General features: G+C 41.7%; 1 protein-coding gene across 2 annotated transcripts; it reads right to left on the bottom strand.

Moving 5' to 3' along the window:
* Positions 1-16330: 16330 nt before the first annotated feature.
* KIAA0319 lies at positions 16331-60806 on the bottom strand (the record flags this gene model as incomplete). Of its 2 annotated transcripts, none has more annotated exons than XM_082479412.1 (20): positions 16331-16509; positions 17378-17469; positions 19561-19651; positions 21073-21195; positions 22576-22718; positions 24051-24210; positions 25483-25621; positions 26762-26913; positions 29057-29205; positions 30085-30217; positions 31635-31758; positions 33801-34029; positions 35911-36043; positions 37949-38041; positions 38586-38673; positions 39057-39154; positions 39795-39899; positions 42148-42331; positions 50976-51751; positions 60758-60806. In XM_082479412.1, 20 exons carry the CDS (start codon positions 60804-60806, stop codon positions 16331-16333), a joined length of 3240 nt encoding a protein of 1079 aa, XP_082335538.1. The 2 variants fall into 2 exon arrangements, with proteins under 2 accessions (XP_082335538.1, XP_082335539.1); XM_082479413.1 differs by having other exon boundaries at positions 39795-39893.
* Between the last annotated feature and the right edge of the window lie 6960 nt (positions 60807-67766).

The raw sequence follows: 67766 nt of genomic DNA, 5'->3' as shown, positions 1-67766 counted from the left end.
GATGCTTACTTGTAGCAATAACTTGCAGGTTAAGGGGACACTGTAAGGGCTGTGTGAGGAAGCACAAGTGGTGACATTATGATATAGATAAACTCCCTTCCGTGAAAAGAATGTGACTCTCCTTGATTAGAAGTACAGTCACTGATGTAAATGTTGCTCAGTGTCTAAAGGAATATTATTCATCACCTCCAAAGACCACGAGCAGATACATGGTTCCATTCCTATGGGCTTTGTGCCTTGAACTGGATTTGTGGTTACACAGGTGAATGTCCATTAGGGAGGAAGTTTTTATTAAAAACCTTTGAACTTGGGTAACTTGTGACCTAATAAACATTTAAATAGAAGTGATTAGAGGCGAGACTTCTACACATCACCTCCCTATTCTGTCATCTGCAAAAGATGACGTAAAGTTTCCTTAATACAAAATAAAGAATGCTGTTTAAACATTATTTTAATGGCACTCAAAAGAAGCACTTTAAAAAATTTGCTATGTTAATTTGGCAAATAAAATCAGCACTGCAGAGGCTAAGGGGAATAAATTTTGTTTCCTGTGATAATTAACTTTATTTGGTGGGGCTTTACCCATTAATTATTAAAAATAAATAAAAGAAGGCAATAGAGCTCTTCCTACACACTAATGAATGTACCCTATGAAATGGGATATTCGAAGATATTTTATCCAATCAAGCAAAGAGGTACCAGGTAACACGAGACTTGGGGGGGAAAAGGAAGGGGAAAAAAAAAAAGGCAGCAAGCCAAAACTGAGTTTCATGGGATCTTTTTAAAGCGCACATAAGGTAGCATTGACTGCTACTTATTTCTCAATATTTTTTGTGGTTACATTTGTGTAACACTTGAGACTAGGTGGGTCTGGAGCACATTATCTGTCAGTAGAGTGTGTGTGCATCATGCCAACCGAAGAGTGGTTAAAGGACGCTTACTGCCCTTCCAGTAATTTCCAGTGCACCAAAAATGCACATTTAAGATAGTGAGGACTTAATACAGGTATCATTTGCAACATACGTGCTTGTTGTCAAGAGCAAAAAAAGGATGGCCTATTTCTACACTAGTTGCAAGAAAAGGAAACTTACACTATGAAATGCACAGGCTGCCTGAATTTGGGGAATACAGTGTTGTAGAAGAGGAAGCTGTTTATCAGCCTTGGCTGCCAATAAGTGTTTATTTCTTACTGGAAGGAGCAACTAGGTAGAAGAAGGTCATAACTTGGTGCCGGGGTACCACGATACAGTGATGCAGGCACACTTAACACGTATTGTAACACAGGCAGAGTATCTGGCATTGAAGTTGCACAGACTTAAAACATGCCTGCCTGTGAACTGCAGTATAAGGTCAAAATTAAAGTCTTTTCATTTACTGCTGTATGACAGTGCAGCCTTGAATGTGGGTGTACTTCTTGGGACAGTGCAGTTGGAGGATAAATTCTTTAACCCACTGCTTTATTAATTGCAAAGTTATTGATCCGATGCATTGGTGCACTTAGAATCTTGTTGTCTCTTCTGAGAAATAGCACTGTTAACATTAATGACTAAATGTTTACTTTTTTCTAGCAAATAGTACATTTTACTATGCCTGATAAGAAGCACAAACGATAATTAAAGAGGAGGTATGTAATAAACTTGAAAAATACCTTTGTCTAAATTGGATTGCGGTTGGATTCCAGCATAGTATCCTTGTGTCGGTAAGGTCTACATCAGTTAAGCACAGAATATTCTTAAAAGTTGTCTTCATAGCAAAAGCTGTGATTCTTCAACAAAAGATATACTTGAATTCTCACACCTCAGTTACGTTGATTACACTTGTGATAGTTTAGCAATTTCTGGATATTAAAACTGTGATGGAAAAATGTTTTCAGTTAATAAATAACTTCTGTGAAAGTACTGGATTTTGTGGTTTATTACATTATTAGTCAATGTGGAATTGACAAACCGACAGCAGCCACATTAAAGTTCAGTGTCAGATTTGCACAGAATTTTTTGTTCTGCCAGCTTTAGCACTGAAAAAAAACCCACTTCTTTGCATGCACATGCTCACGAGGTGTAAGATTTTGGTTACCCCCATTACAGTCCCTTGAATCTAAATCAAATAGATGAGGCTACTTTGACATACTAATATGCCATCAGTCATTTTGTGTGCAAGTCTTTTATGCTGAATCAAACATTTTACTATGAGATACGGGCTTTGTGGATCAGAGTGCCTTTCCCTGCTTTCAGGATATGGTTAAATAATTCTTTACTTCATTTATTAAAACAGATTTTTAGAAGCTTTTTTATTTCCATTTAGTTAATACAGTTTTGAAGCCTCAGAAACTGTCTTCTATTTTCCAGCTCAACTTAGTCATGGCCAATTTCCATTTTATTTTCTTATGTTACCCTTTAAACAGCTGTCATTTGACCCCCACTGCCTGTCCTCTCTGTAATAAACTCTTAAATTATGTTTACAAGTTCTACTAGATGCTAACATTTTTAGCTTAAATAGGCAGAAATTATCTCCAACTGCAGCGCACAAGTGTTTTTTTGGCAAGTCACTCTAGGTAATGCTTGTCCATTGGTATGCTAAGCTGGCAAAGTTACCTTGGGTGCTCAGAATAAGTGAGGTAGGCTCTTGATGCTGCTAACACGGATCCAATACCAGTGAAGAGAGACAGTCAGTCTTACTGATAAGTATGTGAAGCCTGACCAATATCTATTACTTAATTTTGTTTATAGTAGCTGGCAGAATGCACTTTGTTACTTCTTGTCACCAAGATGAAGGAAATGTTTAAAGCAGGCTAGCCTTCTGCAGCCTGTCCATCTCTGAGACACTGCTGGTTTTGGACACATTTTATGCTTTTATTGTTAATTGTGCTTTCATGATGAAGTCTGTCCTGGTTTGAGGTAAAACAGAACCGATTTTGTTCAGTAACTTCGCTTCTTAGCTGGGCCTCTTCTAACAACTGAAATTAACTGCATATTATGCAGAAAATGTTCACTCTCTCAGAGTGATAAGACCAATGTTTATAGCTGATGCCCAGGCATGGTATGCAGAGAGGCTCTTGCTTATACTTATTGCCATAACAGCCAAGGCCAACCAACTTTGTTATTTGCCACGTTGGAGGGTCGGAAGCAGAAAAGCATAGTGGGGTCCCACCTGCAGGGAGGAGCGGACAGGACAGGTGACCCAAAACTGACCAACAGGGTATTCTATCCCATCTGCCTCATGCTCAGTATAAAAGCTGAGGGATCAAAGGGTCAGGGGCTCTTCCTTCAATGGCCGACGTCTGAGGAGGACTCTGTTTGTCTGCCTGTGATCCCGATCCTGAATCCAGATCCGGAATCCAGTTCCCGTCCGTCACTGAGTCCAGCCTGGGACTGCCCCAGTGCCAGCCAGTGACGTGATTGTCATCTCGGGAGCTTGATACGGTTTTGTATATATTTTTCATTATTTCTTTTTATTTGATTATTAATATTTCATTAAAGTAGTTTAGTTTCTTCTAAACTCGTCTCTTTTTCCTCCTCTGCCTCTCTCTTTGTAGAGGGGTAGAGGGGAGCATCTATCGGTCCCGTCTGGGGTCCCTCGGGTCCCCAGTGGTGGATTTAGCTTAAACCATGACAGATTAATTGGCGCCCAACGTGGGGCACGAACAGTGCTCCACCAGAGCTGTGATAAATTGTCCAAATAGTTTGAATTCCAACTTGCTCAGAGATTAGAACAGACAGCTTGCATCATGTCGTTCTTAGACGAAATCGTGTATCATGCCTTTAAACAGCTTTGTTGGACCTTAATGCAGTCAACTTGGTCTAACCTGCTAAATGTGTTGCAAATTTCATTTATTCTTTGTCTTTTTATGCGAAGGTTTAAAGGTGCTGTTTTGGTGTGGTTCGCAATTCAGATGTATAACACGATGAGCTGGGTAACGGCTCTACCTGTATATCTCGGGCATCAGGTGATGGATTCTGTTATTAATTATACTTTCGGTTCTACCTGGGGAACGTTTACTTCGCCCTTTGATACTTATGCTAATTTGACACCATCAGAGCTGGGGCATGGAAACATTTTGGGCTCTGAGGATAAGGACTGGTACCTTGTTAAGATCGTGATTTTGTTGTTGATGCTCCTGAATGTGGTGCAGGGGTGGTTTATTGTGAAACATCTGTGCAGGGGTAGCTGGAGGGTACCGTGCGCTGCCGCCACTCAGACCCGCGCAGCCGCTCGGCGATCTGCAGCGGCGCGAACCGCGGCCCCGCCCGGCCCGGCCGCAGCCGCCCCCCCCAGAGCGACGGCACAGGCGCCTCCGCCGCCGCCTGCACCGGCACCGGCAAAACCGGCAGCCGCCCCCCCCACCGCAACGGCACAGGCGCCTCCGCCTCCGCCGCCGCCTGCAACGGCACCGGCACCACCGGCAGCCGCCCCCCCCACCGCAACAACACCGGCCCCTCCGCCGCCCGTCCCGGCACAAGCCGTGCCCCCTCCTGCAGCGGCACAAGCCACGCCGCCGCCTGTCCCGGCACAAGCTACTGCAGCCACTACAACCAGTACCAAAACTACTCAAACTCCATCAAAATCGGTACAAGCTGCCCCGGTAACCAGGAGGAAGAAGAAGAGGTCAACTCCTTCCCCTGCCCCTTACGACAAAGACCACCTCAAGTCACATAGCTTGGGGGAGAGTTCTGAAGAAGATCCAGGGGAGGGTCCTTCAAGACCAGATAAGGGAAAGAGACCTTTGAAAACAGACAAAGGCGAGAGTCCTTCTAGAGCAGATGCTGGAGAGGCCCCTTCTAGGGCAGCCTCACCACAGGAGGACTCAGATGTAGAGGTAGTTGTTAAATCCTTCTCTATGAAAGATCTGAGAAATATCAGGAAGGACTTTAGTCGTCATGAAGGTGAAACACTTGTCTCCTGGTTGCTCCGATGCTGGGATAGTGGGGCAGATACCCTAGATTTAGATGGCAGAGAAGCTAGGCAATTGGGAAACCTGGCCAAGGATGGAGGTATTGATAAAGAGATTGGGAGAAAGACAAGCACTCTCAGTCTCTGGAGGCGACTGGTGTCAGCCATAAAGCGCAGGTATCCCTTTAAGGATGATATCGAATGCCGTCCAAGTAAATGGACCAACATGGAAAAAGGTATTAAGTACCTGAGAGAATTGGCTGTGCGAGAGGTGATTTATAGTGATGGGCAAGTGATTGTAGACCCTGATGAAATGCCATGCAAACGATCTATGCTAAAAAAGTTTGTACAAAGTGCACCATCAACATATTCCCACACATTGTCAACAATGGTCTGGGGAGGATCTGATACTGACACACCAACCGTAAATGAAGTGGTTAATAAGGTACGACAGTATGAAGACAGTCTCTCTCGTCCCTTTTCTGTGGCAGCCATAGAAAAGCTGACTGTGACCACCGAGAAAACGACTGAAAAACTGACTGAGAAAATAGAGCAAATGACCCAGAAATTAGTTGAGCAAACCGATAAACTGTTTGATAAACTAACCAAGGTGGAGGAAAAAACTCCATTCTTTCCCTGTACAGACTCATGTTGCAGCTGCTAAGAGGAAACACCCTCCTACTCAAGAGAAAAAACACCCTCCGACTCAAGACAAATCAAACCCGATGCGAGATATCCTGTGGGTTTGCCTCTGTGAATATGGAGAAGACATGAAGAAGTGGGATGGAGAACCTACCTCAGCCCTACAGGCACGGGTGCTTGAGCTGCAAAATGAAGCAGATAGAAGAAAGGATTCTTACAGGAAGAAGGCTGCTCCAACCTATGGTAGGCGATCCTACGGACCAGGTAGGAACCGATCTGATAATCGTAGGTACTACGGTCAACATTAGAGGTGCCCTGCCTCCAGCCAGGAGGAGGAGAGGGACAACCGAGTTTATTGGACTGTGTGGATTCGATGGCCTGGCACATTAGAGCCACGAAAGTATAAAGCCCTAGTGGACACTGGTGCACAGTGTACCCTATTGCCATCGAATCATAAAGGGGCAGAAACTGTCACCATTTCTGGAGTGACAGGCGGATCTCAAGAAATGACTGTATTAGAAGCTGAAGTGAGCCTAACTGGGAATAAATGGGAGAAACACCCCATTGTTACTGGTCCAGATGCTCCGTGCATCCTTGGCATAGACTATCTCAAGAGAGGGTATTTTAAAGACCCAAAAGGGTATCGGTGGGCTTTTGGTATAGCAGCTGTAGAGACTGAGGATGTTACACAGCTGTCTACCTTACCCGGTCTTTCAGATGAACCTTCTGTTGTGGGACTGCTGAGGGTTGAAGATCAGCAGGTGCCAATTGCTACTGCCACGGTGCATCGACGACAGTATCGCACCAACCGAGACTCCCTGATTCCCATCCATAACCTGATTGGCCGGCTAGAGAGCCAAGGAGTGATCAGCAAAACTCGCTCACCCTTTAACAGCCCTATACGGCCAGTGCGAAAGTCTGATGGGGACTGGAGATTAACAGTAGACTATCGTGGCCTGAATGAAGTTACACCACCACTGAGTGCTGCTGTGCCAGATATGCTACAACTTCAGTATGAACTGGAGTCAAAGGCAGCCCAATGGTATGCTACAATTGACATTGCTAATGCCTTTTTCTCTATTCCTTTAGCAGCAGAGTGCAGGCCACAGTTTGCTTTCACCTGGAGGGGTGTCCAGTACACCTGGAATCGACTGCCCCAGGGGTGGAAACACAGCCCTACTGTTTGCCATGGACTGATCCAGACTGCACTGGAGAAGGGTGGAGCTCCAGAACACCTACAATACATCGATGACATCATTGTGTGGGGTAATTCAGCAGAAGAAGTTTTCCACAAAGGTAGGAAAATAATTAAGATTCTTCTGAAAGCAGGTTTTGCCATTAAAAGAGGTAAGGTCAAGGGACCTGCATGAGAAATCCAGTTTTTGGGAATCAAGTGGCAAGATGGCCGTCACCAGATCCCAATGGATATAATTAACCAAATAACATCTATGTCCCCACCTACTAACAAAAAGGAAACACAAGCCTTTTTAGGTGTTGTGGGTTTCTGGAGAATGCATATTCCAGGTTATAGCCAGATTGTAAAACCTCTCCATGAAGTGACTCGAAAGAAAAATGAGTTTATGTGGGGCCCTGAGCAACGACAAGCCTTTGAGCAAATTAAACAAGAGATTGTGCATGCAGTAGCCCTTGGACCAGTCCAAACTGGACGGAACATTAAAAATGTGCTCTACACCGCAGCCGGGGACAATGGCCCTACCTGGAGCCTTTGGCAGAAAGCACCAGGGGAGACTCGAGGTCGACCCCTAGGATTCTGGAGTCGGGGATATAAAGGCTCCGAGGCCAACTATACTCCAACTGAGAAAGAAATCTTGGCAGCATACGAAGGAGTTAGAGCTGCTTCAGAAGTAATTGGTACTGAGGCAAAGCTCCTCCTGGCGCCCCGATTACCGGTACTGGGCTGGATGTTCAAGGGTAAAGTTCCTTCTACTCATCATGCCACCGATAGTACCTGGAGTAAGTGGGTTGCCTTAATCACGCAGCGAGCTTGAATAGGAAACCCAAATCGCCCAGGAATCGTAGAAGTGATCACAAATTGGCCTGAAGGCAAAGACTTTGGGATGCCACCAGAGGAGGTGGTGACACGTGCCGAGGAAGCTCCACCATATAATGAACTCTCAGATAATGAGAAACAGTATGCCTTGTTTACTGATGGGTCTTGTCGTATTGTAGGAAAACATTGAAGGTGGAAAGCTGCTGTATGGAGTCCTACACGACGAGTCACGGAAGCTGCTGAAGGACAAGGTGAATCGAGTCAATTTGCAGAGGTAAAAGCCATCCAGCTGGCATTGGACATTGCTGAACGAGAAAAGTGGCCAATACTCTATCTCTATACTGACTCATGGATGGTGGCAAATGCTCTGTGGGGGTGGCTAAAGCAGTGGAAGCAGAGCAACTGGCAGCGCAGAGGTAAACCCATCTGGGCTGCTGAGCTGTGGCAAGACATTGCCGACCGGCTAGCAAACCTAGTCATAAAGGTACGTCATGTAGATGCCCATGTACCCATGAGTCGGGCCACTGAGGAACATCAAAACAATCAGCAAGCAGATCAGGCTGCTAAAATTTTCCAGACAGACTTGGACTGGGAACATAAAGGTGAACTATTCTTAGCTCGGTGGGCCCATGACACTTCAGGTCATCAAGGAAGGGATGCAACATATAAATGGGCACGTGACCGAGGCGTGGATTTAACCATGGACGCTATTGCGCAGGTTATCCATGACTGGGAAACATGGGCCGAAATCAAGCAAGCTAAACGGTTAAAACCTTTGTGGTATGGGGGACGATGGCTGAAATATAAATATGGGGAAGCTTGGCAAGTTGATTACATCACACTCCCTCAAACTCGCCAGGGTAAGCGCTATGTGCTTACAATGGTGGAAGCAAGCACTGGATGGTTGGAAACCTATGCCGTACCTCATGCCACTGCCCGGAATACCATCCTGGGCCTTGAAAGGCAAGTCTTGTGGTGACATGGCATGCCAGAAAAAAATTGAGTCAGACAATGGGACTCATTTTAAAAACAATCTTATAAGTAATTGGGCCAAAGAACATGGTATTGAGTGGATATATCATATCCCCTATCACGCACCAGCTTCTGGGAAGATTGAGCGATACAATGGACTGTTAAAAACCACCCTAAAAGCTATAGGAGGTGGAACCTTTAAAAACTGGGACAAGCATTTACAACAAGCTACCTGGTTAGTTAACACCAGGGGATCCATCAATCGAGCTGGTCCTGCTCAATCAGACCTTTTACATATAGTAGAAGGGGATAAAGTCCCTGTGGTGCATGAAAGGAATTTGTTAGGAAAAACTGTTTGGGTTTTTCCTGCTTCAGGCAAAAGCAAACCCATTCGAGGGACTGTTTTTGCCCAAGGACCTGGATGTACTTGGTGGGTGATGCTGAAGGATGGAGAAGTTCAATGTGTACCTCAAGGGAATTTAACCCTCGGTGAGAATACTCAATCCTGACCAGTATGATGCTGATCACTACATAATACTAACAGTGTTCAATAAGTGTTTTTCAGAATAACACAGTGGTGATGAAACCTGAGCTAACTTCATCAAGTGGCGTCCAGCAAGCTCTTCAAGATGAACATGCTACCCATAGGCACGAACTAGAATGAATTTTGTACCATCTTTCCTGCCCTGAGATGAGATCCTGCAATCGTGAACTAAATGGACTTAAAAATTTGTATATAAACATAAACCGTAGATGAGTGACCTACATATATCCATATCATATATAACTGTGTGTGTGTAAATTTGATGTATAAAAGTAATAGTAATCTGAGCAAGATGCAAATGGTATGGAATAAGGGGTGGAATGTCCTGGTTTGAGGTAAAACAGAACCAATTTTGTTCAGTAACTTCGCTTCTTAGCTGGGCCTCTTCTAACAACTGAAATTAACTGCATATTGTGCAGAAAATGTTCACTCTCTCTGAGTGATAAGACCAATGTTTATAGCTGATGCCCAGGTATGGTATGCAGAGAGGCTCCTGCTTATACTTATTGCCATAACACCCAAGGCCAACCAACTTTGTTATTTGCCACGTTGGAGGGTCGGAAGCAGAAAAGCATAGTGGGGTCCCACCTGCAGGGAGGAGCGGACAGGACAGGTGACCCAAAACTGACCAACAGGGTATTCCATCCCATCTGCCTCATGCTCAGTATAAAAGCTGAGGGATCAAAGGGTCAGGGGCTCTTCCTTCAATGGCCGACATCTGAGGAGGACTCTGTTTGTCTGCCTGTGATCCCGATCCTGAATCCAGATCCGGAATCCAGTTCCCGTCCGTCACTGAGTCCAGCCTGGGACTGCTCCAGTGCCAGCCAGTGACATGATTGTCATCTCGGGAGCTTGATATGGTTTTGTATATATTATTAATAATCAAATAAAAAGAAATAATGAAAATTTCATTAAAGTAGTTTAGTTTCTTCTAAACTCGTAAGTCTCTTTTTCCTCCTCTGCCTCTCTCTTTGTAGAGGGATAGAGGGGAGCATCTGTCGGTCCCATCTGGGGTCCCTCGGGTCCCCAGTGGTGGATTTGGCCTAAACCACGACAAGTCACAGAACATAAACAGCAGTTTAAATGGTTTGCACAGAGTAAAATAGCTTTTACTGTTCTAAATGAGTCAGGCACATGTTGGGAGTTGGGCAATCCTGTAAGTAAAAGAAGCTCCATGCTTTCACTTGGCATTGAAGTAACTGTCTCACTGTAACTGGCATAGCCATACGCGTAACTGGTCATGCCCTCTTGTTCTAGCCCTACTGCTTATGGAAGGGGTGAGCTACCTTAAAGGAGGGGGTTTAAGTATGGTGTTCAGAAGCTTTAAGTTAAATTTTAGCATTTGTTTATAAAGTTTTTTCAGTGTCAAACCTCTCTGCCTAGGACCTTCCAAAACACAAGTTGGTGGTTTGTTGACTTTATCAGTGGATGCTGAAGCTACTTAGCACACCTGGTTAGAGTTGTTTAGGAATCACTACTGATGATCCTTTTGCACAAGTGCAGAGGCTTGCTTCAGCCTACACAAAGGGGAGGGGGGAGGCTGCTACTGTTACCAAAACGTAGAGTGCAGTGACAAACAGGCAGATTTCATTCTTCAATAAAGGATGCTATCTATCTCGCCAGGTCATTCAGCAGCCAGTATTCCATTGCAGGAGTCAAGTAGGAATAGAAGCAGCACCATGTATCCAAATACACTTAACGTTGCTTTTATGGTTTTATGTTTTTTTCCTTAGGCAAAGACACTTAGATCTCATAGTACCTTTTATTATCATGATTAAGCACAAACTTCACACACACTGATGCACGGATTTTTCTTTTCCAGTTCAGAAACAGGCAGCATAACCTAACCCTAGCTAACAGCAGTATTTTGGGTTATATTGCACACCAGTATCTTTGATTGCTGCAAAGCAGCCATTGTACTTGCAAGCACTCAAGTATTGGATTTGCTATAGAATAAGCCAGAAAACTTGTCAAGTCACCACACTTGGCATGACAGCTGGTGAATATTTACACACAGCCAATTAAACCAAGTAAGGACAAGCACAACATGTAAACTCCTACTGTGAACTACAGTAATTTTATTTTTTTTCTGCTCTCTGATGTACTGAATTACGTTACCTCTCCGAAAAAAGATACTGCTTTGCTTTTGTCAGTAGGAAGGGAAGGGATCAGATATTGCCCTGCTTTTATGTTTGAGTACAGACACAAAGTATGGTATACAACGTATCTCTTATTAGCCTGAGTCCAAAACAGAATGCCACGTCTAAAAGAGTACCTGACAAGTTCCTAGAAGGAAAGACAAAACTTTATTAGTAGTTACATAAATGTAGTAATTTCAGCTCAGAAATGGTTCCAGTTACAACACATTATCATTTGCAATAAATAACATTTTCTAGAAACAGATTCCTAATGTAAATTCTGTAATAGCTTACCCATACACCCACAGGGAGAAAGTGCTTCCATACAGAGCCTAACTACTGATGCGCAGCTCATCTGCACTTTGATTCGTAGCCTGTGCAAAAGAAAAAGTGATTTGCCTTTTCTCCCTCCTTTTTTTAAAAATTTAATTCTAAGCCTTAAGGTTCCCTCCCTTGCCTTGGGGAGTTCAGGACCTAAAAGGTATGTGAAATGGGTTCTCCTTTGCTGCAGAAGTATGGGATTAGTTTTCTAGTTAGGGATCAGTGATAAGCAATAGCTGATGTAAAGAAACTCTAATTCACCTCTATCCCATTTCCCTTCATTTAGAGGAATGTTTACCTCTCAAACCTCACATAAACGGCTCAGAAGACTAAAGTAGCTGTCATTTTATTACCACCATCCCAAAGTTCCAGCTGACTACAGCCCATTATCATTATTGAGGGGCGAAACTAGTTTCACTTGAGGCTTAAAACAGTAATAGGAAATTTGCTTAAGAACTCAATTATTTCAAGAACATCAGAACTGTCCAAGAGAAGTTTAAATTCAGCATAGAGAACACACTCATGCACTCACTTTCTCTTAATTTCACACACTGTTAAGTTCATTGCATGTGTGCACACTTTGTGCCCACAAGAGACCAAGAAAGAAAAGGAAAATTAGCATCATATAAGCAAACACAGCTGACAGCACAAAACAGATGCTTGAACAGTACCTTTTATCTATTGCGTTTGACAGAGGGAGACTAAGACTGTTTACCTAAAAGGACACAGCTGAAAATGTATTTTACACATGAAAAAGAATACACCCCGCCCCCAAAATAAACAATCATCTGCAATTAGAGCGTTCACATTTTGCTTGAATTTTTCAGCAATCTACTCAGTTAATATGAAAGACTGAACCAAAGGACAGAGAATTTGAATGTGCATCTCACCAGATTTTCCAAGGTAAATTTTGGTTCATACTGCAGTAGCATTTTGGTTAAGACAACTAAAAACACAAGCTGATGACCTGTTTGCAGTGTGGCAGTTTTGTGCTGCCTATACACTGCACGGAATACCAGAGTACTGAATCTGTTTAATGCCTCAGGCAGTAATGGTAAGGAAGTTTTGTTTTTTGTTTTTTGTTTTTTTTTTTTTTTTTCCAAAATATACTCCTTACTTAAAATGTGAACAAAGGCAGTCCTTTTACATAGCTGGACAATCTGCTTGTGCATGCATCAGCATGTATAAATGTGAAACCAATATGCAAATGAAAATCCTATGCTTACATCAAGGCTATGAGGCACTGTAAGTACCAGCACACCGTCTGCCTTCAAGGAGAGGCAGTACCTTATCAGTGCCAAACTGAATTTATTCTTTATTTTCAGTGGACTCTGAGCCATACATGACAAGCTATATCCAGTCTCCTCTGCTTTACAGAGCAGATGAGACTGTTGGGAACATTCCCATACCTATTTCACGAAGCAGCTGCCAGGACTCTCTTCCGTATATGAAGGAAAACTGTGTGTGGAAGTAAAATGTGAGTACTGAGAACCTGCTTCAAACCCATCATAACCCAAACCAGGCAGCTAGCATCAGAATTCTACAATTGTGTGTTTGTACCTTAACAGCTAGTTTTCTGACACTTTCATTCCAGGCATGACCTGACATTCTGCAAGAAAGCAACAGTTCTAGAAATAAAAATTATACTGAATCAAGAAACAAGGCTTGCTACAGTCTCTCCTAAATTCCTGACAAAAATTATGCTTGGCCAATTGACACAAACGTGATATCACAAATCCACAGAGACAGAAACCATTATTTTCAACCTCTGTGCAAGTTTCATATTAAGAGCAAGCCTTATCTTACGTAAGAGGAATGACTTCTCCCTCCAAGGAGGTGGAAGAATCAAAGTAGTAGAATTAGAAGCAGCTCAAAAATTTAAACTATATTCAAATTTCAAAACATAACTAAAATACTGTTAGCAACAAAGATGTCAAAGCATCATCTAGAGAACAGAATTTAATAAGTAACTTCCACCTGCTAGGGCCTTATGCAATAAGAAATTGCTCTGATGTTTCTTATTTGTTAGAGTGAGAAATACTTAGCTAAATCATTCATACGTTCTTATGGCACATGAACTTACCACCAATCCAGAGATCTGAGCCCACAGCGTGTGTGTGTGGAGGGGGAATAGCAGTGTGAATTCTGCAGCATTGAGGAAAGCAGGTTTATGTTTCCTGCAGTTGTTTTAACTAGAGAATCAGTCTTTAGTTTCTGGGTTTTTTAAAAAGAAGAGATATCAGAATTTTAATTCCTTGAAAGAACAACCTCCTCCTGGGCTTCAGCACCAGCTTTAAAAACATAAAATAAACCCAAAACACACAAGTGACTGACTTCACAAGGATGCTGCTGACTGCACTGACATGTCCTAAAAGATAAGTTTATAGATAAAGGCACACTGGATACAGTATTTAGCAGAAGCATTAATGGCATCACGGCCAATACAAAGTTGCTTATGCAATTATTATTTTTTTTTAAATGCACGTTTCCAAGAGCATAATTCCTGCTAGAACATTTTGGGAATTTATGCAGAATGGATAAAGCCTAACATTTTTATTTAAAAAGGAAAAAAAAAAAAAAAGTATTTTGAGTGGGCCTTAACTTTCTTCAAGAATGCTTTAAATTGAACATCGCGTTATTGTGTTAACACAACTGGAGCAGAAATTGAAAGACATCAAAATCTAACCTTGCTTTTATTGACCAAGTTATTTAAAAAATATATACACACGCACTCAAGAAGGGAGAGAGTGAGATATAGTAGAATTGTTTCAATAAATAACCTAAAACACATACACACAGAGTTCAAACTTGGCTTCTGAAGAAAGCAAATCATACCATTCATACTGCATCTTGCTGGTGGGTATGGGAAAAACCACGGAGAACACTTGCATTAGCCCTTTTTAGCTCTTCACAGACTCTCCCACCACTATGACTCCTACAGCCACACTCAGCTTTCCAGAGAAATGCAGGGCTGTGCACAGAATAAATGCTTCTCAGTGCAGCATTAGTAGCCTCAGGGACTGTTGTTGGCTGCATTTGAGAGTCAAAGGTATGAAACCAGTTATGAGCATGTCATGTTGCTGCAACTTTTGACTACTGATTCCTTCCAATCTAGACAGTTCTGACTTTTGCCCAACTCCATTAACAAGAGAAGCACAGAAGCTAGTGTTTGACCCAACTACTCTGTTGTATCAGACTCCTATGAAATGGCAGAGAAAGCCCCAAAATTCTCCATCAAATTATTCCTCATGATGGAGGTGGGCTATGCCCCCTCCCTGACCCTTTTCATCTGCTCTCCTGATCTCTATACTGCTCCACCCCTCTCTATTAATGGATTCTCCACCATCAGATTTAAAAAAAAAAAAAGTTAAAAAAAAAACAAAACAAACCTGTCCGAAACACTCCCCGAGGAACTTTTTCTCCATCAGAACACATCATTCCTCCAGCTCAGCCCAAGATTTCAGCATGTCAGTAAAGGACCCCCAGGAAAGGCTGGCATTGTGGCCAAACAGTACCACTGACACAGATGCCCCTGACAAGTGAGGCCAGGTCTTCAGTTTGGGATTTCAAGAACAGTACTGGGGGCATGGCTTTAAAGGCTAACAAGCATGCTGTAAATAAAATGATCCAGATCGTGAACAACAACATCAGAACTCCAACACACCTACCCTTCCCAAACACCTAAAGGGATCTCTTTAGGCCGACACATCTAGTCACTGAATAGCCACAGAGGAAAAAGTAAACCCATCAAATGTTCAAGCTAAAACTTTTCTCAGTACCAATTCCCACAACAATGAAGGTAGGTGTTGAACCTTCCACTGCACATAGGGTATTTTGCCACAGGCATTTCACTTTGCAAATGTTTGACATATTCTATAATTGAGCACTGAGGCTGACAGATGAAAACTCATCTCCAGCTGAGGGTTCAGTCTTAAAAGGTCTGGAGCTCCTCAGAAGTGCTCTCTAAGCAAAAGGTTTTTTGGGATGCTCAAAATGCTTCTGAAGGCGCATCGCACTGAATCCTTCCTGCTTTTCTGCTACTGTTTCCTGGCTGGATGTGGCAGACTAGAGAGAGCCAAAACACCTTCATCATTACAGAAGCAACCTAAGGCTGGACTTCCTTGCAGGCACCATACTTTGCAAATACAGGGAACATAGCATCCTACAGGACACAGATGCATCACATTACAGCTGATTAAGTGCAACGGCTAATTGTAAACTTCCTTTGAAAACAAAGACATCTTCATCTGATGAGCACTACCCTAGAAAAGGAAGTCACATATTACAGTCAGAGATAAATATGAAGCACTAAAAATGCTCTCTCTTTGTGTTCCCAACCTAAACTGAAAAAAATGAAGATGGAGCCTGTGGTCACATATTGCTCTCTAAATTTGTACGGGAATTTATCTATATTGGCTTTTGCTGGTTTAGGTCAGCATCATAATCACACTGCTTCTCTGAGAGAGAGAGGAGCATAGGACATGAATCTGTATGCATCTCAGTTACCACTGTTAGTACTGTAACAGCCCCGGCTAATTTTGTAGCAGTGATACAGGAAAAGGTCTTCTGAAGTCCAGACAAAGATTCAGCACGGAACATGCACGAAATAAGATGTGCTTTTCCTTGTTCCTTTAACAGTGACAAGAGGAATTTAGCTGACCATCTATCTAGTCCTTCCTCCTTCCTTCCCCTGTGCTAGAAATTTACCCTTTCATGTGCAATTATTTGATATTTTAGGAAGCTTTTGGTTCTGGAAAAACAGAGGTGGGCCAGATGTGTTGAGCCAGTGTGTTCTGTGCTTTTACCCTCACTCAGTTATCTGTCTTTGGAGCTGTAGTTGAAGGAAACTCCATTTCTGATGGATCCATTAATGAGGGTTTTAGGATTCTCTCTTTCAATCTTTTCTCTGCTGAAGATAGTGTCCTGATCACTGTCAAACTCTGACTCAGAGACCATCAGACTGGAGTTGTGTTCTGTACTTCTGTGTTTTATACCTGACAATAAAAAAGCAAAACAAGCTCAATTAGAAAGGTTTCACTTTTTAATAACAACTAACCATCCTCTCCTCTGCTGTGATTTGAAAGACAAGTGAAAACATTCTGTGCAATCCAGCAAAAAAGTGTGCACCACTGCCACCACCGATACAAGAACTGGCCCTAGGAGATATCACATACTGTCAGGCAGATACTCTTCTGACTTCACTGCAGGCCTGTCAGTTTACAGCTCTGAAATGTGAATATATGCACTTAAATTTGAAACAATTAAATGATCTTAGTACATAGTTAATGTACTTTTAATAGCTTGAATCTGGAAATTAGTCTGTCCACTCAACTATCTGATTAACACAAGTGGCAATGAAAGGTCATGGTTTCTACAGAAACGTTATATCTATCTTTCTAGGAGAGCAATTTCTCAGGATGATTTTACTTCCCTGCATTCCAACATTCCCCCTGCTAAAAACTGAAACCCAGGTAAATCAAAATATATGTTAACAGAGGGTACTGGCTGAAGTCTACCAATGTTTAACAGGACACTTTTGGGCCAGGAGGGAACTGCTGCGCAGCCATAAAAACAGCTCCAAATTAAAGTGCGTGCAGGAGAGGAGGGGTTACACAGAGAAAGTCTGTGGGACAATTAGATGTTCTAAGTTAAGATTAACGAAGAAGCTCAGAGCAGTGGCTGAGCCCAAGGCCTCATGAAAGAAATGAAGTGATTCTCCCCCAACCATTTCATTGTCTGTGCTTTTACTCTGCCATTCCCAAACTTGTAGGCCAGCTTCTGGGCTCCTCTGCAGATGTCAATTCACATACATTGACTGTAAGCTTGGTGGATGAGTTCCCAGCTGAAACAGGTAGGGCTTACCATATTTGGGTCGTAGCTCCATTCTCTCCTGCTCATCTATGTTATCTAGGATGGTATATTTTGTTTTCTTTCTTATCTTTGTCCTCTTTCTGCTAAAGAGAAAGTTACCACAAAGACATTTAGTTCTCACGTACACACATAAATCTGTTCTCTCTCCCTTTTCATACAGATAACTACACCCCATATATAGTACCTCATTGTACTTTCTCGCCTCTACCTAAAAAGAGTTTTTCCAGTTTATACCTGTATAAAGCAGCTGTGCAATCTGGACCAGAGAGTATAATTCATTTTCTCTCTCATATACAAAGATGAAGAAAGCAAGAAAGACTGACTTGCTTTCCTAGGCCACAGGGGTTCAGTTTGTTCAACATAGTAACTAGACACATGGTAGACATATATTCATTTGTTTCCAAATAAAATTTCTGTAAGAATTGGTTATTCCCCAATTTAATTTTAACTGAGAGAATTTAAGTGGTGTTTGTCTGGTTATGCTTACAGAGATGGCCAGACAAATGGAGATTGTCTCCCTCATATGTATGCAGGGACAAAGCCCTACTGGTCTGTAGGCTCCCCACCTGTTCTTTCTTCATTTAAATCTTTCCCCAGCATCTACTTCCACAATGCTCATCATCTCTTTGTTAAGTTTCAGCTATTTGCAAGAGTTATGCATCTGCTCATTAATAAAGTCCTGGAGCTACAGAAATAGACACAGACCTGTTTATTGTATTGGATCAAGAGGGAATGAACAAAGGACTTCAGGGTAGAAATACAGGCATTCACACATGAAACCAAGGGGGCACCTCCTAGAAGAGGCTGTCACACCTCAGGCATTTCTCTTGCCCGCTTTCTCATAACTTTGGAGGAGAGGCGAGTGGGTAGGACGTGCCCTTTTTCAAGGCAAGGATTGACTCTGGCAATGTCTGAAGAAGCACTCCTACCCAGATGGCACAGTTCACAGTGGAGAAGCCACCTACTGCTCAGCCAACATTACAGCAACAGCCAGCCACTCACCCTCTCCTCTACAGTCTTCTAAAAAAATTGAGTTCGTTTGGCAACTCATCAAAGCCTTCAACACCTCCAAAACTCCAGCCAAGTCTTGGACTACAGTGTCTTTTTCCTGTGGTTTCCACAAGGCAAAGGGCATCTCTTGCCATTCTGTCCTGTGCAGCATTTCCCTCCTCTTTTTTACACATCTCTGTATCAACCAGCACTCACTCTCTGGCACAAGCCACATGAGGACTAAGGACAGAAGCAGATTAAACTCCATAAACAATTCCTTTCTCATAAAGTCCACACAAGCCTGTGAGGCTCCACCCCACACTGTAGGGGTAGAGTGAGACACACTTCTATTTAAACCTTTCTACTAACAGCACTGTTCCTGCAGCCATCAGGAAAGGAAATCAGTATCGACTCCAATGTATTTCAAACAGCATATTTTACATACTGCAAAGACACCCTAGAAAAAGTTGAAAATCAGAAAGATTTTGACAGCATTTCATTTTTGCTAACACCTGAACACGCTACCTATTTGCTGGGCTTTTTGAGCAGCAGCAAAAACGCTTGCTCTAGTAATAGAACTTGCAGGGGCTTGTCACTTGAAAGAGAATTTCTCATCTGCTCACTAGGAAAACTCCAGGGGGGAGCAGATAGGGAAACAACATACAGCAGTAGGCAAAACTGTTTAAGGAAAGAGGAAGCAAAATGTTTGTGTAACAGAGACCACTGGAGCACTCCTTGCTTGTCAGCCAGATGCAGCCCACATGTCCACCCTTCCTGCCCAAGGGAGACACTAGATTGGGAGCAGCTCCCTTACCATGGCCTAGAGCACTCCTACATCAGTGACCTTCAGGGCGTGCCTCTCTTTTCGTAGCATGGAGTACCTGGATGACTCAGTGAGAGACCATGAAAATCTGCAGTATACTCTCAGCATTTTAACATAAATTATCTCTTAATACGAAGGATACTCCAATACTGGCTTTTTAGTTCTTGAAATGCAGAAAAGCACAGAGCCACACATGGATACTCCTTTTTTCAATGAAAGTGTGTCTATACAGAAATAGCTACAGGAAGCTCCTCGCATGTCTGAAAAGAGTTCAGTGGTTTAGTGCTAAGAACTGGACTAAAATGTGGCTGTAGTGCAGTTTTTGCATACACTCCATCAAAAAGAAACACAAATCATGTACCTTTTGCAGCAGCAGATGCAGAACCAGGCAAGCCCTACCATGACCACAATCAAAATAAAAACAGATACAGTCACATAGAGTATACTCCACTCTGAAAAAAGAAACACAAGAGTGCTTTGTAAAGTAATATGAATAGCATAATTTCTAATACAACTCTATTAAAATAACCACTCATGAGGAATGGGGAGTGGCAACAGGAACTCAGGAAAATTTAGCACCTTCATATTCTCAGAAGAATCCCTAAAAATTCTTAAGCTTCCAGATTGAAAGTGCACATTTGAAAATTTTCTTCCGTTCAAATACCTTTTATCATCCCAAGATACCTGAAGTCTATGTGGGAACTGAAAGTCAAGAGGGCACGGTTACTACCTCAGTTGTCATTCTCCAACTGAAATAAACATAGGTGTGCTCTGGGTCTGGCAGTTTAGTAGTGCTTTAAAAGAGCAGCTGGTTAGAGATAGATCCTTCTACGTGCACGCTTATATTTGTAAATCCAGGAAAACATGAGAAGGACAGAGAGAAATGTGCAATAATGTGAACTCCAACATGTGTATACTCAATATTTCAGTGTTATTATCACACTATGGAACAACACAGCATTAGGGCAGGGCTGCAGGAGGTCCCAGCCTCAGGCTTAAAACCTACTGTCCCGTTTTGGTTGGTCGATTAGTCTTTGCTCACTTACAGACAGACACATGATCCATGGTTATTTAATGGCTTGTAGCAAGCTCCTTCCAAATTTCTATTGATTTACTTGAAGATTAGTGGATTGCTCAGCAAATGTCTCCAAGCCTGCACAGTACTAAGAGTTAAGCTTTATTTCAACTTAAGTAGAAGACAAATTTAGGTAAATTAAAACTATTAAATATTTAGAATAGAGACACTTAGCTGATACGTTAGGTGTGGCATAGAATATAGACATGATTAAGCTGGTGAAACTAAATTGCATTTCCCAGGTCCAACAGGCAAACTGAAAGAGTGAAATTAATCATGCTAAAAAGCTGAGGTTTTAAAGGTGACTATATTGGTTAGTCCATAACACTGGTGTTTTCTATCCTTAGGTCGGATCACACTTCCGGCACAGAAGCATCAACCGCCCACTCAGAGAATCTAACTTGTTGCCTCTTCTTCTTTGCAACAATCAGACGAATACTATCAAAACCTTTGCAACGACCATGCTATTCAACAACCCTTCTAACTGGCCCCTAATTGTTGCAAGATCCCTCTCCCGACAAAGTGTTCATACTTTTTTCCTCAAATAGTGATTATTTTTAAAATTTAAACTTTAAAAATATTTTAAATATTGGCTACTTGTCAAGGTATTATCATTTCAAGATGTTATTCAAATATCTTTCTATAGAAAGATACTGGGCTGGAAAACAAAGAAACTGTTTTATTCTTCCCTCAGCATCTACCTCCCTAAGTACTCCCCACTCTGACAGCAAATAATCAACAGTCTCTCACAAGATGATGAGTTATTCTTGTTGTTATTCCCACAAAATCCAAACTCACCACAATTACTCTCTCCATCATTTAGATAACGATGAATCAAGTTTTCCATCCACAGCTGGTAGCAAATACAGCGCTTTGTTATGGGGTCACAGTGTCCATGTCCAGAACATTTTAAAAGACAGGCTAAAAGCAAAACCAGACATAGGGTCAGTTGTGTAAACAGACAACTGGTCACACATCCTCTTACTTGTGAGATTAGGTTGGTCATAAAGCATCTAGTTCATAACATTATGTTATTTTTTAAATCTCCCCTTCATTTGTTGTTATGGGTTAAACAGATTTACAGTTCTGCAGACCGTGCTGGCTGTGAAAAGAAAGATAAGAATATATCTTATGCGTACAACATTGAAATTGTATGCAAGTCAAGAACGGTTTATTCTAACCAGAAATAAAGATGAGCTGAAGTTGTGGAATTCAGACCTGTTCATTTTATTATGACATATTTGTAAGAACTTCTAAAGTACCTGAGAACTGAGGAATATCAGTGTTCTTAGGTACTAGAAGACAAGCACCATACCAAAAACCTAGAGTGTATTTCAAAACTGAATTACAGCATCTGAGGCCAGAACGTTTACATACCTCATACGCTTATAGTAATATCTATTGCTAGACCAATACGTCATATCAGACTAAAATAAAAAGTTATTCCCCTTAAAACTTAAGAGTAGCAGGTTTGCTATATCAAGAAAAACATTAATGCATATTTTCAAGTGACACCTATGCATTTCAGTAATCCAAGTACATTTACAATAGAACAACAATCCTTTTCAACAGGTAAATAGAAACAGAATTTACCACAGAGTCAACTACTATTTTATCGCCAGAGCTCGCTCACTTTATTTGCATTGGGATCATTATGTCCTGATTTTAAATTAGAGAGAAATCTTATCTGTAACATTCATGTATCATAAAGGGTTCACATTACTAGTGAAGTTTAAAATAGGCTTAGAAGTTCAAGCATCTTTCTGGGGAAAAGAAAAAGTTCATTATAAGAAACCCCAGTGACCCATCTGCACTGCAAACATCAGAAGATTAGGTTATAACACAGTGATCACCTGACCATTTTGCCTGATACAGACAGACAAAACCAAGTTACATTACAAGCCTATTACTGAACACTAAAAGTCTTGAAGGAACCAGAGACATGAAACATTCTATATTATGGCTATATTAAGTTTTACCCATCTTCCAACAAAAGATGGCATGAGTGGGGTATCTTTATCCTCATTCCCCAGGCTCTCCTGATGCAGACCAACCAGGTTAAGATGTGCTTTTTCCTGCTGTTACAGATGATATCTTTTAAAAGACCACAAGTAACTGGCACCCATCTACCACAAACGAACAAGCATATTAAGTATTGTCTTCAACATCATCTTTCACAAAGCTACATCCAAGCCCAAACACCAGATGGCAGACAGAAGGCCTTCATGCACTGTTTCCAAGTGCTGTCTTAGCCAAATGCCAGCAAAGTTCTGAGATAAGCAAGCAGGATCCAAAACATACCAGCCGTGTCAACCCGCAGGACTTTAAAAAGGAGAAAGTCAGCCTTCTCTTTCAAAAGCTGCACATGCAGAGTTCGTGAGACATCTGATGCCTTGATCACCTTGGAAGGATGCCCGTTCTGCACGTAGAACACAACTGCGGTGCTGCAGAAAGAACAGCTAGGGTCATGACTGCTGTCAAAGACCACTTTTGTCAGGCATTCAGTTTACAGCCTTTGGTTTTGTTTGTTTCTGGAAAGCAAATGTCATCACTGATAAAGACTGGGGAACTCGGTCTGTGGATCAGTCAACTCCATCCATATGCCATGGACTTCATTCTAGGCAAGGAGCACCAGCAGTTCTCTGGCTTCTCAGTTTCACAGAAGAAAGATGAGGACAACAGCAAATGTAATTCCCTCCTTGGTATTCCTGACTCTCACTTTAAGAGAAGTATGTATACATTTGCTTTCCACACTCTCATCTACAACCTGTCACAAAGCACTCTGAAGAAGCTTGAGTAACTTTATGAAACTGCACTTGAGAAGGAAAAGCTCAGAAGCAAGGGAGATAGAGAATTTCATGTGGGAGTCCATTCCGAACTCCTGCCTTTTTAAATTGGGTGAGGTTGATCTCATCCTGTATCAGACACTCAGGGAACATCTTTATCTGAAAAGCAGTAATTGGATGCTGTAATTAAAAATATCATGGTTATAAATGCTGGATTTTCCAAACTGTTTGTTTTTAAATTTTAAGAGGTTCCCCAAGAGCTAAATAGATGCCAAAATGGTTTTTAAATTACCAAGTAGTTAACAAGAAGTAATTTAAAGATAACTCATGTCAATGGGTTCTACCAATCACGCTGGGGAGTTTCTCTGGGTACTCATAGCCATCTCTAGCCCTCTACATCAAGTAGAGGGGATATTTCTACTTCAGAATAAGATACTACACTAAGTGGTATTCACTGTGCAGTTTTCTCTGCAAAAAATGGATTTTCATCACCAGTTACCTGGGGAAGTGCTTATAAAATACTTCAAATAGCAAAAACTTAGAGAGGAAATAGAAGAAAAGAGGAATAAAAAACCCAGGTTTGATCAGATACAGCTGGAACCTTATTCTGAAATACAATACTTGCTTCACTGTGAGAAAGTCTGTCTGTCTCACTCCATCCAGCATTTGGGAAAAAAAATAGCGCTGTATGGAACAAAGACACTGAAATATACGCACACACTTCCTTTAAATGAATAAATAAAAAACCTATGCAAAGAATTTTTTATTTTTAAATGAAACACTTCAGTTCTGAGCCTCCAGAGGGCTTACTTCATCAATTTTGTACCACAGCAGAAGAAATTCACCTTTTAAAGTATATATATATATATATAGTTGAGAGTGGTAGCACTTTTTGTCATCTTAGAAAAGATTATTTTGCAACTATTTATGAGCTATGAAAGAGTCAATGAAAATCATAAATCTTCCTGGAATAGCAGGATAACTTTCTACCTTATATCTGAGTAGGCTTGTATCTTCTGAACTTTGATATCCGAATCCAAAACATTCAGCAATACAGCCAGCTGTCTCACCAGGGTGTCCTTCTGCTGTTCACTCAGCTGTCCCACTCCAACTTGCAGAATCAGCTCCACCAGACCACCCCTTTTGGGATCTGACAGAAGAACAACATGCTGTTCTTTCAGAGCCTGGCAAATGTTTCAGTACCAACTGAAGAGAACATGCAGCACTCAGAAGCATTTATTAATACTGTATTTTCCTGCATAGGACCCATATCCCTTATAACCTAATCCTTTTGTGTTCTCAGAAAAGTACTTAGCCTACATTTTCACATTCCCTCCGAAACAAATCTGGTGGGTCCTAAGATAGCAACCCAGCTTATCAGTCGAAAGAAAACACTGCAGTGTGTACTTCACTTCAGCATTAACACATTTCTGAGCAGAAGAGCAACTTCTGTTCCCCTAAATGCTGCCATATTAAGGTCAGAGGTAAGCACTAGGTAAGTCTAATAATTCTTAAGTTCCCTGCTAGTTATCTACTGATGGCTACCATCCAGAAAAAACGAGGCAAAGATGGACTCATATGGTAGCATGCAAGACCGTGTGAGCACGTCTAAATGAGGATGGTCAATTTGAGAAATACAAAATATGTTTACCTTCATAAGCTGAGGGTTCTGTTAAATAATACTTGAACTTCTAGAGTGCCTTGCAACAAAACAAGCTTTACAGATATCGAATGAGAATCCTGAGCCAATTATTGTGACTACATTCAACAATAAAGTGAGGAACAGAAATAAAATCATTGCCCAGGAACCAGACAAACAAGAAATCTGACAGACCCAAGATTTCAGACCCATTTCCCAAAACCTCAGCTTATGCTTCCATCACATCGCCATTTATTCTGCATTTGAAAACAAGTCTACATACGAGCAATACCAAACCATGAAAAGACAATTTAAACCCCCTGAAATTCTTTGAGGTTTGTTTTTGTCCTTCAGGATGAAAGGAGGAAAACAAGTATAAAAACACACTTTCAACCATCAAACAGAAAATTGCAGCATTTGTACCTAAACTTAATGCTCAGCTCCCATCTCTTTCCTTTGGCCAAACTGGTTAACAATCAGGAAAAAAAAGAAACAAAAACCTACAAGGAATGAAAAATCAACAAAAAACTAATGAAAATATTAACTAGGTAGTATGATTTTTATTTATTTACGCTTTCAGTAAAGCAATGGTAATTAAGAATCCTGACATGTCTTCTAACACACTCAGGCCTATTAAGAGAACAATAAGGAGGTAGGAAGAGAGAGACCTGTTTGCTTTGTGTTTTAACTTGAGAGAATCTTGTCAACATTGAAATAAATACATGAAAAGAAGAACAAAGATGAGGTATTCACAACATATCGATGACCTTTTAATTGTCATACCAGGCCGCACTTCAACAGTTGCTGAATCAATGTCTGAGTCTCCTTTAGCATCTGTCACTTTCAAGTGAAAAGTATAGGTTCCTTCTACCAGATTAGTTAGCTGCAGTACTGCCTCGTGGTCTGAGCCATGGATCACATCCTGTAAAAAAAAGGCATTGGAATGATTATACCCTCAGAGAAAGTTGCAGGTGTGACTATCACGTCAACTATTTGGTGTGACAGTGTGAATTCTTACTTTGGCTTTTGGGACAAATGTGACCTACCCACAGTTTATAGCAGAATAATGCAAATTTGGAAGTGGCAGTTAATGAGAACGTCTGCACAGTGAGGATATTTTCATTAAAAAAAAAAAAACAAAAAACAAACAGAACACCTGACACTCTCAAGTACTCATCATCTTGAAATTGTGAGACAGCTACATTATTATTTCTCAATTTTACCCCACTATCTTTATTTCTGCTTTCTTAACTTCCAAGAATTTCCTTTCCTTGGAGTTCACATATTTCCAACTATCATCTCTGCCAGCTATAATTAAGCTAAACCTCTTAAATTCTTCTCATACCCTCATGTGAATTGCTTCTAGAAGCTTTGTTATTGTTTTGCTGTTTCTCCTCTCCCAGTTCTTGCTGATTTGCCGCTATCTCCCTGACTGCCAGGAGCTGTCCACAACACTTGCGCAGATAGGCAAGTTATCACAGTTTTAGTAGTTGACATATAAACTTCAGTTTATCATGAGGTGCTTCTCCTGTCTGCACTCGGAGAGCAGACTCCCTGATCTAATGACCCAGGCTATTCACCATGGTCTGCCAGGCAAGGTACCTACACATCTAGCATCAAACACCATTTTTATCTTAAAACATGTTTCACCTCATCTGGTACCAGACATGATTCCTTAGTCTTTATTGGTACTACTTGTTCTCTTAGACCCTTCCTCCTTTGGAATATTGGGATTTCAGTTGATTTTTCTCTTAAACACATTAGCTCACTACTATCACCAATTACTCTTTAAGAAACACAACTTTATTCTTCGGTCTCGAGTCTTTCCCATCTAAATCTACACTGCTGCAAGTCCTCTTACTTAGCTACCATATTCTATAGCTGTACAGAAAATATCACAAGCCCCTTGAACCAAAGCATCAGAAAGAGCAGGGGAGACAAACCAGAAAAAGACATCATGCATCATAGCATCTTATGAGTCATACCTGCTTGCCCTGCTGCAGTGACGCTACATGCATAACAAGAGCCGAATTTGACTCGTTACAACCTTGAAGAAACTTACCCCAGCTGCTGGGCTTTGACCATCCCGAATCCACAAATATGACACAATCCCCTGGTCATCAGCAGACCTTGAGCCGTCCAAGGTAACAGAGTTATTTGGAAGCACTAGAACATGCTTCCCACCAGCACGCGCCCGGGGCGGACTGTTGTTTTCTAGCCATAAAAATAGTGGAGAAGGATTTGCTTTCAAAACATGTGAAATGTGTCATGCCATTGCCAATACACCCACACTACAATTCTTTACTTGATGATTACAGGCAGTAACAACAGAATCTCGTGTCAAAGGTACAGGGGAAGGATGAGTGAACACACAGAATTTGGCTCCAGGATTAATACAACCTGACAAAGCAGAGCTGCACCATGAGGAGAATACCAATAAGAGGTACTATCCAAAAAGATCTTTTTTGAAAAGCACTGTGGAGTACTCTATTTACAGTCTCACAATAATTTAAGTGTCAGATCTCAGTCAAGCAAAAAGATTTTCTACCTACTCAGAAACACAGCCCAGCATGAGATCACTATGCTGGGTTCTTCTCGTCTTGAGAATCACTTATTACCCAATAGAAGCTTGTGCAAGGTCTTATATCTGCACTATGCCTGTATTTAGGCAAAGTGTAATCAGGAATCTTAGAGTAAACCCAGTTCCTGAATGCTTTTTTCTTACTGTTAGAAGTGAAATTAGGGCATGCATTGGGAGTACAGTAAAACAACATCAGAGAAACATGAACACATTCCCTTTCCAGAAACTAGACATCACTGACGTTTGTTTAGAACACAACTGATAAGACAAAGCTCCAGGAATCTGTGAGGCTCAGTGAAATACCCTGCTGGTCTGAATATTAGGTTGGATACGAATAATTGAATTTTGGGCATATCTCCAAAGTATTGGCTATAACGTTATTCTTTAGAACAGCATAGAGTTCTCTGTGATACAAGTGATCTTGTCTGTTCCAAATAAACCAGTTGATTAAACCTGGGTATTGGCACTGAATATTTTTAATATAGAATCTGCGACTGTAGTCAGTACATACTGTGGCTATGCTTCACAGCATGAATGAGACCATGAGACACATTAGGGCAGAGCTGTTGCCACGTGTTTCTGACTAAACACCTAACTGAAACTCTGAAACAGTTCAACCAGTGATGCACATGAGTAAAATTGAGTCCAGCTTCTTCTCCAAGATTCATTCACTTTGCAGTGATACCAAGTGAAAAAGAACCAAGGTTGCACTATTTTCAAAAAAGTCAGCAGCTAAGATTCTACTGCAACTCTACTATCATTTCATAAATGGTATAGGTACCATACTTGCAGAGCCAGAGTGCATCACTCCCCTAAAAACCCAAGGTACGCAACAGAAAGCCAAACTCTGGACCAAACAAGATTTGGAATTATTACACCACCTTCTTTAAAAGGAGGCAAAGGCCCATGGAAAATACTAAAATCACTCCCCTAAGGAAGAACATGAATCAAACGATGGTTGGATTATCACTACCTGCAAACTTGAGGATGCAAGAGGAAATGGCCTCTAGTTGTGCCAGGGGAGGTTTAGATGGGATATTAGGAAATATTTCTTCACTGAAAGGGTTGACAAGCACTGGAACAGGCTGCCCAGGGAAGTCGTTGAGTCACCCTCCCTGCAGTCATTTCAAAGACCTGTACATGTGGTGCTTAGGGATGTGGTTTAGTGCCAGGTTAACATCTGGACACAATGATCTTAAAGGTCTTTCCAACCTAAATGATTCTATGATTCTATGATCTCACACAAAAGGTATTATTCCTAAAGCCTCTTCTACAGCATGGGGGCGGGGGGAATACTTGAAAAAACACCACAGCAACTGTTTCCCTGTTATCAAAAAAACCAAAATAAAAACTTAACATTAAAAGACCTCAACTTAAGTGGAAATTGGTACATTCTGAAACCTCGCTTCTTCAATGTTACTTGAAACCCACCGTAAAAATCAGTTTTCTGCTCAAAGCTTCACCTTGAGAATCAAATTTAAAAAATCCTTTTAATAAACTGGACGCACCATGGTCAAAACCAGTATTTTGAGCATTTTTGTTACAACTAATTCTGCACATATTTAACTTTAAAAAATCTTGCAGTAAGTGAAGTTAATTCTACCCATCGCTCACAATACTACTATATTACAAAATAGTAACTCTTCTTGAACACCCTTGAAATAGGACAACAAATAACATTGTCCCTTTCTGTTCTGATTTCCTTTACATTCTGTCAGTGACTGAATTAACCGGCAAGTTGCCTACACGATCCTAAGAAGCAGCAACTAGGCTTACCTTCCTTCACAGTAATAGATAGCACAGATGCACTGCTTAAACCCTGTTGGTCTTTCACAGTCAACCTGAAGCGATAGGTGCCAACTTGAAGACCAGTCACAGTTGCTATTGCTTTGTCACCATTTTCCATCTGTACAGAGCTTGGTCCACTGAAATAAAACATCTCAGAAAAATAATCCTGCATAGCCAGCCAAGTTGTTCTTACAGCAGCATCGCTCATGCCATTTGCTTTTATGTAGTTCTACCGCTGCTGTAAGCATTGATGGTTAAAGAACTATATGAGACATGAGTTTAGTTCAGAGAATTCATAAGTCCATTTTTTCAAGACATTCAAAGCACCCAAGCATCACAAACCCAGTTATCAGAAAAGTAGAAAATGCACCCTAGAAGTTCAACCTTCTCACCATACTATTTCATGGGGGCATGCAAATGCTATTGCTCTAAGAGCCATTCATATGTACAGGGTGCCAGAGTGACATCTCTTCCTGTACCATAGAGGTGACAGCTGCGTACCTTGTCCTTTTATTAAGGATCAAATAGTTTTGCACATAAGCATGCAATGATAAACTTTTGTAAAACATTTTCAGTCATCATTCAAGAGTGCTTTAGTCACCTACCATTGAAACCTCAGGCTAAACAGATTGTCAAGTTTACTTTATTATTCAACAAATAAGTGACTGGGAAACCCTAGTTCTACGCACTGATGTGAAAACGTACATTACAGGAGGGTACACAAGCCTGTTACTCGCTTTTTAACAGGAGACACGGAAGTTCCTGTTGTTTTCTCTTAACTTTATAACAGTAGGCCTCAAAATGACACATTGGAAAACATAGGCAGAGATTGCCTAAGTTTTCCAAATTAAATTTAAAAATTCCTGTCTCTTAACCTGTTACCACCCGAGTGGGAAAATCCTCAAAGCAGTTCTCAAACAGTGCATCACCCAACACAATCGTGTAAGAGGCTCTTGCACCCAATGACTTTCACTTTATTCTCTATTTTACTGGAGTTTAGTAAAATCTCTAGATACCTGATATTTTCCCAATGATAGAAGACAATGCCTTGGTCATCTTGGCTTTTGCTTCCATCCAGTGTAGTACTTTCTACTGGGAAGGTCAATTCCTTGTCAGGGCCAGCCACTGCTACTGGAGGACTGTTATTTTCTGTAAAAATAATATTTAGTGCATGACATTTGCTAGGTAGTCACTGGCAAGGATTGTCAATCAGAGGGAAGATTTTACACAGAATATTATACTACAAATTTGATATATTGGCCCAAAGATAAAAATCACAAGTATAACACGCACAAGCCAGGAGAAAATACTAGATGAGAGATACTAGCTCTAAATCAAACCATATCCCACAGCAAGTACTTCTTTTTTTCACAGTCATATCTGAAGGCACAGTCACACTCCAAAAAATTTTGCAGCATGCTCAATGCAGTGTATGAAATGTTTTATAACAAGAGTGGTGGAGTATTCTCCTGGTTCCACCACTGCATCCCTTTCGAAACCACCCACACGAATACAGTTCTTTGCCCTCAAAGAAGATACTGGCCCAGGTTTTCTGCTGCTCAAAGGTCAGCATGAAGCCACTAAGTTAATGGCAATTTAGAGCCTTTGAGGATTTAGTGAAGAAACATATAACCTATTATTCTGTTTTCAACCTCTGCTTTTGTGGCATGGTAAAACTGGCAATGCTACCATTTGCCCTTAGACCTGACTTCAGCAATAGTATCTCAGCAATAGTATCTTTCTAGTTTCATGCTATTAATGGGTCTAAAAGGCACCACCACATGCTGTACTTCTGATTCATGTTCTTGATTTCTGCAGTAAATGCCCGCTGTAAAGTTTTCACAGCATGGCTCATCTACAAAAAGATGTGTAATAAGCAACAACAGGAAGATAAAACATTGCCCCATGGTGGAATGTTAGACCTTCAGATGGGCACAAAATGCCACTTTGTAACAGGCAAACACATTACAAAAGACAAAAAAGCATTAAAAAAAAATATCTCACGAGGCCTGGACCATTTGGGCCCAATTCATCACTCAGGTCCCAAATCTAAACAAACATGTGAAAGATGCAACTTTTGAAAATTCATTGCTTGGCATTTTTCCCTAGAAAGTGCGATGAAAATTCAAAATGGAGAATTTGAATTCTAGTGAGAATTCAAATCACACAAGGATTCTTGAAGGACAACTGCGAAACTGTGAGAAAACTGAGCAGATCACTGGTTGATACTCTGAACAGCTTTGCAAAACAGCCTTTTAGGATATTTAACACAAGAGCTATATTTTAGCTTTTAGATGTACACTCAAACACATCTCTGTGTGGGTTACCTTACATAATCAGGCTGGTGTGAGCCTCAGGATCATCACCTGGACTTTCTATGATTCTACACTTGTTCTGTTTGCTTTGACAGAAAATGGAGGTGGAAGAGTCCTTGATGCAGGGATACCAGACATTCAGACTGCCATCGCAGTGGCGCAATGCAGCCAGATGAGGCATTAGAGGACAGCGCTAAGGCATCGGGCTGGCTCACCCCTGAGGGACCCAGACGTGCCTGCAGCCGACTTACCAGGCTGTACGATCAGTGTCACCTCAGCTGTGGACCGCTGCCTCGCAGAGTCTGTGACGGTCAGCTGAAACGTATAATCTCCTTCCTGCATTGCAGATAACTGGAGGTACGGCGTCCGCACTCCCTATAAAGCATTTATAAAGACAGAGTGTGAGATAAAGCAGAAATGCTCATGGATTATGAAAGGTCTTACAGAGCAAATGTGAAGAAAAGATAAACTTTTTTTAATCCATAAATACAGCGTTTGAGCAAGCAGTTTAAGCACCTTGTAGACAAAGAGGAGACTTAAAATTTGATTTATAGACACAACATATTCACTATTGGAACTGTCCCTACCAACTTGAGAAATATCTATAGACAATAAACGTAATTTTTTTACGTTGGTGTAATTGCTGCATTATTTCTGAGCAAAATAATTGTGAAACACATGGGACATTAACTTTCTCAGTTAGGAAACTAAACACTGATGGAAATTGTTACAGCTTATTCCATTTCCTTAGAGATATTTTAAAAACAAGCATCGTTATATTCTTTAATGTAATATTTATAAAAACTGTTAAACACAAAACCAAGCTTGACTTGACAGCAGTCAGACAGGCTTGTAGAAAAAACATATTAAACAAGACAACTCTGTCCCGAGTATACCATTCCAGCAGTATTGATATCTATACAAGCTCATAAAATGACTGGGCCCAGTTATAGGTCCCTTTGCTAATAAAATTATCATTTGTGGTATGTCTCATATGAGGAATAACAAATCACAATGCAACTAGGTTGTTGTGGGTTTTGGTTTTTTTTGTTTTTTTTTTTTTTTTTTTTTTTTTTTTTAGATAAAGATGACAAGGAGAACTAAGGGACTTGATTAACTAGCCAGCAGAGGTACTCGTTACATTGCACTCTAATTATGGATACTATGTAACACACTCAAGACCAGCATCCTCCGTTTTAAGGACATAAAAAAAGATTAGTAGGCTTTTGAAAAGAAACTGTAAAATGCTCTTTCATTTCCACATTAAATACCCAATGAGCACTGGAACGGGCTGCCCAGAGAGGTTGTGGAGTCTCCCACTCTGGAGGCGTTCAAAACCCGCCTGGATGCTGTCCTGTGCAAGCTGCTCTGGCAGGGGGGTTGGACTAGATGATCTCCAGAGGTCCCTTCCAACCCTGACTATTCTGTGCTTCTGTGAATTCATTAGGTATCTCAAGCAGTCATTCCCTTCTTTCAGGAAGGCTGTTTTAATGTTGAACAGTTCTTTAAACTATGAGTTCAGGTTGCATGGATGCTTTTGGGAAACGTTTCTCTTGGTAAATGAACAGAACTAACCCGTTATGCTATAAGCCATAGTTTTGTAATTGCCTCTACAGTATATGCTTGAATCAGTATTACTCCCTTCTTAAACAGATCTACAAAGGGATGTCATTCCAGTCCTGAAGGTCTAAAGCATTTGCAACATAGCAGAAATCAAGTCTCTCATATAAAATGGCTTCTGAGTTTCAGCTGGCTTCATTACATTAATTACCTCAACCGCCTACAGAGCTACAAGAATCTCCAATTTACTGAGTGCAAGTCCACTGAAAATTTTTATTAACTTTTCTCAGATAAAAAAAAAAAACATACAGCCATGAAAATAAGAGAATAAATTCAGCGAGCCTTCATAGAAACCTGTGGTTTAGGCATAAAAGACCCATCACAGAGCATGGAAGCATAACGCTACCAAAAATCTTGTCATCTTTCACTCAGAAAATTAAGTCCTACTTTCTGCAGGAGAAAGTCTTACAAGAAAACCCTGACTACCTCCACATTCTCCTATAAACAGTTTTCAGCATGTCCAGCATCTCAGTAGATGGAAACCTGTGGAGCAGGCTCTAGGATCCAAGGACAGGCATCGTTAAAGTCTTTCCAAACCACCAGGGAACAAACAACAGCAGGAATCAAGAATGGCCACATGGAATGAAAAAAATTGTGAGAACGAATTAAAAGTAGTATCTAAAATAAGAGCTGAATACATCAGAGAGGAGGAAAAAAAAAAAACAAAAAAAAAACCCCAAAACAAGTAATAACACTAGATATTTCAGTGTCTCTGAGTAGTTACTTAGGTATGTATGTCCTCATGTCAGATGCAAAGATAGAGTTTTCCAGTCCTATGCAAGGAGAAACAGACATACCTGCATTGCTACAACCTTGCCTTTGCTTTTAGGACTGAGTGACCATTCATAGCTGACAATTTCATGGTCATCGCTGCTCTGGTTTCCATTCAGTGTGATGAAGTTCTGGGGCAAGGTGACTGCCTGATTAGGGCCTGCATTGGCAATAGGTGGGTAATCCACTGGTTTGTTGACAGTCAGAGAAGCAATGGTGGAGTTGGCTGCTCCATCTGAATCAATCACTGTGAGTCTATAACAGAAAAAACAATATTGGAAATCTGTTAATATGGACTTCTGCCAAGTCCTAAATTCAAGGGTTAACTTTCTCTGGCATTTTTTCAAACACCACCTAAACCAGAGCCACTGATTGGATTATACAAACTTCTGCTTCAGAAACACATATCCCTCAACAAAGGTAGGAAAGAAATTCAGAAGACTGTTTTCAAACACAGCTTTCAAACACTAAGAAGGAAAAAAAAAGCCTCGCTATTCTGGATCCCAGATGAAACCCCTTCCCTGCATCAATGGCAACTTCATCAATTTCGAACAGATTTCACTGCAAATTCTTTAAAAAATTTGCCCAGTAAAAAACAGGATTTCATTCATCAGCCATAGTGGAACAGTCCCTGTTAACACCTACATCCAAAACTACTCTGGATGTCCAGAAGCTCTGCTTATAGCACAGCTGCAGTTCCTAACTTCTTATTTCTTTGTGGCACACTATCACTAATTTTAATGGAGCTTAATATCAGCTCAGATTTTTGAAGATGTCAAGTCACAAAATTAAAAAAGTACAGGGTTTAAAAAAAAAAAACAAACCAAAACACTATTGCCTCTCAGACACACAATGACAAATCATCTTAAAATGAGACTGCTGCAGACACCTGAAAGTGATAAAAAGACTGAAAAGACTGCCCTCCACAATCCTAATTCACCTCTGTTATGAAAAACGCATACAGCTGACCACATGGAAGGGTACCATTCTTGAAGCCCTCCCCAAGTGGGAAGAAAACCAGTACTCATTAAGTCTGTCATTAGGGAACACATATTTTTGCAGCGGGTGCACATCCATGCGTGTCAGGAGCACTGGATTTTGTTGACCACCTAATTTCCTGTAAGCTTGAACACATTGCACTGTTGTTCAAGTACCTCAGCCTCCCCCAAAGGTGCACAAATATAGCAAGTGATTTCTTAATTCCCTAAGGTTTGGAACACACTTAGAACACTGCTTGAAAGCAAGCTCTGCCCTTTTTAATACAGAAAAAGTCATACGCTCATTTCTACCACTGTGCAATATGGAACAATTCCAGTAAAGAGCACAGAATGGAAGTTGAAGCTATGAAATTTTTAGTGAAGCTTATACGAAGCACCACATTTAACATATATGTACGCTGGCTTCAACATTCTGCTGATGCTACGCTGACACATAATATATTGACTGGTATGTTGTTACCTACTGGCAGCCAAATAACCCAGGCTGGGTCAGTGGGAAGTCTGCCTCTGTGCAGATCAGGCTTTAAGTTAAAAAGTTCAGAAAATGAACTCTGATTTTAATTAAAGCACCTAGAACTACTAGAATTGTTTCCATTGTTTGGACAAAATTCAGCTTCAGCAATGCATAAATGGAGGAAAACAGTACCAAGGCAAAGGCTTTCATGAAGAACAGAACGACTTATTAAAATCTGCACACAAAAATGCCTTGCAAGGATCAGTCTCCCAATATTGTTCTGTCTGCCACCACCCTTCAGGGGATGACTTTCACAGCTTGACTGCAGAGTTTCAACTCTGGACACTTGTCAAGTTCTAAGTTGGAAAAAATAAAAATATAAATGAAGTTCTGTCACCATTATCATTGGTGGAAGTGGGAGGTATTTAATTTCTGATACCTTGTTTTGCATAACCTTGTGCTATAAAGTATCACTACACCAGTATCATAAAATCACTGCAAGCACTTTTTAACAGAACTGCTCCCTATGTCTCTTCACTGTACAAAACAAAGGGTAAGAGCATGCAGAAGAAAAATGAAGTTTTTTGTTTGAGAAGGTACATATGCACAACAAAGAGAAACAAACATTTAGCTGGCATCACAGGAATAGTTAAAACCCCAAAGGAAAACATCTGTGCAAGGTACCTGAAAGTGTAGTTTCCAGGAACAAGGTTAGACAAGTGCAAGACGGGTGTGTCAGCAGATGCCTTCTGCTCTCGCAAAGGACCTTTAATTTCCTCCCAGTGGTAACTCACTATCTTCATATCATCTCTACTTTCTACATTCATTAAAGAAAACCATATCAGTTTCTTGTAGCAATTGCTGAAATGAATAGTAAAGTCTTTCATGCGCTGATCCCTAATTCGTTTTCTGCAATTATCTTTTCACGGAATCATGGAGTTTCAGAGTTAGAAGGGACCTCTAGAGATCATCTAGTCCAACTCCCCTGCTAAAGCAGGATTGCCTAGAGCACATTACTCAGGACTCCATCCAGGCGGGTCTTGAAAATCTCCAGAGAAGGGGACTCCACAACCTCCCTGGGCAGCCTGCGTCAGTGCTCTGTCACCCTCACTGTAAAGAAGTTTTTCCATGTATTTGAACAGAACTTCCTGTGTTCTAACTTGTGCCCATTGCCCCTCATCCTGTTACTTGGAACCATTGAAAAGAGCCTGGCTCCATCCTCCTTCAACCCACCCTTTAGATACTTGTATGCCATAATAAGGTCTCCCCTCAGCCTTCTCTTCTCCAGGCTAAAGAGTTCCAGCTCTCTCAGCCTTTCCTCATAAGGGAGATGCTCCAATCCCTTAATCACCTTAGTTGCCCTTCATTAGACTCGCTCCAACAGTTCCCTCCCTCTTGAACTGGGAAGCCCAGAACTGGACACAGTATTCCAGTTGTGGCCTCACCAGTGCAGAGTAGAGGGGGAGAATGACCTCCCTCAACCTACTGGCCACACTCTTCCCTGTGCAGCCCAGGATTCCATTGGCCTTTTTGGCAACAAGGGCACATTGCTGGGTCATGGATAACTTACTGTCTACTAGGACCCCCAGATCCTTCTCCTCAGAGCTACTTCCCAGCAGGTCCGCCCCCAACCTATACTGGTGCCTAGCATTCTTCCTCCCCAGGTGCAGGACCTTGCACTTGCTTTTGTTGAACCTCATTAGGTTCTTCTCTGCCCAGCTCTCCAGCCTGTCCAGGTCATGCTGGATGGCAGCATGGCCCTCTGGGGTGTCAGCCACCCCACCCAGTTTGGTATCATCAGCAAACTTGCTGAGGATACACTCTGTCCCCTCATCCAGGTCATTAATGAATATATTAAACAAAATTGGACCAAGTATTGACCCCTGGGGGACACCACTGGTTACAGGCCTCCAACTAGACTCTGTGCCGCTGATCACAACCCTCTGAGTTCTGTCACACAGCCACCTCTCAATCCACCTCGCTGTCACCTCATCTAGCCCATACTTCCTCAGCTTCCTAATGAGGATGTTATGGGAGACAGTGTCAAAAGCTTTGCTAAAGTCAAGGTAGATGACATCTACGACTCTCCCCTCATCCAGCCAACCAGTTATAACATCACAGAAAGCTATCAGATTGGTCAAGCATGATTTACCCTTGGTAAATCCATGTTGATCACTTCCAATAACTTCCTGTTCCTCAACATGTTTTTCAAGCATATTTTAACAGGGTTCATGTACAGTAACTGTTAAACCACAGATTCCAAGTTACATTTGGTATGGTTTATCAAAACAAACAAAAAATTCTTCACACACAAATAAAAAATTCAGTCTCAGACTCTGCACATTCCAACCTGCCTGCTCTCAGTAATTATGAACGGAATTATGACATCTTATCATACCCTACAGCTCTCTACCATGGCCCCAGCCATACTGGCACAGAGGCCTTCCAGGCAGGGCAGAAAGAAGCTGCAGGAGTAGCTGCTGTATGGACGCAGCAGCCTTCAACACACTGTACCTCAATCTCCACTTGGAAGGATGCATTTTATCACTTTTTATTTATTAAAATAATTTATAACTGGACTCAAATCCCTGAAATCAATCATGATTCAGGGAACTTCTGAGCAGAGCAAGAAGAAGGAATTTCACTTGTAATTGACAAACAATAATGTTGTAACTGTATATTAAAAATACAGGATATAAGTACAGGATTGTCCAGTACATACGACTGCCATCAATGAAGGTAGAAGTTGTAGGCAAAGAAACTTCTTGTACTTTAGGTGAAGCAATGGCAACAGGTGGCTGGTTAACTCTGACTGCTGTGAGAAAGACAGGGAAGGAAAAGAAAAAAAAAAAAATGTAGTTTTGCCTGGGCTTTCACTAATCAGTTAACTAAAGATCAATAGTCCCCAGTGACTTAAATCTAGGATTGACAGTTTTGCAGCATCTGCTGTCCTTTTTGGACAAGGCAGAGAAAAGGTTACTGAAGAGAAGCACGCTGCACAGCAGTCTCCTGCTGCAGCCTCTTCTAACTGGTATAATTTCGATCAGACCTGTGCACTGTAACTTGCAGCTAGAGATGATTCAGCACCTAATTGCTGTTGCTAGCTATACTGGAGAAGGGGACCATAAATGGTGGCATGATTTTATCTCAGGCCTTGCCTGTAGAGGGTACAAGACCAGAGAGCAATTAAACACAGTGAGCAAGATCCTTAACTCCACTTCCTGAAAATGCTTTACAGACACCAAGAAATGAAACATCTCTGCATGACTGGACAGACAATATCTGACTATTAGATAAGCATGCTGTACAACTACTTGTGTTGAAGAAATTGATTTCATTACTTTAGCCAACTGATTTACCTGGTTTGACCGTGACATTTACAAAACCTTCACCAAAGGCATTTTCACCAGAAACCATGACTTTGAAGGCATAAAGTCCCACCGATAACTGAGACAAACACAGAACAAATCGGGTTACTTGTCAAATTATACAAAAGCAGTATGCATACATCTGCCAATCCTGTTGTAAACAGAGAAAAATCTAGTTATCTGAAAGTTAGAACTTTTATAAACACATACACAGAAGGTCACTAGTCACTGCCCAGATGCTGTGAATACAAAAGAAACACGAATTTTTACTCTACATTAAAAAAATTACTAGAGCGCTCTAAAAAAGACACTTCTAATCTGGCAAAGATTTCATAACACATGCAAGTGAAGAGAGTCTCGCAGTCATTCGAACTCCTTGAATCAAGACCCCCTTCCCCACAGCTTATACTCCTGCAAAAGGCGCGCACAAACATAATGAGACTGAGCTTACAGCTCACTTACATGAGAGAGCTTCAAGGTCTGGCTGTGCCTGCGCTCCATTTCACCGCCATAGTCAGCAGGGTGATTGATTAAGCTCCACTCATAGGTGTAGGCTGTTCCTAAGAAAAATAACATGGCACAAGAGTAATCAGCTTCGCCTTCAAAATAAGCCCAGGAAACAAAGAAATCAAGTTCACTATCTGTCAGATAAAATGCTACAGTAGAAAATGATGACTGCCAGTGTTTAAGCCTGCAAAATGAAGCAGTTAAACTTCCACAATGTATTGTAAATTGGTAAAGCAGCAAGGATGTAATGCACTTCACAAATAATTGACTTCACAAAAAACAGCTTCATGTGAAGTGAAAGCATTTTACACAGCTACCTATGAAATGTGTATTCTTCGCTGCTGCAGTTTGGAAGATGGTAGTTTTAAGGTAAATGTTGCATTTAGAACATACTTCCCCCACATTTTTACAGCAAGATGCTATAACCTGGGCCATATCATCTTTTGGTAGAAACTACAGGCTTTCTATTGAACCATCTGGCTAATGACTTCATGTTCTGAAAACAAAAGCCACTTAAAAAAAAATCTCTAAAATCCAAAGGAGGAAATCTCTGCAGTTGGAACGATAAAAAAGGTCATAGTAGGAAACGAAAAAGATGGTTTTACCCTGAGGTGCGGGATAACTCAGGACTTGTCTGCATTTAGAGGATGGTAGTGTGTACATCTCCTTGTATGTCAAGGCCATTCAACTCACCTGTAGGTGGTGGTGGGACAACAAAGGCATTCAGTTCAACCTCATTTTTGGGTAGCATCACTTGTATGTTATCTCCAGCAGACACAATAAGTTCTCTTACTGTATCTAAGATAGAATTAATACATTATGTTTTAACAGATGGGATAGATATAAATTTAGTATCTTCAAATACTACTTGTAATAGATTAAGTAAAATCTGACAAACACTTTAGCGAACAGGCAAGGATAAGTTAAAAAAAAATCCTCAATAAATAATCAAATAATAATCTATTACAATCATGACTATGGCTCCTTCACCTTTTAGCAAACCAAAATTTTTCTTCTTCCCCAAATATGAAGTATCATTTCCCCTACTTCTGCTTTAGAGAAAAGCATTCCGATTATTCCTGTACGTGACAGGTAACATTGCTCTACATAAAGAATTATGCATTTTTCCCAGTAATTGGATGGAGGTTCAGGAATTAAAAAACACGCAATTACAGAAGGAAAAAAAAGCCATCTGCATCAGAAAAAAACCCTCATAAAATAAAGTAACATAATCTGTACTAAAATTCTAATATCATGCCTTCTTCCACCAAGAAGCACTTCTATGTTTGTGTGGCCCTTGTGAGGCATACCTCAATGTATAGCTCAGCGTCCCTTTTAAAAACTCCACTTGTATAGCAGGGCAAAGGTGTTATTTTGTGGCTGAACTTCACATTCAATCTATTTGCCATCCAGGAACATCCCCCCAGTTCCCATCTGTGAAAACTCCTTCCTCTTCCAAAAACGCCATAGTCCACAAATCCAGTCCCCAACAGAAACCTACCAAACCACAACTTCAGGAAATATTCCCATAAACCTGTATTTCAAAGGTTTTAAATGTCTTCTTTTAATATTGGGAACCCACAGAACAAAGGTTCTCCAAAGTCACTAACATCTAAATGTCTAACGTTGTCTAAACGTCCAACTTACAAACTCCGAATAGATAAGCAAAAGGCAACTCAGCAGCGGCAGCTGACAGGTCTAAAAATGGATGAAGAGGCCACATTAAGAGCATACTTTCTGCCATTGCTACTGAAGTGCACTGAAGGCTCCACAATTGCTTACTGGAGTTACCCTAGACACCAGTGGAGTGGAGGTTTGTACTTCGACCTCCACATGAGATAAGAATAAGATGGCTAGATGAGGGTGATAACCAAAGGAGAGAAGGAACAACTTCAAGACTTCCAAGACAGTAGGGCTTAGAACACATAAATCTGAGGTAATCCTTGCACAAAGCAGTACTTACAGTGAGATTCATCACAACACTCCCTTCAGCTTCTTCTTCCAAGCTCCTTTTTGAGTCCTCTTCAACCTCCTGCTGTGAAGGAGGAGGAGCTGCCTAGTCAACTCTCAATGGTAATGATGATCCATTGCCTTGGAAAGAGATCTCTTACAGCTCATCTCTTCTTGTTACCTCCTACTGCTATCCTGGCTGGCAGGTTATAGTTCGGCAGAGGGTGCAGAGAACATCCCAAACCCGACATGCTCCACCAGGAAGCAAAGGGCTTAGCTCTCCATATCCCTCAGCACATCAGGAGTGCAGAAGAACACACATGGGTGCTTCTCTGCTTCTTATGGCCCTTCTAAACCTTTGTCAAGGTGCACAGGGAGGTGGGAAACTCAAGAGAAAGGAGATACTCTAACATACACACAGAATTTAACACAACTACAGAGGACATAATGGTTAAACATGTCCTTCACAAACTACAAACTTGTTCTGCAGCTGGAAGTCTGATAAGCTTCCTCACAGCTCTGAAATTAGAGCAAACTTTTTTTTTCCCCCCCCAGGATGAGGCAGCCATGTTCTCCCCTACTAAGGGCTACGCTTCTCCTCTATTAAAGGGCTGAGCTTCCTCAGGTCCCACCTATGTTGCTGCATGGTATCTGACACCTGTATATAGTGGGAACCCTACTGAGTTTCTGAGATGGAGTAATGTTCTGAAGAGTCACACAAAAATAACAGTATGTCCAGAAGACACTATTCTGAAACTCCAGAAAGCCTCAGGTATTTCTCACCAAGTATAGAAATTAATCCATTTAAAAAAGGCTCTTAATCTCTGCTTTTTACTTTGCTGTATTTGCTTGAGTTATGATTTCTCATTAACAATGGAATTGGTCAGAGTTTTGCTTCAGAAGTAACTGGCTAAGGCGTCTGGAGTTTGCAGTGATACTGCAGGTCTACAGGCTTAAACTGGAATGACGTTACATTTGGATAAAAAGCAAGCTCATAACTAACAACAGGTTGGAAGCCTGACAGTAGTAAAGCCATCCCCACCCACCGGCCAACCTGAAGGTACCCCTCAGATCTCCAGCTATGTTGAAACATTACCTGCTTTAGCAGCAGTAGCAGGTGGTGTGAATTGCTGCATGGGCTCAGATGGCGCAGTACTAGTGGGAAGTAGCATCATCCCACCTTCAGTGACATTCTCTGGGGCCATTGTGGGAGTCTCAGTTTTCTCTGACACACCTGGGGAGAAATCCAGTTTGTCTGAAGAAGGGGAAGGCGTAGCAGCCTGAAAAATTAATTGTAGGGAAAGAGTTGTCTTAAGTGAACCATTTTTCACATTTCTAGATTTAGAGGTATGTTGTTTTTTAAATAGCTTGTAGGGTGAGCTAAGTGATTTATGTTACTAGGAGGTTTTATCTACCAAAGGAGGACTGTTTTGGTTTTTTCATCAGGCTTGTAAGAAATGCTAACTGTTTTCCAAGTTTCAGATACAGAAACTGTAGGCTATGGTGATCAAAACAAGGTAACCTGGAATACAGCTAAGGCTATCAGTTCTCAAAATAATAAAGAACAGTAGAACAGGTCTAAATATAGTCATAAACCTTTAAAAGCCAATGACAGAAAAGTCTGCGCAGTGAGTATTATTGTCTTCATGCTGTACATACACATACATAACAGAATCCTTGCCTCTTACTATGTCTGCTCAGACCAGAACTTGTTCGTGCCTTCTTATCTCCTCACCACTAATAAAATGCTCTAAATCTCTCAACTTCAATCATCAAGCAGTAGTGTTCTTCTCACTGACCCGCCTTGTTAATAAATCAGAACTGCAGCAAAGGACACAGCAAGTTTTGCAGGAAAAACTCAGCACTGCGTTAGCCTTGCCCATCACCTTTTAACAACACATTAGTCTTAGCAGGCCAACAGTTTCTTACTTACATTCTCAAGACTTATTTCTAACCTAAAATTTAGAGAAAAGCATTTTGCCAATTACGGCTACTGTGTGTGGCCCATGAAGACATAACATACTGCTACTATTTGTGTCTAAGCTATTAACTGAAGAATAAGATTATGAACGTTGGTAAAATACACACTCTTATCACAGAATGGCTGAGGTGGGAAGGGACCTCTAGAGATAGCCCAGTCCAACACCCTTCTCAAAAGCAGGGTCAGCTACGGCAGGCTCCTCAGGACCACATCCAGTCAGGTTTTGAATATCTCCAAAGAGAGAGAATCCACCTCCTCTCTGGAAAACTTGTTCCAATGTTTGACCATCCACACAGGAAAAAAAGAAAAAGACGTTTTTTATTGTTTAAATAGAATTCCTTGTAGTTCAGTTTGTGTCCACTGCCTCTTGTCCTGTCACTGGATGGCAATGAAAAGAGCCTGGCTCCATCTTCTTCACGCCTGCCATAGTTATTTATACACATTGGTAAGATCCCCCCAAAACCTCTCTGCTCAAGGCTGAACAGTCCCAGCTCTCAGCTTTTCTTCATATTTCAGGTGCTCCACTTTCACTCTGCAGCCTGTTGCCTCCCTAGGAAACCCAAGCAGCTCAGTGCTGGATGTGAGCAGGAGGAAAAGTTCCCTGTGCAGCTGAGAACGTGGAAGCAATGCCAGAGACTGTTACTTCCTGGCCTGCAAGGAAACAGAGAGCGTGGAAGTCACCTGCAACTCCATCTCTGCCTTCAACAAGGACAGAGGGAAAAGATCCCTGTGCAGCTGGGACAGTGACAGCAGTGTTGGGGGCTGTGGCTCCCTACACTGTGAAAATGTCGAGGACCACACCAAGAGCTGCACCTTCAGATGGGTCTGTAACACAGACTATACAAGCACTTTTATGGCCACACCTCCAGCTCTGCTCAATATGTAGATAGTAAGAAGATCTGTCTGAGCAGTTGGGACACTAACAGCAGGATCATGGACTGCAGCTCCCCTAAGTCAGTGTGTTTTCAGCATGCTAACTCTAGACTCTTAGCAGAAATTTCACCCTTAACAACATTATCACATACAGGGAGAGCTTCAAGTCTGTCCTGTCTCATACTTGGACAAAAGGCTTTTCCTCCAGACACCTCTCCTTTACATACTCACTCCATTCCACATCTTCCAAAGAGATCTTCTTTACCACACTTTGGCAAATCAAAGTGGGTTTTTGCCTTACAAATTTGAGGGAAATCTACTTTTCTGAGTTTCCTCTGGCTTTCCTCTTCTCCTGGCTCTTTGCCAATCTATCAGCTGAGAAGCAGCCATCCTGGTTTTGTAGGACAGATGGGGACAAAGTCATCTCAAACATACTTTTCCTAGGACACTCTTCTGCAACGGCCCCAAACGTGTCTTCAGTCATCAAGCCTAGGTAAGACTCTGCAGTCAAAAAAGGTGCCCTGTGGCACTGTCATGTCTGAAGCGGTGTCACAGCTGAAAAGATAGCTTAAACTAGGAATGTTAGCAGGTAGTAGATAATTGAGGCAGGGGCAATATCAGAAATTGAGCTCTCAGGCAGAAACTGTTACCAAAGATACGCTGGAGCAGATGTGGAAGGCAAGATTAACCTAAATTCCAGCTTGGGAACTGAAAGGAAAAGGAAAGAAAAGAAGGACTTTCTGGGAATGAGTATGGTAGGCAGTTCTGTTGGTATGGGCTTTGCAGGCTTTTGGTTTGCTTTTGCCCACCTGTACAGCCACTACTGCTCGTTACAAAATAAATACACCAACTGTGAGGGCCCACATCCTTCAGTTTTGACTTGAGTGCAAATCTCTTGAGACTCTCTCAGCAAACAAGAACACCCCCATAATTCAAAAAGAAAAAAAAAAAAAAAGTCATGCAGTTCCCTGGGGAAGCTCAAAGTTACAGTGCAGGCAACAGCATCATGCCAAGGGAGATTCTTCCCCAATTCTGGATCCTGGCTGACCCCACAGATTGGGCGCTTTCTTTTCTCCTCATGAATGGGAAGGACAAGCTGAACCATGTTGCCTTGCTCCATCCTGATGGTCCAGGCAACCCACCTTTCCCCCTCAAGGAATCATCTTCCTCAAGTACTCCTAAAGACAACTCATCAGTGCTCTCGTGAGTCAAGGGCTGCTAGTGTTGTGTTTTATACGACTGCTTCCCCAGCAGTGTTTCCTCCATGTCCCTCTGCACACGTGACTTACTACATAACTGCAGTATCATTTGCACTCTCTCATTTATCTGGAAAACCTTATGGAGAGCAGCTCTGTCAGCAGGGAAACTCTGCTCTTTCACTGGTCTGCTTCTGCCTCCTTCTCTGCACTGTTACCTGTCTAATGATTTCAAGCAAGTATGACCTCTACTAATTGTGTAGCTGGGGAGTGGCAAAAGAACACACCATCATACTGTATGACATGAAGTACAGACTTCAAGAAAGAAATAAACAGCTAAATCTAACAATCAAAACAACTTTCAATGGTCCTACAGAAACCCTTGGGATCAAGTCAGTGCATTTTTAACTAAACAGGACTGCATTCGCAGGCCTCAAAACTGAAACAAAGCCAAAATAGGATATGAACATCTCTGATATTCCACTTCATTCTAACTCTTAAATATCAATTAGCCTGGAGAAGAGAAGTCTCTGGCGAGATCTTATTGCGGCCTTCCAGTACCTGAAGGGGGCCTACAGGAGAGCTGGGGAAGGACTTTTGACTAGGGCATGTAGTGATAGGACAAGGGGGAATGGCTTTAAACTGGAAGAAGGCAGGTTTAGATTAAACATTAGAAAGAAATTTTTCACTTTGAGGCTGGTAAGGCACTGGAACAGGTTGCCCAGAGAGGTTGTTGAGGCCCCATCCCTGGCGGTGTTCAAGGCCAGGCTGGACGTGGCCTTGGGCAACCTGGTCTAGTGGGAGGTGTCCCTGCCTATGGCAGGGGGGTTGGAACTTGACCTTCAAGGTCCTTTCCAACCTAAACCATTCTATGATTCTGTGAATTCTGAAGTCATACCAATCAGGCATTAAAAGACTCTTCATCACATATGTTCTGTCAGTTATCTTAAGCTTTCTTAGGTAGAGCTTTATGCATTTTGACTCTACCATTATTCTTGCAAAAGTAATAAACTCAAGAATCAAGTCAGGCCCAACCTATTGAATAAGTGTTTGAAACACTGTGTCATCAACGTAGCAGTAGCTGGAATCTGACTAAGACCGGAAAAAACTGACCTTACTTAACAGATCAGCAGTTAACCTGGAAATTTTAAAGAGACAATTAATACTTCACAGGTATCTCACTTCAAAGATGGGCAGCACTGCAGGCTTCTGTTCTGGACAGCTTGACAGCATTTACTCTGTACAGATTTCTAAATGTATTCATGTTATTGAGCTGCTAGAGGTTGACAGTCCATAAGATCCCTCTGAACTCTGATGTAAAGCCATAAGCCAGGTTACTCAGTTAACTGACAAACCCCATATGTTCTTCCCTAAGTCACATACAGAAATCACACCTGACTGCATTTATGGCAAGGATGCTCCTGGGGCACAGACTCCAGAGGCTTGTGTTTGGTTGGTCGCAGTTTAAAATCTCTCTCCAGGTCCTTGCTCAAAGAACACAGAACCTGAGGTCACTGCATCCTGCTGACTACTATGAAGGAAGGGAACTGCATTTTTGCCACCTTGCTGTCTCTTACTTGTCAAAATAGCTTTGTCTGGAAGTTACAGAAGGGAGTGCGTCAGCACAGACCTAGGAACAGAGCTATAGAATTGCTGTAGCAGAATTAAGCAGAGGATAGGAAAATATTGTATAATATGCAATAAACAGAGTATTTCATTAAAGTTATTAGCAAAAATGGTTTTAAGACCTTCACATTTTCATAACCTATACAAAAAGACCACAGTTTGAGTAAGTAAGAAAACTATTTGGTGACATCTTGGCTTTTTTAGTCCAGTATAAAAACTTAAGATTTCCTTAATAACAAAACTTGGTCTCCAAAGAAACATTTTTTCAGAAGGAAACACAAATATGTGCCTAAACAATCCATACGAGATTTGATTGAAATGTCTGCTTGCTGGAGAAAGAGACATGTAAGAAGGAAATCCTATCACCAGAATTTATCACAGGCAGCATCTTTTTCACCACAGTCACGAGTGCAGTTCCCAAACCAGAAAAACTTGAAGCCAAGCCGAAGCCTGTGTTAGGCACAATCGGCAGGGTTTGGGTGGCAGGAAACTGGCTGCAGGGGTCATCCCTGTGGTCCCAGACAGTTTGGCAACAGCTGGAAACAAGCCACCACACGCCAACACTGCAACCACTCAGACATAGTTAAGAAAGGGCAATAACCACTGGGGGCAGGAGACACAGGAGGAGGTGAGGGGGATGCACAACAGGAGACGTGAGAGGGAACGCATGGAAGGGGGCATTATTTGGCACAGGGCTGGAGACACCCTCTTGGAAGGAGGCACTTCATGCCACCTCCCAGGGGACTGAGGCCCACAGAGAAGCCCACACAAGAGCAGAGGAAACAAGTAAGAAGGAAGGAACAGTGGCAGAAAGAGAAATAAGCAACAAGTGCCAAAAAGGAAACTGCCATGCACTGACCCCAACCTCCTGTGCTGCCTGTCACCTCACCAAAAGGACTGAGCATAACGTGCACTGAAAAGATGGGGAGTGGAGACTAGGAAGGGGATAGGAGATGTCTGGACTGAAGTTGAAGCTGGGGAAGGTCGTGTTTGCCAAAACCGCTCATCAGCTTAATTTCTCTATGAATGTCTAAATTCAAAGGATTCCCACTTGGGAAACAAACAGACTTTGTCAGTTTTTCAAAGCCTTCTGCTTCTCTAGATTCTTAACCTTTCTCTACATTAATAGAGAGCCTTTAGAGTAATTTCACAATGCATTTCAGGAACAGCTTTCAATACTATCCCATCAACTCTCTACAGCTCTGCTAAGGGAGCACTGCCAGATCACTGTCTAACTATAGTCGTCTTATCAGTTCTTCAACATCACTGACCCAGTTTTGGAGCTTCACCCCTTCTGCACTGAAAGAAGCAAGCTCATTCCTCAGCCTTTCCACAGGAACTTAATGGCTGTGCTAGCATAATGTTTGCATAACATAAAGACCTCACAGGAATGCCTCCTCCGTGCCCCAGTGAGAAATGGGCTTCTCTGCATTACACTTTACAATAAACTCCTATCTACACAAGCAGCACACAAACAGAAAGCAAAATCTTTCTTTCCTAGCTGGGGTGGCAAAATCAAAGCAGAAATTTACAAAGTAGGCTTGGCCATATATACCATTACCACTGCAAGATATGAAATCTCAACTTTCATAAAGCTGTATTCACATGATCCCTTAGAGATGGGGAATACCTTTGCTTAGCTCTGTTTGCCACAGACTTTAGGTGAACTCAGAGTTGCATGTCTTCTCTAAGGCACAAGGCATAAATAGTTCAGTTGGCAGAGATCCTGACAATTGGCTAAAGCTTAGCACAGTGCTAATGTGGCTTCCATTTGCCAGCAAAATACAACAGAGGCAAGCTTCACGTGTTACTGCATGCTTAAAGAGCGCAAACATGGTGGTGCATGGAGCTAATGCAGGTTCTTTCCATGGCTTAATTTCCAGCACACAACACAGGCTTGTTAGTTTCCCCTAGCAGATGGAAGGAAAAATAGGAGATAAGCTTAGTACAGCAGTGGTTTGGTTTCCTTAATTTTAACTTTGCAAGAACAGGCCATATATTGCCCTGTGTGAGAACTAGCTGCAACTCTGGCACATGACAGAATGTCACTGTAAGTTCTATCAGCAGGGACAGTATACTTTGGTATCATACTTTTCAATGTATATTTATATGTACTTTTTGCATACTAGTAGAAAAAACATTATCTACCCCTCTCACCTAAACTACCATGTTAATTTATGCTCATTTTAAGGTCTGCATAGCAGATACTTTTAAAAACAAGTCTTCTGTTGTCAACTCTGCTTGCAGAAGCAGTACCCACTTTTCAACTTGCAACAGCACTTTATCTGTTATCAAATGTTTTTCCATACTCATGGAGACAAGTTCTAATTTCTTCTCATTCGTTCCAATACACTCCAGATCAACTTGGTCAATCATAAAAGTCACAGGCTATCTTGAGCCTAGAGGAGGTGATCCTTGAAAAGCAACCTGCTCTCATGGTCCTCACTTATCTCCAGGACAGTCTCCCTTGGTATCCTTCCAAGCAGATCCCACAACAGGCCAAATGCTGTTCTCCTGAAGCCCATGGCCATGACCCTGCTTTGTGACTTATTCCCACCCATCTGAGGAATCTGAAATCCATCAACTCATGGCCATTTCCCTGGCCCATCAATTCGTCCTTGCCTGCAAGGGTGAGGTCCAGCAGAGCCTCTCACCTTGTCAGCTCCACAATCACCTCTGATAATGTCTTGAAGTTATCATCAACACACTCCAGAAACCTCCTGCATTGCTTATGCCCTGCTCTCTTGCCCTCCTAGTAGGTTATCGGGGTGGCTTAAATCCTCCATGAGGATGAGGAGCTGTGAACATGAGGCTTCATCTACTTCTTCCTGACCAGGTACTCTGGAGCAGACATGCATCATAATGTCGCCCACAACAGCTGACCTGCAAGCCCTGACCCATATAAACTCTTGACTAGCTCATTGCCATCTCTAGGCAGAGCTCCTAGGCTTCCCTCCTAGCACCTGGTGAAAGGGTGATCATGAGCCGGCTAGGGCAAAAGTCCAAAGCATCCTTTGATCAGTAACAGCTAAGAGCTTGTAAGAAGCTGCTAAAGGCCCCGGTCTCTGCTGGCTGCACTCCCCCAGCTGCAGCAACCACTCATGCGCTTCACAGGCACTCCCAGAGGTCCCCCAAGAATCCCATAAGTTCTCAGAATATCTAGAAGATCTCAAAGCAGAAAGAAACTGCCACACCTCAAGGCTGCAATGGTATTCAAGTTAAACCATATCTTAAAACTTGCTGTTCTCCACACATACTTTTGCCATTTCGCTCATCTCCTCCAAGAACCTCAGTTGTCACAGATTTCATGCAACTTTCTTATTTACATGTATTTTTCTTCCCTACAATAATCACAAAAAACTATCATTTTTACAGCAAGAGATAGGTAGTCACCAGTTACAAAAATCTGGTGGAATTTAGAGCAATCCAGCTAGCATTGTTTAATTTCCTCTTCCCTCTAGCAGGGGTGTGTGTCAAATCCAGCAAATGTTGACTTCATAGCGTGTTTCAACTTTCCAACTGGTCCCACCCTGATCTTAAGGAACAGGAGCCCCTTTAGTCCCTTATGGCCCGCATAAATAGAGAACAGGTGCAACTTCCTTAAGTATCTAAATTAGTTTTTAAGCATTTAACTTAATTTTTCTCAATACTCAAGAAAAGGATTCTGAGAACAAAAACACTTTATCCACTTTATCCTGCTGTACATCATGGTCCAAAGCCACCACTGTTCCTCCTTATGTACCTTGCCTCTCCTGTTTTAAAAGTGTTATAAAAGGTATTTATTCAGCACCATTACATCTGTAACACCACTATGCATTAGTAAAATTAAACCCATAAAATAGGCTTAATTTTATTGATGGAAGAACTTACTGTTTTGGCCTTTGGATACTAGGAGGGTCCACTAGTATTGCTCAGCTAACAACTTCTAATGAGTGACCAAGAGTCAGAAGGCAAGAATACCAATACACCTGGTCCAAACCCATTCATCTGTACAATTCCAAGGGAACCCCACAGTGTCCCAAAAAGGAGCTCTGCTCCATATCATCCAATAGAAAAGAATCCTTTAGCGATTGATGGGCCTGTTAAGACAATCCTCTCCCCTTCAGCCTTTTCTACACTGTAACAGGCCTGTAAGTCATTTAAGTGTTAGGGTTACATTACAAAGCAATAACCTGATTTGATTTGAAAAACAAAACAATTGCAAAGTGGCCTCACCATACTCTGCCTGCTTCCTAAGGGCAAACATACCTCTTTTTGCAAAGCATCATCAGGTTGTGCAAGGAGTTGAACAGCTGCTTCACTTTCAAATATCTTCCCAGGGAATGGTGTAATCTCCGGGAGAGATGATAGTGATAGCCTCTCTACGGAGTGTTCGGTGACAGAGCTGAATTCAGAGCTGGTTTTATTCAGGTATTCCACCTTCACAGCCTCCCCTTTCTTGTCAGCAAACTCTTCCTGGTTATCTCCATCGTCACCCACAGAAGAGTTGAAGCCATTTTCACCTGCCACCATCAGGCCCCAGTCAGCATAATCCGTGCTCTCCTTCTGCTCATGTTTGATGCTCACCTGAAAGGGGTCCTGCTCCAACTCTTTATAATCATCAATGTATTCAGGCATCTCCTCAAGGCTGGGATCTTTGCCAAGCAGAGACAGCTCCTTCAGGCTACTCACATCCTCAAACGGCTGATTCTGGAGTCCCACAGAGTGGACCATACTTGGAATCACTTGCCCAAATCCTAGCAGCGAGGCTGGCCTCTGAGAAGCCCTCAGCACAAAAGTAAGATAGGACTTAACAGTTTCAATTTTTTTAGGTTCACAATTCTCTTTGTGTTGGCAGTTCACGATGTAACAGCGTCGTTCAAACATCCAGGATAAGTCACAACCAGAGAGGTCACAACATGCTGCGATGCAGTCAGACACTGACATAGCATGAGGAACTCGCATAATTTTAGTGGTTTCTAAGTTGGGAGATATTACTGCACCTGAGTACGTGGCTCCTTCTCTGCACTGCTCACAACTGGAACCTGAAACAACACCACCAACGTAAGGCACAACACTACAACCAAGCCATAACATAGTTTACTGTGACCAAAAATTGTTTATCACAGGAGACAAGATAAAGACAGGTGGTATCCTGTTTAAATAAGCTCATTTCCTTTCACTAACGTCACCACTAATTTTTTTTTCAGCATGTCCCTCTGCAGCAGTATTTGTACTTTGGAAGATTTTCCAGTGTAAGATCTTGATATGTTTTGTAACATACCTCTTATTCCCTCCTGCTACAAATACATAGAGATGAAGGTGAGTTGCCAATACTTAAAACCAAGAACAGAGTAGGGAACAAAAAAAAAAAAAATCATGGGGTACCTCCATTACCCCCTTAGCATAGTGAGCAAAACATGTTTTAAAACAAAACTCAAAGATGCTGTAACATGTCGTTGGTTCATTTGAGGGAAAAGGCACCAAAAATCTACATAGGAGAAACATTTGCCATCTCATTTGAACTTCATGAAGAGTCCCTCACACCAATGTAATTTCTGGGCTTAAAACAAAAGCTGGATAAAATTCTCAAATTTTTGCTGATTTACCTATTAGTTCATGTGAAGTCCCAAGAGCTTCAAAAAAGAGTCAAGTAAAACCCAGACATTCTTCTTAACATGGTTTTCCACTAGACTTGCTAACTCAACCAATGAAAACAAGATGTCACCACTGTGGAGTTAACACAGTAACAGAAGGCAAAGTTGACTCTGCCTGCTTTGCACGTCATTAACAATTGAGTTCTGGCAGCAGAAACCTCCTTATTCACAATAATATATGACAGGAGGGAAAGAAAAAGACAGCTTGACTAATGGATTCCTGCTCAAATCTGTTGAGCTGGTGGGCAGGAAAAACAAAATCAATGAGCAGGAATAGACCAGCAATAGGGGTTAGATCTGACCATGACGTAGAGCCTTGGAGACAGAGATTCTTCTACACATGCAGGGTGTCCAACCACCACACTACAGTTCCCACCACATCTTTTGGGCTGAACTGCAGTACACTCCTTCACAATACATGATCTGAACACAGCTACTAAAATACCTGTGGGGCATCATACTGCCTGGGATGAATGTATAGCTTGCAAAGTAGGTTAAGTTCAATGCAAAAAAGCCAAAACAAAAAAATTGCACCACACACTGAGGGATAGACAGGACAATACTTCACGATAGTTTTGTAAAGCTCGCTATTTGGGGTGAGGAAAAGCACGAAACAAAAACAAATTTTAAAATGATCAATGACTTGCAAATAGGTATAGCTGAATAGGAAGCTGAAAAAAAGGATAAACAGCTTCAAGTACCATTTTTTCTGACTCCAGCTACTCCTTCACACAGAACTGGGATACTGTTTACTCTTCCACTTTATACTTTCAGTGAAAAATCTGTCCGGGGATCATGAATTTAAAACAACCTATCCTGTTCTAACACAACCCAGACATGAAGTATCTTTACCTGCATTCAGGAGATGCTCAGGATTTGTGCATTTTTTTCTTTCACATTGCATATAAATATTTCATCTATATCCCCTTTCACCTCCAAGAACATAAGACCCTGGCAGAGACTGAATTGTCATCACAAGTCTTTCCTTTAAGTTGTCTGCACAATTCAGGACAGGGGAACCAGCAGAACTCTGGGTTAAAATGAAGTATAGGAGTCGGGCCATTCTGTCCTTTTTCAACCCGTATCAATTTAGCTAATCCTGTAAATCCGCAGGGAGATGAGAAACAGGCCTTTAATAAGATAAAAGAGAAACACTACTCTGTGTGAATGTGCAATATTAGGTCAGTAACAACTCATTACAATTAATACTTTAGAAACAGCACTATTAAGGTGGGTTAAAAAACTCCTTTGAGGGCTATTTTCACACCTTCCCTTCTTTACCTCATCCGTGAAGGGGATGGTGACCAACCTGTTAAAAAAAGTTTGAAAGTTTCATTATTTATTTCTTCAGAAAAGAACAACCAACAATTCTTGTCTTAGAGACAGACTTAAACAATTGGAACAATCCAAAGCTCTAACCTGAGGCCAGACTTCAAGTCCTCAGTCTGATGTCAAACAAAGCTTCAAATCTCACTCTGCCACTTTCAGTTTGATACATTAGCTATCACACTGCAGAGTCAACCTCCCACAAAATTGATGGTGTTTCAATAGCCAGAGAGAAACAAGTCCAGCATATTCCTAAGATAAGGGATGACTTTGAACCTAAGTCTCCCAAGCAAGCATCCTAGCCACGGATCTTAGCTACCCCATTTTTCAAATGCCAGAAGGCCTTGCTTTCATCCCAATAAGGAATGGAAAAAACCATTAAGCTTCAGAATTTCTGTACAATGGGAAAATTATTTCCCCGCCAACTCTAAATTAAATCTACCAGTGTAATCCAAATATCAAAGTGACCCAAGTTGCATTTCTTGCTTCAGCTAGAGTTACACCTGAATTAAATTCTAGCAGTAGGTGGGCAAGAATGGATGAATTTAGCAGGCTATTTCAGCCTGACACTAGGTGTGTCCATTCTGTCTTCAGATGGAAAATCTGTAGGATCTACTTAGTGTGAACTTAATCTGATCTCTAATTTCACATTCCCCTTCACCCCATCCGATCTCCAGTCTGCAATGAGCTCAAGTAAGAGACAGGGAGGTCTCTTATTCACAGAAAATTTACTGAAAGTGTGTCACATGAAAGGTCACATAGTAACATGGGTGTCTGCTAAACCATTACCTGCTGACATTTCATAGCACAGCTGTTTTCCTTTAATTAATTGAACTCAAATTTAAGCACTGGTCTACTCTGACCAGTAATGGCAAAAATATAGCATCATGCAATTCTGTTTCTTGTTTCACAAGTACTCATTCAACTTACCAACAGAAAGACTGCTTTCCTTTATTACAAGCCCTGAAAGCCCTGGGCCTGGGCCCATCAACAGCCCCAAAGTTCTGCAAGCCAAGCGTCCCCCCTTCATTTTAGCTGTACCTTGTTATGTCTACAGTAGGACAACACTGACATATCCAGAGGAGCAGTCAGGCAACCTGGCTACCCTAAAAAAAAAAACAAACCAACACATACCCCCCCACCAAAACCCTATAAACAGTCATCCCGTGGAATATAGCCTCATTTTAAAGAGGTTCTTTCCTTTAGTGAGGAAACATCCATGGCCTTCGTTAAGCTGCATACTACCTCTCTTTCACATCTTGGTGCATTAAGTCCACTGATGTCAAGAGCCCAGCAGAACACAGCTGTTCCTTCATCACAGCTGGCTGGAGACCTAGCCTCAACTGGACATGGAGACTCACTGCAAAACCTAACAGATGCTCTCCCCCGTCCCTGGCAGGCTCACACAACCATGAGCACTTGAATGACTTGGAGGAAACTATTCTTTAGACAGTAAGCAGCAAATTGTGACAGTGTGCTAACACTGGGTTCATCACAGCTAATTACCCCAGTCTGAAACCCTGCAAGGACAGAACTATCCACTGTCTATTTGTTTTCCCTAGCAGCAAACAGTACAACAAGAAGCAGAAAGAAGGGGCAAGAGGGAACATGCAATAGAGGAGAAGAGCTCAGATTCAGTCCTTGCACCAAGAAAAGTCACATTTGGCCAGAATCGCCTCCCATTACCTTCTTGCTGGCAGCACAGCACTGAAAGCTCATGTGGCACACTATTCTCACAGCCTGAAAGTCTCTGAACTACATGAGCACAGAAGGTCCTACAGCAGTCTCCTACAGGAAGAGTAGGACTGCCTCTGCCTTCTTGACATCTACTCCCCCCTTAAACGACAAAGTAGTTCCATTCTATTTTTAGGGTTAATGAGTTTTTTTTAATCTATCCAAGTTAACTTCTACCTCATTTTGGCGATTTTTTGAGAGGAAAGATGCTGTATTAGTTAGTTATAAGGTTCTGGGAGCAAAATAAAAATAACTTCTTTTTAATTGCAGCCACCTAAGAGGACAACTTGAACTCAAATTTTCAAGCTAGAGCCAGTTTCCACAGCAGTTATAAACCCCTAAAAAGCACGCTTTATATCATAAATGCTGAAAGCGGCTTATACTCAAGCAGCCTTAGTAAGGGCCTATAGAAAGTGTTGTCCTGGAAACCAGAAAAGCTGTATTACTGAGAACTTCTGCAACATCTGAAATGTCACTGCATCAGTTCCTCTAGCAACAGCTAACATCTCTGTACACCATGAATGTGTTTTCATTCTTCTTCTACAGGCTGCTTTTAGGTTATTTAGTGTTCCCTCTCCCTTTCCCTGAAGTCTCACAGGTCTTTATACAGGGATACATCTGGGTTACCAAAGTGCTCCTTTGGGCCTCAGTAAGGGTGCTGACTAGAGATTAAGCCCTGCAAGGTGAGGAGGAGAGCAAATAGACCAAAAAAAATGCTCAGTTACATAAAAGCTAATCCTCAAGACAAAGCTAAAACCAACCGTATTCTAGTTACATCTACAAACAATGAGCTGCAAAGCTTTTGTGGCCATTACAGCAGCCTTCATGATGTTTATCATTCACTTCTTGCATCCAGGATCTTCTTGCCTTAGTTAAGCAGGCCTGACGGTCCTCTCCAACTATCGTTTTCATTCCATGAATTGTTATCATCCCTGTTTGTCACTGATAAATCAACTAAGAGCTATTTAAAAAAAAAAAAGAAAAAAAAATCCCACCCCTAAAGAACACTACTCCCTCTCCCCTCCTTTTTTTTTTTTTTTTTTTTAAACCAGGACATGGATATGCTCACAATCCCAACGTGCCCAAACCACAGACCACATCTGTGCCTGTAAAAACGATTCATCCAACCCCCAGCCCATTCTCCCTTTAATTTACATATGAGCATCTAAGCATACTGAATCACTCAACAGACTGCTCATCTGTCCCATCAATGACACCGGTTATTTGCAGTTGGAGACTAGAAGGGTAGGTGCATGGGTGCAGCCATTACATACCTCCATGAGGAAACACAGGACCACTTCAACAGAGACATGAAAAATGTGAACTAACCTGGCATACTGCATAACTCGCTATAATCTCAGAGATCGTAATCAGGCACTATACTGTCTTGTCTCTCTGGAAAGACCTGTGTGAACCAGAACACATTACTAGAACATCTAGCCATGAGAGTCTAAGTAACAAAGAATGCACTGTGACCCCAGGCTAGCTGTTTCACTGTCATTTCAAAGGCATACCTACATCTTAAAAGTGTCCTTTGACCCTCCTGGCTTGTGTTTCATATGTTAGATACATGGGCAGAAAAGGGTATTCATCTTATTCTTCAAAGTCCAAGACCATCAGCAGTGAAATGTGTTGAAAATTGATGGCTTATAATGTATTTAGAAACACCCTACCCTAGAGTAAAGAAAAGGATACTGCTGATGTCTAGCAAAGACTCTGGGAGGTCATATAATCTGTAGCTGGGCTGCATGGAGTTAAAAAAAGAACACTAGACTGCACAACACCTGTGACTGCAATTACCTGCCAATCCATCTTTGCATTTTCGTTGGAGTGGCTAATCTCAGAACAAAGCACCACAATATGAACACACAATATGAGAACACAGAGTCAGCTGTGAAAATGCTATTATATTTGCAGAAATGCATTTCAATAGCAGTATTTGCAAGGTCTGCCTCAAATACCAGATTAGAATATGTCTGCTCAAGATGAGAGCTAGACTGAATTGATTCCAAGGTGTTGGGATCCCAGTTGCAAAGTAAACTGTTGTTTCTGTGGTGGAAAGTATTGTCTTCTATCTCTCATAGGAAAAGAAAACCATAAACATTTTTGGATGCATTATCTTAAAAACTATTGAGTTTTATTAATGGCCAGAATAATTTAAATCTATTGCTATATGATCATCAATGAATGGACATAAACCAGTGAAATGAGACTGGCATTATAAGGAATGCCTATGAGGAGAAATTAGGAGCAGCATCCACAGGTTTGGGAAGTCAATCATCCAAATTGCATGAGATGTACCATGCCTCTGTCACTAAGCATGGCATACATGGTACACACTAATACCCATTGCCACATCCAGCTCAAGCCTCCTGAGAGGCACAAACATTAGTCAGTGGTAGATGTATGTACCCATTAGGTGATCAGCCTGCTTTGTTTTGCATTGTATTGAGTTTATGCAGCAAGGTTTTGGTAGTCGGGGGGGGGGGGGGGGGGGGGGGGGAATGGACTGCAGAGGTGGCTTCTGTGAGAAGACACCAGAAACTGCCCCCATGTCAGAGCGAGCCAGTTCCAAGAGGAACCCTCTGCTGGCTAAGGCTGAGCCAATCAGCGATGTTGGTAGCACCTCTGTGATAACATATTTCAAAAGGGATAGAAAACACTGCACAACAGCAGCAGCCAGGAGAGAGGAATAAGAACATGAGAGAGAAATAATCCTCCACGCGCCAAGGTCAGCGAAGAAGGAGGGGGAAGAGGTGATCCAGGCAGCAGAGCAGAGATTCCCCTGCAGCCTGTGGTGAAGATCACAGTGAAGCAGGTTGTACCCCTGCAGTCCGTGGAGGTCCACGGTGGAGCAGATATCCACCCTGCAGCCCATGGAGAACCCATGCTAGAGCGGGTGGATGAGTCCTGAAGGAAGCTGTGACCTCCCCCGTGGAGAGCTCATGCTGGAGCAGCCTCCTGGCAGGAACTGCAGCCCCGTGGAGAGGAGCCCACAAGTTTGTGAAGGTCTATATCCCGTAGGAGGGACCCCACGATGGAGCAAGGGAACAGTGTGAGGAGGAAGGAGTGGCAGAGACAAAGCATCATGAACTGATTGAAACCCTCATTACCAATGACTCTGAGCCGCTCCAGGGAAGGAGTTAGAAGAGCTGGGAGTGAAGTTGAGCCTGGGAAGGAGGGAGAGGTTGGGGAAAGTGTTTTTAGATTTCTTCTTTCTTCTCATTATCCTACTCTGATTAATTGCCAATAAATTAAATTAACCTCCTATGCCAAGTCTGGTTTGCTCTTGACTGTAATTGGTGCGTGATCTCCCTGTCCTGATCTCAACCCACAAGCATTTAATCATATTTTTCCCTCCCATATTGTTGAGAAGGGAAAGTGATAGAGCAGCTTGCTGGGCACCTGGCAGGCAGCTAATGTCAACCCACCACACTCATGAAAAGCAGTCAAACACTATTAGCCAAAAGCCACCATGCACAAAATAAAAAAAACAACAAATAAATGTCATCTAAACAGGAGAGAGTAGCCCACCTCAATTTCTTTTGACAAACCAGAGCATATTCTTCAATATCCTTCTGAAGACATTAACTAATAAGCCCGTTTCTCTATTCTCTCAATTATGCAATGTCACGCCTTTCTTGTATTAAGTCAGCCTTCTCATTATCTTAAGTTAAAACAAGTGGTAAGAAAACTTTTTTTTTAAAAAAGAACAAGTAACCTTTAGAAGCATAAGCTTACGTGCAGAGAAAAAGTACAGAATGAAAGTGTAGAAACTTCCTGAACCTGAGTCAATTCACCTTGAAGCCTGCACAAAAAAGTCCTTTTGACTTAACAAAGGTGAGCATCCACTGATGTATTTCAGCAAACATATCCTGGAAATTACCAAATACCTTCCAGTTTAGTTAGAGTTAATATTAATTGGATGGAAAATACTGCAAATTATCGAGATGGAAATAAATAAATACTAAAAATTTATACTGAAATATTATGTGATACTAGAATGTACTAGGCCCTAAACACTGTATGCTGGTACATGAGATAAAGGGAGAGGCTTGGAATACACCCAGCAATCTGAGTGTAACAGTCTTGTTCTCAGATAGCGCAGCAAAAATACAACTAAAGAATGGAAACGACTTTCTATGTGCACATGGAGGATATTCTAGCCTGCTAACAATTAACAGCATTATCAAAAGCATAAAACTGTGACATTCTCTACTGTCGAAATTCAGTGTTTACTGCACATTATTGCCTTCTATTGAAGTTGCTGTGATTTTTCTTTTTTCCTAAAGATACTGGCATGGACCCTACAGCAAAGTACTCAATATTCTCATAAGAGAGCATTTTATTGATTTACAAAAGGTATACTTACTGTTTATTACAGCAACAAAAACCTCAGCTCCATGTTCTCCTCAAAAAGCTTGGCACTATGAGATCCTCAGAGTGATCTTGAGAACTACTTCAAACCAGCTATGAGCACAGTTGTAGTTAATGCCTATGCCCCCCGCCCCCAACATTTCCAAATTCAGTAGTCAATTTACAGCTTAGCACATCAGCAAGACTCTCCCTCATGGAACAGTCAATCCTGTTTATACTACAGGAGATGAAAGCCAGATAACTTAGTATTATTTTCTCAATTCCTGCTAATGTAGATACTGCCAGTAACTCCACAGCCAGAATTCAAACACTGTCCTTTAAAGGAATAAATTCCATGTTTGCCTATGTTGTTGTGTAGTTGCCACGTTAAAACTGGCTGCACCAGATTAAGTCTCACTATGACACAGATGCAGTATTAAGAATTACTATCATTCTTCATCCATCTGATTATGGAAATAATCTATCTCTGTGGCTGAAGTAGAAACTTACAGGACTCTCCTGTGGTCTTTGAAAGGAAATACATGTCTGTAAGAGTGGATGATGAGGTGAGATATAAACAAATGTATTTTTGCTTCTCATAAATCAACCATCCTATGATACACAAGAAGAAAAGAGGTAGCTTAGAACACAAGCAATACATCATTCTTAAACCGCCATCCTGCAAGAGAAGGAGAAGGAAATCTTTGAAGTCTCCCACTGTCCCCTCTTGCCCCGTGCACCTCCCCTGAAACAGCCCTATTGAAACTGCCTCCAAACAGCTACTCTCAACTGCCTTCCTCCGTGGCAATCAACTGTCAGTTATGAAGCTGTACCTTAGAAGAACTTTTTGCACTGAGGAGTCACAAGATTTCCCAGCTCTTACCTTATTCATATTTCATTCACACCTGCATACACACCCCAGGAGCATTTCCTTGACTTGTTCTGTGTGACTCAGACACACAAGAAGTAAACTCCTACCTGTTATTGCCCACAGTAACAGGCAGAGAACACCAAGTCCAAATGCCATGCTGCACCAGGAAGGCAGTGATGACTGCTTTTCCAACCAGCTGCGTGGAAATTATATGTCTTAACGTTGGTTTCCTCTAATATTGTTTACCCTGCTGTGGCCATGAAGCACTGCAACAGACAGCACAGGAAAAAATAGGTCAGATGTGAGCATTAATTAGAATGTCACAGTAAAAGCCAATAGACAGGTTGAATGGAGGCTTTATTATTACTTCCTGACTTCTTGATGGATGACATAGTAGATCAGGCAAGCTGAAAATACAGAACAAATTACCTACCTGGAAGTTGCAGTCACTGGAGATGCAGAAATGTCCCAGAAAGATTTGCACACTTGGACTCCTGTACCTCAAAACCCACAAATATTCTGTTACCCAGTTATCCAGACCCTGGTTTTGCTCTGACTTTAAACACAAACTAGCAGATACCCTTAACTGAGGAATCATGGACAGTATCGTCCGTGCTAAAATCCATGCAGTGTTAAGTCAGCTTTTGAGGCAGCCTTCAAGCTGTTCTCTCCCAGCTGTCAAGGTAATACAGGCAGAAATTCTGTCGAAGTGTCTACGGAGAGATTCCCTAAATTCTCTAAATAAGGCAGCTTAAGCAACAAATAGGTCTGACAAGGAACGAACAGTTCAAAGCAATATTACTCACGCTAGGAAAAAAGTTAGTTTAGTCAAACTCACAACTGCCCCCACATAAAGGATCCTAAGTAGATATTTAACCAAAAAACACATCTGTAAATGAAAATGCAGGCAGTGCTTTTTTTCAGAGAACAGCCCTTCTCAAGGCAGAGTACCCTAGTCAATTCTCTTTGATGTTCACTACCTGACTTGGTAAAGGTAATGACTTTCGTATTTCAGCTGCCTATATCTACACGATAGAAGTGCTGCTAACTGTCTGCTCTTGGCAGGTTCCTTACTACACATAATTTTATATTATGAAACACCATCTTGTTTTTTTCCTTGCCAAAGGAAGAAGGAAGTTACTTAGACATGCTACTCTGGCTAAGGCTGACTGGAGTAGAAACCCTAGCAGCTCAGCAGCTGGACTTCTGTTCTCTGAGAAAGGATCTTTTATAGGTGGCATGTCTGTAAAGCACGGGAGTAGCTGGACCGTGGTCTGCAACTTGTCCTTTTGTGACTGACCAATAAACCCCTACAATGGAAGAAGGCTCAGAGGCAAGGATGGTCAAGGGCAAGGGCAATGTGCCCAGGGAGCTCAGGGAATAAGGTAGGGTGTGGCTGACCACAGCTTTTGCAAAGTAGTCGTGTATTTATCTCAACACAAAGGGGACCAGAGGTTGGACTTTATTTAAGGTGTTGTTAAACACCTATCAACAGTTGAGTGGACAAAACAATGGTGTAAATGTTTCTCCCATTTAGTTCATTAGTGTGAACGTCCCCCTGAGCTAGCCAGACCAGCAAATGAGTATGTGGCTCAGCCCAATAAAAACTGAACAACTAACAAAAGAATTTTGAAGAGCGCAACGGGGTTGAGCTGGCTTCAACCCACTCGTTCCTCCCCAGCGACGGAGGATGCCCAGTGTTGCGATGGTGAGCTTATTATACAGACTGGTAATGGGAATCACATTGGTATTGTGATTGAACTGTATACTGCCATTACTGTGTTTTGTCAAGTGTAACGTACATTTGCATTGTGGTTTCAGTATATTTTGTACTGCTTCACTAAATCAAAAATCCCGCGTCACATCAAGTATGTCCAAATAAGTAAATCTAATCTTAAAACTTTACACCTTCCTCACATGGAATATCTAAGAGAACTTGGTCAGAGAGTACTAGACTGACAACTTCTCAACTCTGCTCAAGACATCAGCAAAATGACCACAGAACATTACTAAAGCAAGAGGGAAAAATAAGAAAATAATAAATTAGATTTAAAAACGAGTCCCAAGTACAAAATTATAAGGCTTTGGGCAAGCTCCCTGCAAAACCAGTCTATTATTAGTTTTCCAAAAGCCTGACACTTGATTTAACAAAGGCCACAAAAGTCAAGTTATATTGTTATCTCCAACATCAACAGAAGTCCCCTTCCTAAGACAGCTGCAAAGCAGTCAGAAAACTGAAGAGTAAGCCAGTCTCCCAATTTATTCATATGCTGCACAATTAGAAAAGTTATCTCTGATGACAAGAAATAACTGTCACCAAAAAAAACCCCAAATGCACCACACAACAACATTACACTGTTTCTAGAACAACAATATTTAGTTATCTGCATTTAGATGTTTGCTCAGTAAGCAATTTCTGACAGGATACAGATAGCTGTGCTCCTCTGTAGTGAACAGGACTAATTTAGTAAGGCTCCACCTTATAAAGCGGAATAGGTTGTCTGGATGCTTCCAGTTACTACTTCTATGATACAAACACTTCAGCAACAGGGCCATTTTTGACTGCCTTGCATGCCGCAATTGCACTTATGTCCTTCCATCAACTATAAAGTTATCTGGCTTTGTAACAGACAAAAAGCCCAGAAGTTCTTATATTTTTTAAGCCAAGTCATTCCAAATGTTCCATTTAGAATGCAGCCGCTGAAATGGCTGAGCCCTGGGCAGTGTCAGGGTACAGTATCATCAGCAACTGATCAGAAATGAGCACTTCAGCATAGGAGGGGAAGAGTGTTTAAGCGAGTCCTGAAGGTCCCACAACAAGGAACATGATCTTCTTATTTCGCTGAAAAGGTGATGCAAATGAAATTGTTTCATTTTGTACTAAAATGAACTATGCAGACTCACACGATCAATCGACAAAATGGTTGAGGTTGGAACGGACTTCTGGAAGTCACCTTGTCTAACCCCCCTGCTCAAGCAGGGCAACCTGGAACACACTGCCAAGGACCATGTCCAGACAGATCTGAGTATCTCCAAGGATGGAGACTCCACAACCTCCCTGGGCAACCTGTGCCAGTACTTGCTCACCCTTTCACAGTGCTAGAGTATCCCTCTGAACATCAGGGAAATCTCTTGTATCTCAGTTTGCACCTGCTGGCCTGTCCTTTGGGCACCACCCAGCTCAATCTTCTTTACACCCCACCTCCAGGTATTTGTAAACACCAAAGAGGTCCCTCTAAGCCTTCTCCAGGCCGAACAGCCCCAGCTCTCTCAGCCTTTCCTCATAGGAGAGATGGTCCAGTCCCTTAATCATCCAATGGACTCTCTCCCATACCTCTGTATCTGTCCTGTACTGGGGAGCCCAGAACTGGACAGTACCCAAGGTGCAGCCACACCAGTGCTTTGTAGAGGGGAAAGATCACCTCCCTTGACCTGCTAGCAATGCTCCTCCTAATGCAGCCCATGATACCATTAGCCTTCTTTGCAGCAAGGGCACAGTGCTGGTTCATGGTGAACTTGGTGTCCACCAGGACCCCTAGGCCCTTTTCTGCCAGTCTTCTTTACAGCTGGGTGGTCCCCACAGAGTTGTTCTTCCCCATGGGCACTTCCACTTGCTGAACTTCATGAGGTTCCTATCAGCCCATTTCTCCAGCCTGTTGATGTCCCTCTGGATGACAGCACAACCCTCTAGCCTATCCGCCATTCCTCACAGTTTTGTGTCATTAGCAAACTTGCTGAGGGTACACTCTGCCCTACCATCCAGATCATTATTAAAGATGTTAAACAGGACTGGACCCTTGGGTACATCTCCAGTTACTGGCCTCCAACTAGACTTTATGCCACTGACCATCACACCCTGGGCATAGCCATTCAGACAGTTTTTAATCCACCTCGCTGTCTGCTTATCCAGCCCCTACTTCAACAGCTTCTCTACAAGGATGTTATGTGTCAAAAGCCTTACTGAAGTCAAGGTAGGCAATATCCACTGTTCTCCCCTGTCCCCACGCCAGACTTCTATAATGAAATAACTAAAAGGCTGGTCAAGCATGACTTTCCCTTGGTGAATCTACTCTGGCTCTCAGCTAGGCACACAGTTGAAAACAGATGATTTCTTAGGCCTTTCCAGGCTGAACCCACCTGCCCATGCTGATCATTCTCGTACACTACTCAAGTGATTATCTTTATTTAGTGTTTTATTTCAGAACACTCAAACTAAACCAGAGTGCCATACAGAGAATACAATTTTTATAAACTTCACCTTTGAACAGTTTTTTGAATGTTTCTGCTGCTTTTGAGAATGAGAACAGAGGAACACAGACAGGATGGACAACCTAATAAGTATTTCCAGCTTATTAACACATATGCCCCAAATACCTCCCCCTCAGTCTGCTGAGGTAAGATATTATTATGGTAATACGATAATTTCACACACAGCCTTCTTCCTGTTTCTATGGAAATCTGCCTAGATTTGGAAAAGTTGTTAGCCACCAAAAATTGTGATTTCCAGAAGAGCTTATTACTGAAATTCAAGGTTTGTGAGATACTGTGCATTTGCTGTAACCTTCACTCATTCCCAGAAGAAGCCAAATGGACCAGATGCCTAAGACAGACTTTCAGTCCTTTAGCCTTAGGAAAAATGCGTCAGGCTTGGTATCAGAACATCATGAGGTCAGAATTAACCCTAATCAGAAGGCAGAAAAATAATTTTGTTTATTTTATAGGCTTTTTTCCTCTGCAAGGCCAACTTTACTATCTCACTGCCACTAAAAGGAGACAAGTAACAGCTTCTAGATCCTACAGAAGAGTTGACTGAGGCATCCACACGATTACTTCTAGCAACAGTAAGAAAAACACTGAGAGACTGTACAAATGATCCACGTTTTTGCAGCATTACTTGTCCTGAGTTCAGGAACACAACTGCTTGTAGCAAACAGTTGTGTTTGCGTGTTTTTTTTTTTTTTTTTTTTTAAATTAAGAAAATATGAGTTAAAGCTACAAAACACCAGACTTTGGACCGCACGCACAATCTTCATTGAATCCTTATGGGACACATCATGGGAGGATACAATGAATGTACAAAAGCAGCCCTATGTCCCATGCTTCTTTGTGGCTACATATCTATTGATGCTTAATTTCCACATAATAAAAGAACTTGCATTCACTGCAAAACTAGCTTGCATTTCCTGATATTACGATCAAGCTCAGACACAAAGCACACGTAGACACAATTCAGTGCATAGCTTCTGATCCACAGATGAGAAGATAACTACCAGAAACTATGTGCATAGTAAACAGTAAACTTAAACAGTTAAGACAGTAAATGTTGCTGCAGTCTATGCATGCAATGCTCCTCTTATCTTCCCCATGATATTGTACTGTTCCCACAAGTCCAAGTTTCATCATACAAACACAAGAGACATTAAAATGTAAGAAGGCAGCCAGCCATGAGACTCCAGCAGTTAACAGATAACTAAGGCCACAAGATTAATTTTCTAGCTGATTCTCTATCCTTCACTGATACCACAAAGCCTGGTATTTCTGTAACAATATGAGCAGACAGCACTGCTGGTACTGACTTTGGAATTTCTTGGCTCTTAATAGCTCAAGTCTGACTCGTGCTCTTAGCTAGATGAGGGATGGCAGCCTTGAGAAGTGTATAGCAGGTATGGAAAAAACATATACATATATTGCCTTACTCTGAAAGCCATATTTTTCTGTTCCAGGTGGCAACTTTTGGTGGTGCATTAGCCAACAGGAGAAGGCGGAATTCTGAACTCATCCCTCAATACAAGCACTTTGACTTTATGATCTTTTAAACATATGTACTTGCTGATCAGGACCACAACATCTTTTGGTAGATAACACAGGAAGTGCAACAGCTTTCCAAGGAAAAGAAATTGCCTGTATTGTCCCCCCCCCAACTCCACTCCAAATCTCACTCTGAATTTTGGTTCACCTGGACTTTAATGCAGACTCAAGTAATTTTCTCCCTTAGAGAAAGAAAGGGGTCAGCCAAGCAGAACTATATTGCGACCTCCTACATGTAATTAGGCCAGGGCTATAACAGTAAGAACACGTACAGACTGAATTACCTGTATCTGGGAATACATTCAAATCCTAGAGCTGCAGGCAGTATGCTGGTACCCTACAAAAGGTGTAGGGGAATTGCTTCACACTAACAAAATCAGAGACAGGAACAAGTGGTGTCATGAAAGCAGCCAGGGAGCAATGCAAGACAGCGGAAACATGCAGGAGAGCGAGGGCCCTGAACGCTGGACCCAGCCACACGAGCATCGGTGGGAAAGGCAAACAGGCTTCTCACCTCCTTGCCCTTCTGGTCATTAGCACAGCTAGGCAACATGCCAAAAGAAATACTGAAATAGCATCTGAAACTCAAGCCACAGCTAAAGCAAAACCATTGTTTTTGAACTAACAGCATCTCTTATAAAAAGCAGAATGGCTGAGTAAATGAACACACTACTGATTGGGCAGTAGTACACTTAATGAAAGTGTCTATATACACACACATATGTCAATGCTTCTATTAAACATAATACAAGACAATCCTTCAGGAAATCCACCTCTCATGAAGAATTCAAATTAGCTATTTCATCAGTTACTGTACGTGCATTAATACCTGAGCCAGTTAGCTAACAGTCACAGATTAGGCATCAAAATAAAGGGGATCATTTTCAAGCCCTTCAGCAGATGTGGAAGATATCAGTCATCAATGCTTATCACCTGTGCAAAGTCACATTCCTCTCATGCAATTTTCTAACAATAGGTACCTATACCTGAAAACAAACCACGACTACTGATGGAAAGTTATTGCTTCTACAGGATATAGCTACAACTGCAAACATCTCTGCTTTATTCAGAGAGGCTCCTGCAGGTCTTGAAGGCTGATGTTAGACTGGCATTACATCCCAACTCTAAATCAATTTCCTCAGTCAAGTTCGGGGCACAAACAGCAAGTTAATGGTGTGTGGAGAGAGCAAACAACAGCTGAAATCCTAAAGGTGAGATGCTTAGTGGGGGTATATGGTGTCAAGAATTATTTACAGAGAAGAAAAAGTATTTAAAAACCATCAATGAATGATGGAAGTGCTCTGCTGA

Source organism: Vanellus vanellus, assembly GCF_965231255.1.
Source record: "Vanellus vanellus genome assembly, chromosome: 2".
Taxonomy (NCBI): Eukaryota; Metazoa; Chordata; class Aves; order Charadriiformes; family Charadriidae; genus Vanellus; species Vanellus vanellus.
This window is presented reverse-complemented; position numbering and strand designations above follow the sequence as displayed.